We start from the raw sequence: 60,948 nt of genomic DNA, 5'->3' as shown, positions 1-60,948 counted from the left end.
TTTGGAGTGGGTTTTTGAGAAGTGGCTGTCAAGCTTGGATCAGTTGGTTTCTCTGCTGTGGGTGTATGAAGGAAAAGGGCACAAGCAGGAAAAATGGCACATTCTCATGTTGTGCATGACAATGATGCAGAAGGAAAGGGTTTCTGAGTGCTGTAGGGGGGTGCTACTGGAGCACTGTAGTCATCCCTGCCTGCACCCTCTCTTCACCTGCACCAGAAGCTCATTGCCACAGTGGGTAGATTTTTCTGGGTGGCCCAGCACACCCTGAAAGTCAGTGCTTAATCAAGCCCTGAAAGGTGGGGGGCTCTATCCCACTGATGGTATGTAGCCACCTGTATTGTTGAACAGCAATGAGATTTACCCTCCAGCTTGCCTCCAGGTCATGCCTTTTCCTTTAAAACAGGGGGAAATTATTTTTAATATGAAAAAGAGTGATCCTGGGGAGGTGTTAAGACTCAGCTTTAGGGGTTGGCGTGGTGGACTTGCCTCCAGAAACAAAGCTCAAATTTCACTTGCTCTGCCCATGGGATTGGGAGAATTATTGGTACTTCAGAGAATTGACCACAGCCTTAGCAGGCTGGCTGGCTATCTTGGATTACTAATTAGTGATTTACAAGGAGTTGGAGCCCATAGACATGCTCTGCTGTGTCCTGGAAGAGAGGATGGAGTTGCACAGTGAGGACCTGGGTAAGCTGGGGTTTCATACAGGTGAGAAGAGCTGAAGTGAATGCATTTGACCCAGCCAGGTTTTAAACTTTATCCATGTATCTTAAAGTAACACGTTTTTGGTTTTTTTCATCCCAGAATAGTGATATTTCACTCTTTATGCCACCAGCATGGTGGTGAAAAGCCAAGCTATTTAATTTCTTTCCCTTAAGCAAAGTTGCAGCTACTGCTATGGGTGACAGCGACCCAGGCTGAGGAGCTGCTGCCACCTGAAATGCCACAGGAAAAGCTTTCCAACGGCCTGCTAAAATGAACAGAAAGAAATTGCTTGGATCAGATGGTAGCCACATGAGTGCATCCAAAGAACAGAAGGATGAGAGTGTAACCTCTTTCTAAAATCAGCCTCCAGCAAACATGATACCAAATTATTAGCTGGAGTTTCTTTTGGTCACTCCAGGGCATGGTCTAAGGAACTCCAAATCAGTAAGTCTCATGTCTGGACCACAAAAAATCAGTAGAAACTATAGCAAAGTACAGACATTGCAGATGCTAGATAAATATGATGTATAAAGGGAAGAGATAGAATGAGCTCTTACAAATGGAAGTTGTGCCTGATAAGTCTGATCTTTACAGGAATGAAGAGGTAACACATTCTTAAATGGTCTGAAAAGGGAAGAATGGATAGCTATATAAATATAAAGAAGTTTACTGGTGATACAAGATTGTTTAAGATCATTAGAGATTAGGCAAAATATTGAAGAAGTTTTTCTCCATATTGATTCTGAGGCAGCAAAGCTACTACCCATTAACTAAAGCTTAGTTGTTACCTAATATTAACTAAAAGAAAAAAAGTTCTCTAAAAAACAGTAGTTCTATCCATTCATACACTTTAAATTCAAAATTTTAATGGTATTGGGATCACTTTGGGTAGAGCACTCAGTGCTCACCTTACAAGACAAAGAAGCTTTTGGAGAGCTTTACAGTTTAGGATGTTACTGACCTGGGTAAAATGGTTCCCTGAGCATTGCACTCATCAAATGGGGTTACACTGGCCTCTAGGACCCCTGCTCTGGCACAGCATGTCCCCCCTGTGCAGCCTGCATGCCCACGTTTCTGTGCCCTTAGCTCTTTGCTTGACAATTTAAACTCTCTACATGGCAGCTGGTACCTGGCTAAATCATATACAGTGTCAGCCATAGCCGTGCAGAGTAGTGGCAAGAGGCTTCCCAGCTGCCTAATGCAGGCAGGGAACATTTTGATCAGCCCCTCTTGACCCTGCAGCTAATGCAGGCCAGACAATCTGCCTTGGTAATTTGTGTTCCAGGCTTGTACCTTTGGCCTGAGGCTGGAGACAATGTCAAACATCTGCTGCTGGACTCCTGAGGGTGATGTCAATGCTCTTTTGTCCTAAGTCTGGTACCAGCTCAGCTGCATCCATCTCTCCCAAAGCTAAATTGTACTTTATCGTGTGGTATTGCTCAGGACAGAAAAAAACTCATTAGATATCAGCAATTCAGCACGTTACACTCATAGTAATAAATAATGACCAGACTAGCATTTTTTCCTCCTTTTCACTTTACCTTTCTTTTCTTCCTTTCTGCTGGTGCACAGACTCTCAGGAAGAATAGAGGAGCTGGCAGGATGGCCAAGGATGGTTGCAGAGGGTCCCTATGCATTACTGGGGACAGTATCAATAAGCCAGGGCAGCAGAAATGTGCTCTGCCTTTCTGCAGTCCCACTGGTATCCTCTGCCCAAGCAGGGTGGTTTTCTGCAGAAACAACAGCAGTGGGAAAAACTCAGGGCCTCTCCCAGGGCATGTCTTGGAGTGCATCCAAGGGCACGCCCAGATTTAGCTGTCCAGCCCTAGGTAAGGGGTGACCTCCATGCATACAATAGGCACTGTAAGACATCTGTCTCCAGCCTTCCTTGAGCCTTCCTTGGGATGTTTCTCTGATCGGGAGTGCAGGGACCTGAGCAAGGCTGGACTCATCTGCTGAAGAGGTTTTTAGGGAACTCTCACTCTTCCAGCCTGCCCTTATCTCTCATCGGCTGCAGACACTTCAGGGAGTCTCTGCTGAGTCCTACAAACCCCTGGACTTGGTGGCATTGGGCAGAAGAACACGGGGAGCTCCTGGCAACCCACCTGGAGGGATGCACCCCGGGCAGATGTACTGGGCCTCTCTGCTCTGACCTCTTCCCTCCCCACCATCTTTCCTTGAGCTCAAAAGCCAAAGGTTTAAGGAGTTATGTTTTCCCTGCAAGCTCTGTTTCCCTCTCAGCTTGCCTCAGTGCCAGTCAATTTATTTGCTGGTAATAAAGAAATTTCCTTTCTTCTCCCAGAAATGTGGTGTGCAGGCAGTAAGCACAGCCTAGGGAAGGTCTCGGAGCTGAGGCCTTGTGCTGCTGAGGGGCAGGCGGCAGCAGCCGGGCTCGCAGTGTGGGGATGGACGCGGCAGGTGCGGGGCGGCGAGGCCCTGGCGCGGGCCGCTGCTGCCATCTAGCCATGGTGCCGCTCAGCCCTCACCCGCGCCGCCTTCTTCGGCTACGTCCTGCCCACGGCACTGCTTCGCTGCAGCTTTCCTCTTCTGAGCCACCGAGAGAAGGCATCTTTAAAGGTGTCTTCGTTTGGCCCACCCTTTGCAGGAGTGCAGCGGTAGCGGCTGCAGGGCCGGGCCGGGCCGTGCGGGTCGCTGGGCCCTGCTCCCCGCAGGCTCTGTGCCCCGCGTCCTTCCTCCCTGACATTCACCTCTCCTGGGGGAGGACACCCCCGTGCCCTGCTGCTGGCATGGTTACTGGATCCAGCGGCTCTCCCACTGTTCTAAGGACACCACCAGTATCCTAAACCTGAGGCTGGGAAGGCTTCTTAGCTTTTGAAGCCCTTTGCTCCCTCCAAATGTCCACAGCTCTCCCAGGAAGAGAAGCAGTGATCAGTTCATTCAGCTGGGGATATAGGAAAACTGCTTTAGGAGGGTGAGAGGCCACCTTACAAGGGTCAGGGCTCCTGGGTGAGGAATCTTCACGCCATGGAGCAGGATGAGACTTTTCCCTTTGTTCCAACAGCGACACTGTGTCTTTGGTTTAATATCCATTACCAGTTCTTCCCCACTACTTTTTCATTTTTCTGAGGCAGGAGTGGGTCCTCTCCCTTCAGCAGCTGCTCAGAGGCTGCTGCCCAGTTTAGATCCATTTTAGCCCTGGAGCACAAACCCTCACCAAGGAGAGCCCCACAGAGGGGCAGGCAGCCAAGGCTGGTAGTGCTGGCAAACCCCATTGCTGAAGTGAAGGAACTGCTCTACAGGGCTCAGCCTCATGGCACTGCCAGACCCACTAGGGAGCAGGGTGATGGCAAGCACACTAGGGTTGGAAGGGACTTCAGGAGGTCTCTAGCCCAGATTCTTGCTCCAAGCAGGATCAATTGCAAGATCAGCTCAGGGCTGATCTGTCAGGTCTCAAAAGCCTCCAGAGATGGAGCAACCCCAGCAGTCCTGGCTGTCCCCATGAAGCAAGTTTCTCCTTGCATCCAGCCTGACTTCCAGGTTTCAGCTTGTGTCCACTGGCACTTAACATCAGCAATCCTGCAAAGCTGCTCTACAGAAGGTGGCATAAATCAGTTCTATACACTTACTCAAAAAAACCCCCAAAGAACCAAAACAAAAAAAAACTGACAACAGCAAACCTAAATAAACCCCAGCAAGAGAGAAGAACAAAAAACATCACAGAAGTAGCTACTGAAAGAACCAAGTCTCAGGCTGGGCTCCAAGCAGGAAACTGGAAGCTGACAGGACATTTGAGGTAAGAGCCTTAATAAAAAATTAAAGAAATCCCAGCTCTTTTTGAAGTTTTTTGTGTATTTAAACCCTCACATCCTCTGTTTCCCATCTCTGTGAAGGGATGAGATGAGAGCTTTGGCTGGGGCTTTTCTGAGCTGTGCAATAGCTTAATTATTACTTTGTACATACTTTTTCCGTGTACATACTTTCTTATTTGCATTTGTTCACTCTCGTAACATCTCACTCCTGCTGTGCTCTAACATCAGGAGTGTGGGACTCATTTGAAAGCTTCCCGTTTCACTCCTTTCCTCCTCCTTCCCTGGCTCTGACCGACAAAGTTTCTTGGATGCATTTTTTTTGAGCTGAGCTCCATCTTGTGGGCTTTTCCGTGGCTAATTAGTCACCACGTCCTTATCTCCGAGAGGATCTCCCTTGGCTCCGGTCACAGAGGAACAACTCCCTGCTTTGTTTGCAGCCAGCTATAATCATAGAATCAATCAGAGTTACAGAATGGCTTGGGTTGGAAGGGACCCTTGAGGACCAACTAGTTCCAACTAGGTGCCTGGAAGGGGCACCTTTCCACCAGACCAGGCTGCCCAAACAGCCCACAGGGGAATGAGACCCAGATGGCAGAAGAAGGTGAGTCCCATAGTACCTGATCTGTGAGGAGTTTGGGAGCCATTCCAGTGGGGTGCAGGAGCAATCTCTCTCCCCAGAATGAGCAGTCTCTGGCAAGTTGGATTTTCTTTTGCTTTTCACTTCAGTCAGATACTTTAATTGTTTAACACATGCTTTGACTGCAGAAAAGTGGGAACAACAATTGCTGAGAAATATTTACTGAGCTGTTACTGTGAAATGCTGTTGCTACTGATGAACTATTGTTAACAGCAAGTAAATAGTTTTACTACTTAAAAGTTCTTAAGTAGGCTTTTTTTAATCTAACAATGCAATAGGTTATTTTCTTCTTATCACAGTAAGGGCAGCGGCACTTCTTACTGGAAACTGCATCCATGTTATCTTGTTCAGCATTGCAATCCTGTGCTTTGCAAGATTGCCAGTATCTTCTTTTTTCAGCTACTGAGCTTAGTAGCCAAATATAAAAGGTGATGCTTATGCCAACTGAGTGTCCAAATCCTGTTCTCACACAGTAGGGAAATGCTGTCTCAAGGTAGCTTAAATAATACCTGTAAAATATTTTGGGAATTCTTTGTACTGAGCTGCTACAGTTGCCCTTTCTCAGCTCCTTGCTGAGAAACTCAGTGCTTGCTGACTTCTCAAGGTACTCTGAGCCTCCTCATCCTTAGCAGTGATAAGGTGTTGGTAGCAACCCAGCTGGAAGTTCTGGTCTCTGCATCACTGTTCTGAAAGTGTCTCTGCCTTTCCCTCCCTTCCTGAACTGCTGCCCAGCTTTGCTGGCTGCTCTCTGGACTGGAACATGGCAGCTGGCTCCATACCACAAAAGCAGGCTGAACCAATTAGTCCTTTGAAAAGCACTTAAGAGAGCATGAACTGAAGAAACTGTAACTGGAAGGCACTTCTTTTTTGTGGGAATACTGTGGGTAAGACTGGGATCAAGTCTCTAAAATGAGTGAGAAAAAGAAGGGTTGGATTCAGCATGCTAATGCTTTTGTCTCCAGGCAAAGACTAACACATAGAGGAAATTGTTGCTGCAGTATAAGCATCAAGAAACACATTCAAATAAGAGTCTAATATTTACTGGACTGTAGCAATACTTGCAAGACTGCATGGACACACAAAAGACTGCAGTGTGCTCCCTTGAGGGACCTCCCTTTGTTTGCCAGTGATTTCTCTGTAACACTTGTGACTTCTCTGTGCTGAAGTGGAGGGAACTTGAGGAGCCAGTGTTGTTCATGCCCAAAGGGCTCACCTTCACCCTCAGAGTTATCCTGCAAAGGGCATCTTGGTGGCTGTGCCCCCTGGGTGCTCATCATCAGCTTTCCAAAAGTGGCATCACCGTGGTTGAGTTGCTCTAAACACCTGTACTGAGAACTACAAAACCAACTGAAGAGCAAGAGCAAAGCTTGCCAAAACCTAAGTCCCAGCCCCAATATGCTCCCTACTCTCAATATATTTTTAGGGTGGTCAAATACAGTGCTTTAATGAGCTTAAGACAAATTTGAATTGCAGGCATTTGTGACCATGGGTCCTGAAACCAGACCACGACCATGGAGATACCAACTGCCTTCAAACTGTAAAGAAAGTCAGGTGATGCAATCAAAACCAGGGACACTCTCCAAAGCAAGTCTCTCTCACTTCTTTTTTGTACTGATCAGTGCTTCTTTCAAGAGAAAATGAAAAATAATAATTATTGCAAGTGATTATATTTTTCTTTTTGTCAAATAATATTCATCTAAGCTCCTCTTGCAATACTTGTGATAATAATGATTTTATAATAATGATTTTTTTAACTTTTTTTTTTTTGTGGAAGAGGGTTGGTTTTGATCTGGAAATCTTGCTGCAAATTGATGCAGTGTTTAGCTATAAAACACCTATTTAAAGGATAGTAGTTTCTGGGGATGAAGTCTGTGGCAGAAGAGCTCCCTCCAGCAGCACCAGGTTTGTTTCTGCTCCTGCAGGTGGAGTCATGGGGTCCCTGCTCTGTGCTGCTCCCAGCTCTGGGTTTCTCTGCTGGTGAAAGTGAGGCAGCAAAATTGATTCTGCCATGGCACTGACACTGTGGCTGCAAGGCCTGTGTGGTAGCCTAGAAGACAGCAGCTTAGAAAGTAAAACATGAGTTAAGTGGTCATGCAGTAAGACAAGGGATCTCTGCTGCCCTGTGGTACGCTGCCATCAGCAACTTCCCCTTGTCCCTTACCTCCTCTCACTCTGTGTCAGTATTCTCCAATCTCTCCTAAAACATTTCCACCTTTGATTTTCTATCTGTTGTAATTCCAGAGGATGAGTGTCTCTCAGCTTTTTTTGGTATATGAAACTACCTCTGCATCAAAGAATGTCAGCTGAACTCCAGTACAGGACATGTATGGCTACATGGGGACTAAACACAAGGTCTCAGCTATACCTCAAGTTAGATCTCAAGTATCTTCACTATACACAAAAGAGAAATGGGGTGATGAGAAGCCATCTCAGGTAGATGTCTTGGTATTTTCCACAAATATTACTTTTGTTTTACATGTGTGATCCCAAGAGAATCAACATCACCATCACTGCTGCCAGCAAGTGGAGTGAGCACCAGGGACATTTGGAGCAGGGATGCTGCAGTCCCTGCTAATGTGCCAGCAAAGCCCACAGTGAGACAGACAGAGCACCACACAGAGCAAGGCTAGCAAGGAACAACCTGAAAGGCATAGGCTATTCTTGGCTCCAACTTTAATATTTGTTGAGCTAATTACATCAGACAGATGCAGCTGATCTCAATTTTTCTGGCATGCAGCTCCTCCCTTCCTCCTGTATCAGACAAGCCTGCCCCAGGGAGGAATAATTAAGATGTGCAGTTAGAACTAGATATGATTAATAAACACAGCAAAACAGAGCAAAGGCTTTAATGTCCCAAAAGGCCATCAAGGGGAGGTCAAACTAAACCATATGAGCTCACTGCTTACTTTGTTACATCTTTGGTGTCCTACATGGTCCTCACTTCAGCAATAAACAAATTTCCCTACTGTGGATTGTAGGGAATACCCACGGTCACCCTATGACCAAATGCTGTCACTTGGGGTATTTTAAAGTCAATTAACAAATGGACAACTAAGATTCCATGGAAGCCAGGAGCCAGGCAGCCATGAGATGAAATATCCCAAAGCCCAGAACATCTGTTCAGCATAACTTGAGAAAGTTAAGTCTTACTTAAAGACACACCAGCATTATTGTAAACACTTACGAATCCCAGAAAGTACTAAAAGTCCCTTAGCAAAATTCATTGGGGTTTTTTTTATACAGAAGATGCTTCAGATTAGCTGTTTTTAAACACTTGACACACTTGTTAGACATGGCTTAGAGAACATCAGCCAAGTCTATGACATACCAGCCATAGGAGAGAAAGGTAAAGAATTACAGTCAGCTACATCTCTTTAGGGGAGCATCATATGGATCAAAATGCTAGTTAGCATTTCTACAGTCCTGGCCTCCAGTAGAGATGTAAATTTTGGATTTTTGAGATAAAACCTAATGAAATAGCTAAAATAACCAATCAAGTGAAATGCAGATGAAGAAATTAATTGGCAGCCTGCCAACTTCTTCTCAGTGAAGCTCCCTAATTAGTTTCCATAAGTGATTGCCTTCAAACTACCACCTGGACATGGTCTCCACCAGCTGTGAGTAGGGGAAGACAGACTGTGCCACTTGCCCATCAGGACAGTAGGTGCTAGTGCAGGTATCACATAAGGTCTCACTACAGCTGAACTTCCTTCTGACTCAAAATAGCCCCAGCCTTCAAACAAGGCACTTAGAAAAAGTAGATACGTGTCCTTTACACAACTGCAGCTCTTCAGAGTATATTTTCTGCACACCTGTTCAAATGCACTTAGTTTTGGCAGAGCAAGATGTGGAATTGTTACAGTATTAACATTTGGTTACCATTTACTACCTCTGTTTACAGAGGTAATGTAAGAATCATTACATTTCCAGTTGAATTTGGAGAAGCTAAAGGAAACCCTGGTTTGGATGCAGTGAGTTTCTATGAGATTAAAGGCTATGGCTCCACTATGTGTATGTACTGAAGTCTGCCATATGCATAAGAATAAAGACAACTGCTATTTTAATCACAAGCTTAAGTTGGGAATAAAGCAAATAAAGTCACTTGGGCTGCTTCAAGAGACTCAGGAATGAGGTACCATCACTCTTGTTTACCCTACTAATTCAGCTAATGGAGAGTTTCTGCTGGAAGCACAGAATGGAGGTTAAACATTGCCTTTCAGAGCTGCTCGTACAGCTGAAAAAAAGCTTTATTTCTCTTCTTGCTGGTGTCACTGTTTCTACCAGCAATGCCAACCTTTGGACAACCTTTCCAACTTTAACACTTACTCCAAGTTAGCTTAAGCTTTAAGTATTTACTCAATACATTAAGATCTTTCTCTTTACACATCAGGCATTTGCTATAGCATGCCTGCAGTCTAGGACCCTCTGGCCAATAGATCAAATCCAGCTGTAGGACCAATTAGTTTATCAGAAACATTCTCTAATTTTAGTGCAAAAAGTGGCAGCAAACTGGCATAGGTTAAACATAAGTCAGAATTCTCTGTTTCAATAGGCAGACTGTTTTATCACCAACACCCCGTTAGATGACACTAAGTAGAAAAGACTAGGAGCTATCACATTTAATCCAAAGGCAGAAGGGTAGCACATCTTTTCATAACATTAAATAAGAGCTTCTAATTGTATTGCACATACAAAAGATGTCAAGTCCCCTTTCTTATCTCTTTTATACTAAAGCCCTAGGCAACACAGGTCAGAGAGTCTGCCAGGCACAGTTTCAACTTCCTGGGTTTTCCTGTACCAAGTTTTAGTTCTGGCACACGTAACAAGCAGGGTGCCACCCGTGGAGCCTGTGCTCTATTCTCTCATTAATGACTAGATATGTTTATAAGCAGCCACCAGTGCTGGCCACAGCACTTGCAGACTACCTTGCAGAAAACCAGCACAGCACTGAACCTGCAATATGTAACTTGGTACACACATGTTCAGCAGTGAAAAACAAACGTGAATTCACAAGAGTTCACACAATATTCAATTTGTTAACAATCAACTTTCTTCTAATCACATATGAAAAAAGACAACTCCATTTCCCTATCCATTGAGGGGGTTTCCTTCACTTCAGCTGACAGAGCAAGGGTAGGGGAGATCCATTTATTACTAAGTTCTGGGTTTGCAGCATCTGTTCTGCCCTCACATATGCTCTAAGACTCATCTATGACACACTAATTTTCTACAGATTAATGAAACACAGGGCAAATTATTTCAATATACTTTATTTTAAAACAGGTAGGTCACAAAGCACTAAGCTTAGCCCGTTCTGCCATACACAAGCTACAAATACTTGTTTGACAGTTGAGGGTCAGTCTTTAGTAGCATACATGAAAAGTGAATAAAAATCCATATAAAACAATATTCAAATAGTTTCCATAGGAACACAGATAATTGTGACCCATCTCCTAGTCATTTTTCTTGCATTTATGCCAAACCTAAATGTTAAAAAAAACACTTAAAAATTCTACCAAGAATTAAGTTAACAGTCCCCCAAATGCCCTAAATTCAATGACTAACCTTGCACTTAGTTACTAAATATTACCTATACATTAATACTAGCTGAAGCACAAGTTGCTGGATATTCAATTCCACTTTCCCAGGCACAAGAGACTGGCAGACTAGCAACATCCTGCTCCTCCACCTCAGCTAGGAACCCTTGCTCCTTGATCTGCTGCATTAGTTGCCTAGAAAGAAAAAAAATAAAGAGTGAGTCAAAAACTGTTTCACTGCAATCTGCCTAAAAATGTAAGATACATTTTTTAAATTGCCAGTGAGTATGAAATTAATTCTTTATGTGTCATCTGCAATTCTAATATTATCATAGAGGGAAAAAATTAAAAATAATAAAAGCAGAATCCATGCAGGTCACTTGTGGCTGGCTAGGCTTTAGGGTAAGTGCCAATACCAAGCTGATTTTATCATTTCTGTGTAGGATTTAGATTTGCAAAGATGCACCTATACAGCTATGTCTGTATACCTTGTGCTATACAGATTTACTGACTTAGTGCTCAATAGTTCAGAATTTCAGATGTGAAAATCCCTGACAACTTGACTGTCTCTTAGCCCACAGCCTCACATTACTGGGTAACTTGAATCAAGAAGAAGTATGGATAACAGACTAGGAATATAAAGGAGCTGACCAGACCAGTAAGAACCAAGCAACTCCTTCCATGTTCAGACAAGAGTTGTACCAAAACACAACCTCTTAAGAACTTTAGTTAACTGAGTTTTTGGACTTAGTTCACAGATTCATAGAAAAGTTTGGATGCAGCCCAGGACAGGTTTGGCTTTCTGGACTGTGAGGGCACACGGCTGGGTCATGTCCAGCCCCTCACCCACCAGCACCTCCAAGTCCTTCTCAGCAGGGCTGCTCTGGATCTGCTCATCCCCCAGCCTGGATTCATACAAGGGGTTGCCCCCATCCAGCTGCAGCACCTTGCACTTGGTCTTGTTAAACCTCATGAGATTCCCACAGTCCCAATTCTCAAGCCTGTCCCTGTCCCTCAGGTGTGGGGTGGCATCCCATCCCTCAGATGTGTCAAGCTTGGTGTCACCTTATAATTCTAGTCATCTTAGGTATGCAAGGCAAACAGTTGTGCCACTGCATGGCTCCTCATGTATTACTGGTTTTTATTTAGACATAAGTATATCATCTTGTCCATTATCTTTCACAGTTACTAGTCACAAATTTAGTTGTTCACCTCCAGAACATGTAGATGACATTCCAAAATACTTTTGCCTGTCCTAGAAAGATCTGCAGCATAATCTCATTGATACATGCCTCTCAGTTAAAGGCCAGCCTTTATCACAGAATTCTCTTGCCAAAACAGAAAACACACATAGGCCTGAAAGAGGGCTGTGCTGTGGCCTTGGATTACAGATATGTTTGCATAATTAAGCTCAGCATGCCTCAGACCAAGTATTAAATTTTAACAGCAACCTAGTGATACAGTGAAAAAGCAAATTATTCTCCCACAGAGCCATTTTTAGTTCAATTAGACACAGTTTTGGAGTGTTAAGGGAAGTCTAAAGGCTGCATATGTTTTGAAAAATGCTTCAATTGACTGGAGGTTTCACTAAGGGAAAGAAAAAATAAAAGCCCTGCTTATACCAGCAGAGTTAGTAGAAGAATAGAGAAAGCTTCCTCTTACTTTTATGTCAGGAATTCCCCTGAACTTAAAGATTTTCAATAAATTCAAAAACAACCCAACAGCAGAGCTAATCATGCTTTAGGGTAACACTTCTGCCCAAAAGTCCTCTGCCAGTTCAGCAGGCAGGTACCAGTAGAGAGGTAAGGGCTTCCTCTTACAGGAAACCCCACCTTTAGAAGGTGCAATTCATTAACCTGTGTTGCAATGCAGAGCACACAGGTTACTTTAAACTGCTGTTTAAGTTGCAGTTTCACAGTATCCTTGCACTTAAAAAGTAGTCCTGCTTTCTTTACTTACCTGCTTAATAACTTCCCATGGAGATCTAGCACTCTGCACTGAGCACTGAGCCAGAGCTCAACCTAAACCAAGGAATAGCTCTCAAACAAACATAGAGATCATACTGTGAAGCAACACTGTTGAATATTCCTGCATCCTGCAGTCAGGATTTAGTAAGCTACTAATTTAGAAGACAACATATTATAACTGTGATTGACTGGTCTCTGATTACAAGTCACAGAAGCTAAATGTAAAGAATTCATAACGGTTCTGTATGTTGTGCAATAGTGAAAACACTAGCTAGAATCCAGATTAATGACATCTCCTAGCATTGCCCCTTAAAAAATATCTCTCCTATAAGCATGTACAACAGAGAAAAGTAATTAGTAGCATCAGCATTTTTTCTAACCACATAGCAAAAGCTTTCAGAAGCACTGCCTTCTTCCACACCAGGAGGTTTTACAAGAGCTGTGCCACCAAAACTACCCTTGCTTGTTAAGGGGTTGATACGAGCTATTTATTACAGTGATCTCAGAAGTACTGATGGATCATGCTACTTAGTTACTAACCATGCTGGTCTTGACATCACATAGTGTATTGTTGGCCTTTGGAATCCATTGAAAGTAGAAGCTGCTGCAACAGTATAGGCACCCATGTTTTCAAACAGGATCCAGTCACCAACTTGCAGCTCGGGCATGTTGAACCGCTCAACAATCCGATCCAAGCCATCACATGTTGGTCCCCAAATGCTGCAGGAGTAGCAGCTGTCATCTGGCTTAGGCCGCTAAAGAAGAGAGTGGAGTTTAATTAGTTGACTATCAAAACAGAACTTCCAGAAGCAATATCATAGTGTAACATTTCCCCTCTGAAGAAAAGGAAGAGCTGCTTGCAGGTTCTTCACCTCTGGCTTTGAGTTAATTCCACTGCATGCTTCATAAGTTAAATGCCAGTCTGGCAACATGAAGGGAACATTGAACTGAGAAATGACTGCTGTGACAAGGATTCTCCTACACCCATGATATACGACTAGTATGTGATACTTCTGAACAGGCATACCTTTTGCAGAACTGGCTTAACATGTGCATGATCATACAAGATGCAGTTGAATGATCCATAGACCCCATCATTCACGTAGTACATAAGTGTTTTGTCATTTGTATCATCTTCATCTGGAAGAAGTTGAGACACCAGTGAGAAAAAGTCTTGGAAAGACACACACAGTTGGCTAGATGTAAGTCTAGGGCTTGATTTACATACCATCAGAACCTGTTTGCTCCTTTAACACAATTTTCTTTGCAATTATGTTGACTGCCAGAGTGAATGCTGATGCAACATAGTATCTTCCTGGCTCTGCAATAATATTTATTCCAGAATCGGAAGGGAAGTATTTGTCCAGTGCTGGGTTGATTACACTTGTGATCTAGGGAAAAAATCAGATGCCAGTATTAGAATTTCAGCTGCTACTCAGGTGCTACCTTAGACATCTGAAATGAAGTAAGACCCTTAAATTCAAAATTATATACTAGTGAAACACGTAACATCTATTAACATCTATTGTAATTTCTATTGACTGCTTTTTCTTTCTTATTCGAAATCTTGTTTGCAATTAATTAACTATATCCAAAGCAACAAAAGCAGACACCGCTTTGCAGCTTAAAGTTTAAGTAACAAAGCAGGTCATGTTTGGGGCTGAAGGAAATCACCCCTCCTAGGCTCATTAAACCATCATTAATGCCCTGCAAGTCCCCACACTTCAAATCTGATTTGTAGTTCACTTGTAGTGCTGCTACTTACGCACTATTCCACAGCTTACTAAATCCTAAAGATGTCATCTCATGGGATCATAAGCATACAGAGGGCTTTCCCATCATACTTGAAATTCAGCTGCCTTCATGAACAGTTATTTCCAGGTTCTGAAGTTATCCTGAAGCTGCCTCCAACTGCAACATGACTGTATGGCGCCATGGAGCCCAATGACATAATTTGCTTTTGATGCCTCACACACACCCATACTGCACTATGAGAAGCCAGACTTCATTAGGAGCTACCAAAAGGGTTACAATGTTGGCTCACACTATTATAGGAAAATGTTTAATGTAACCTGCTGTATCCTTGTGTTAACATGTAACATTTAACACCTCCTTGGATTAGAAGGCAAGGTGCTCTGACAACACTGCTTTAAGTGGAAGTCCCAGCAATATTCAGCCCCCTTGTCTCTTCAGAAAGCAGAGCTATTGCTGACATAAAGCAGACTGGAAAACACTGAACAACTTAATTATCCAAAAGCCAGTCCTAAATCAAATCTGACACTGACCTCATATGCTGCCACCCCTAAGGACAGTATGGGCTCAGAACTACCCTTTCACCCTGTTTGGGAGCAGTGCCAATCTATTCAATCTCAAGTACAGCACCAACTGAAAGAAGTCTATGCCAGTAAGAATCAACCCTGTAGTTAAAACTGGCTTTACTTTTTTGAGACTTCAGCATGCTTGTGCAGTCATTTAGCTATGTATCTAATGAACTCATCTAATTTCTAACTTTCAGATTTATTCCTCTTTCCCTCTTAATTTCATTTCTGACCAAGCAGACACATTTTTGCAAATGTGTTTGCAAACAAACAGAAAAAGCAAGATTTTATTTAATCCAGATCAACACTCAAAGCAGACTCCACAACCTGAGAACTTCTTAGCAAAGCTATACCTCTTCAAATTTAAGCTTGACATCTTCAGAGCCAGGGAAGCCACCACCAATATCAAGCAGATACATATTGAAGCCAAGTTCAGCCTAAAATGAAATGAACAGCAACACTGTCAAGAAAAGTTTATAATTTATGTCAGTTTATAATTTATCATTTTAGCTTTAAAAATAATGTGAAGTCGTTTCATTAACACTTGAAATAGAGCTAACACATGTTCAGGTAACAGTAATTTGAGTTTGAGCTGCCAATTTTAGTTCTTCCAAGCTGGTCAAAGTAAGCTACCAGGACCTAAAAAATTCCAACAACATCAAGTCAGTGACTTAGCTAGCTTTTAACCCCATAACAGTTGTACAGTTCATTCAAGTTTGCCACAACAGTTGAGCAGTAGTTCCAGAGAAAGTAGAACTTACTCCCATATCAAACACACAGCGGGCATCAGAAATGGCTTGAACAAAGGTCTCTGGGTCTGTGCATCCACTTCCAACATGGAAACTACAAAAAGATACAAAATATCAGTTGCTATCTGGCAAATTACTCAAGAAATTTTGTATAAACTCATGTCATCACATGCAAAGGCATCTCTATTGTCAGGTAGACCTGACAATAGAGATGTTTAAAGGAAATTTAAAGGAAATTTATTTAGTACAATTGTGTTTTGATACTGTCAGCTCACCTAACTCCAACAATGGCAAGGTCAAGTTCTTTTGCACGCTCCAGAAGAAGCCTGCTGGTCTTAAGTGTAGCTCCAAATTTAACACTCAGACGACAGACTGCTTTGGAGTCATCGGTGGTAATGCGCAAGACCAACCTAAAAACAGGAAAAATGAGGAGTTAAGTTTCAATATAACAGACATCATCACCAGGCAGGTATGATCTCAGAATGAGACTGAGCTTAAAGATAGAAGCTGCTCTGCTATCTCTTCCTAAAGTGCCAGTAAACTCTACAAGATTAGATTTCACTGGTTAAAAGTATGTTTATTATTTCACAGTTTTGCAGACTACCTTAAACTAATGAAGAACAAGTTTCAGATAAAGCAGATATTTCTGTATCTTGGGAACCCATGGAAGAATTATAGAACAATTAGCATTACTTACTTGGCTTTTGGATGGGCCCTTGCAACTTTCATTAGTTCCACTTCACTATCAAATGTCATCATCTGCACACCACTGCTGGCAGCATGTTTGATTTGAGATACTTGTTTGCAGGGATTTGCATATATTATTCGCTCAGGAGGCACACCAATGCTCTGTACCAGCTGTATTTCAGTCTGAAGAAAGAACAGATTACACTTGTACAAGATATTTCTTGATAGATGATTAATGCAATCAGAACTACAAAAGCAACACCACTCAGTTATGCTTAATTTTACACAAACATGGCTTGTAAGGCTGAACAGACACCAGCATCACAGATCAGAAGACAGTTGAGATCTCACCTTACTGGCACAATCAAATCCTGCCCCAAGAACAGCAAGCGTCTTCACAACAGCTTTGCTGTCATTGCATTTTACGGCATAGAAGGGGGTCACCCGAGGAAGGGCCTTATGCCAACGCATGTGCTTCTTCACAATGTCCCCGAGGTCAGCAACATAGAAGGCATCTTTATCATCCTAGAGCAAACACACATCTTAACCTTACAAACAGCAGATAACAGGATAAGCCTAGAGGTCGGTATTTGAGGGGGCTGTCTTGTGGATCATTTGCAAGGACAACTTGTTCTATTAGTTTATAAGTTTGTAGCATCAGGAAATGTAGTGGTTTTCCCATCATACTTACAGAAGATGACACTTCATTTATTTTTTGGTCAAGGATATCCTTGGCAGTAAAGCCTTCATCAAGGAAGGTCAACTCAAATTCTTCTTTGCTGAAGTTACTCATGACTTCCAAGATTTTAGGTTTCTGTGAAAGGACTTGAGTATGAAGTGCTGGAAAAAAAAAAGTTAATTACTTAATTTGAGTTCATATAGTTTACAATCCATACTTCACTTACATTCATATAGTCATTATATGACCACTACTTTGTGCTCATATAATTTACAATTATACAGCTCCTACAGTGATCACTAATAGCTGCGTAGATTAGACACTTGCATAATGACAGAACAGATATAATCAGAACCAAGGAAGCAGGCCAAAATAATCTTGCTAGCTGGAAGGCAAGTTCTCTTTTGTTCAACAATTCTATGATGTTCTGAATCTGCTCAAAGAAAAAACCAATCAAATAAATACTGTCAGTTATTATTAGACTGGCTCCCTGGCAGTTTCTGCTCTCTTTTCCTTCACATCAGAGCTATTAATATTAAGGCTAGCATCTACTTATGACCTTTTTTTTAACTCCTAAGCACTATTTTAGCTCACCAGTTTCAGAAGAAAGTGTTTACTTGTTATTGTCAACACAATCCAAGACTTTAGTGACTTCTAAGTAGTAACAACTCTCATTAGGTCCAAGCCAGGTAAATATTTGGATTCTCAATACAGTTCAGACTGTGCATAAAGCAGACATGAGAACAGGGCTTTCCTTGACTCCTTGACGCTGCTCTGTTGGTAGTCAGAGCTTCCCTGTTCTACTCATGACCTCCAAGCTACATAAGAACCTCAGCTGTCATGAGTGGCAGATACACACTTGAGACTGGTTCCTAACTCTGACCTGCAGAAAAAGTCTTAACAGGGATCCCAATTAGCACTTTAGAACAGGATTTTACAAATCTTCATTGCTAACAGAAATCTACCTGTTAAGTAGAAAGTCCCATGAGAACTAGAACTAAAGAGCAAAAGCACTCCTCTGCCATCCAGGATCCATGAAGTCCATGGGCCCCCCTTTCACTGGGTAGTCCAAATACAGAACAACAGCATTCTCCATCAAGCTGCTAAGCAGAGTGTGTGCTACCTTTCAAAGACCTCAGCACTGCAAGTCACTCATGTAACGGGATCCAGCCTCCTTCCTTCTCTCAGCAATTTTTACACTCAAACTAGTCATGCAGACTAGGACTGAAAATTATGCAAACTCTGAATTACTCACTAATATTATGTTACTGCTTCCTTTATTTTCAAAAAGTCTGGCTATAAACCAATTGAAAAAGGATGTTTTATAGCTGTTACAGTTTAACAAGACCAACAGAAAAAAAACCCAACAGAATCATTAATTCCATACATGTGTATAACATTATTTGAATTTTATTGAATAACTTTGAAACATCAGCAATTATACTTCATTTCAACCTTCAGAAACATATGGCAACAAGAACTACTTCATATCTTTAGATCATTTCTCACTCATCAGAGACAAATCAAATTTGAGATTCAAACTAGATTAAGCTTTGATTCTAATAAGCCCAACAATCCATTGAACCTCATTTTCCTTCTGCTCTCATTCACGTGCAGTGATAATTCTACCACAAGCTGGATTAAAGTCTTCTCTTTAAAGCCTCTTTGAAAGGACCATAAGAAGCAGCAAATTAAACACTTGTCAGGAGGTGCTTGTTACTAAGGAGAAGTTGCATCTCATCATAGACTTGCAGAAAGCGGTTCAGGGACTTCAGCTGTGGTTAAGAGATGTGAACACCATTAGGAAGAATTCAGTTTAACTTCCCCTCTGCAGAGAACGGCATAACCAGCACTTTTCCTTTTAACATTTAAAAGGGAAATTACTTTTACTGGCCACAACAGATTTTGTTAAAAAGTTCTTGCAAGCTTTCCATCTCCACCTCATTGCACAATTTTAACTACAGTGTAATTACACAGCATACAGACAGAACAAGATCGCGTAGGTGCAAACAGTAGCCTCCCAAAGGATGTTTCTACTTGGACTGTGAGCAAAGTGTCTGCAGCTCCCCAGAAGAAAGGCAATTTATGCTCACTTAGAATTCGTCCTACAGAACATTTCCCTATTTAGCAGCTGTACTTAGAGCTGAGTCATGCCTGCAGGCTCGGTACTCAAACAGCCAAGCTGCGTCTAGAAAACGTGCCCGAGGCGCCCCTGACTGCGGAGCCTGCAGAGCGCTGCGGGCTGCACGGACGGGGCCGGCTGCCCTGCGCTCCGGACGCCTTCTCCCTGCAAAGCCACACGGTCCCGCAGCAGAGCCCGACGGGGCCGAGCTGGGGCAGCGCTGCCCGCCTCGGCAGCGGGGCATTGCGGCTTCCCGAGGAGGCGCCTGTCAGCGCCGGGGTGCACCTTCATTACAGCTCACATCACCCCGAGACGCCCGGGGAGCAGCGCTCCGCGGGAGAGGGGCTCGCTCCCCATCCCTCGGGGTATTCAAGGCCAGGTCGGACGGGGCTCTGAGCAGCCGGGTCTAATGGAAGTTGTCCCTGCCGTAGGCAGAGTTAGACCTGGATAGTCTTTAAGGTCCCTTCCAACCCAAAGTGCTCTGTGATTCTCTGATCCGCTCCCGGCCCAGGCCAGTGCCCGCCGGGTGTGCAGGGGGGCAGCGCCCCGGCGCCGCTCGGCCCAAGGGCGAGCCCGGCCGCCTCAAGCCCCGTTCCTGCCACGCACCTGCCTTTCCCCACCCCGGAAACAGCCCGGCGGCCACGGCGGGGCCGTCCCTTCCCCCGCTGCCGGAAAGCGCCGCCAATGCTCCCCAGGCGAGCCGGTCTGGCCCGCTTACAGCCGCCCGGAGTCTCCCGCCTCCCCACCGGGGCCGGGGATTCCCCGTGCCCGGCGGCAGCACCGGCGCCCAGCCCGGGCCGCGCCGCTTGCCAGCGGCCCCGCAGACACGTGGCTCCGCGCCGGCCGCTTCCGCCGCGGCCCCGCCGCCCGCCCGCTCCGCTCCTCGGCACAGCCCGGCACATCCCGCCGCCCGCCTCACCTCGCAGCGGTGGCGAAGCTGCTGACAAGCCCCACAGCGGCCGATCCCCTCGCTCCGAGCCGCCTCCCCCTCCTCCTACGAGCCGGGCGCGGTGCGCGGAGCCGGGCGGGAGCGCCGGACCGGCTGAGGAGGAGCGGGGCTTGGCGGGGCGAGCGGGGCGCCGCGGCTGACAAAGCTTCGCCACGGCCGCCGCGCTCCTATTTATAGCGCCGCGGCGTCGCTGTGGCAACGCACCAGCTCAAACCAGCCGCGATCGGCTGGGACCGGGCGCGCTCCCACCGCCGCTATTGTGACGTACGGCCGAACATGCGCACGGCGCCCCCCGCCCGCCCCGCCCCGCCCCGGCCCGGCCCGGCCCCTGTCCGGCCCCGGCCCGGCCCCGGCCCCTGCCCCTGCCGTGCGTGCCGAGCCCCTGCGCGGGCTGTGTCCTTCCCGCGGCCCCTTCCCCCGTGGGGCCGCCCGGGACGGGATCCACCTGCGGGGTGATGTGCGCGACCACAGCGCTGCGGGCTGCCAGCAGGTGCATGGCCCGCGCCGTCCCCGCCGCCGGTTCCGTACCCCCGGGTCGGTACCGCAGCCTTAGCGTGAAAAAGCGGCTGCGTGAGGCCGGAGGGTTGCGGCTTCAAGCGATGCCTTTGGCAGATGTTGGAGGAAAGCGCTGCTGAGCCAGGGGACACGAAGTGTGTCACAGCCGGCGTGTCGGTGGGATGACAGAGCCATCCAATTTGTGCGGCTCTCGCAGCCGCTGTGCTCGGCACTGGCTGCTGTCCGCAGCGATGCTGCCCCTGCCTGCATCTCTGACCACCGAGGGTGTTATCCAAAACACTTCCCGTAACACTGACCAGAGTTTTTCCATCCGCCCTTGTTCTGACACTGGTGGCTGTTTCCACTGTAAAAATAACTTTGTATTACTGGCTTGTTTTAGAAATGGGCGTCCAGGGTAAGAAGGTATCAATTGATCCTTTCAGTCCAGTTCTGGTTTAGCCCTGAACGACTGTGCTTTCTGCCCTTGTCAGGACAGACATTTTCTGCCCCTCTCCTCCTCTGTTTAAAAAGTTCAAGCCTCACCCCATTGTAGATGGACTAAGTCCCTGCCCTATGGACTGAGTTCTTGCCCTGTCAATGTTTGTGGGAGGATGGAGCTACCCTTGCCATGCTGAAAAAGTGATTTTTACACCCAGACACCTCTGGAGCATTTATAAGAGAGGCAAGGAACCTTTCTGCAGCCCTTGCTGCAGGACAGAGCTCAGGGTGCTCCTGCTCCCCATCTCCAAGTCACCGAAGGCTCTTTTAATGGTTTTATCAAAGTAGATATCTGGGCAGCCCCTACCCTCCGGCAGAGCTGTGAGTGAGCACTGCAAGGTGGAGAAAACCTTCCATCCTACATGGGGAAAAGTGATGGGAAATGCTGGCTGCTGTGGGGTGTGGGATGCTCTCATGGAGGTATCCAAAACAAAAGGTTGTGCTCACTGGCCTCAGAGGTTCCATCCTCCCACCTCTCCCACCAAGCTCAGCTGGAAAACCCACTGTATTTCAGGCAGCAGCAGATCAATGGGATGTCCTTGCCCACCCCATATCCCCTGCTTTCTGGAGCTGGGCTGGGGGTGGAGGACACCAGGCTGGAGCTGCAAAACAATCCCTTAAAGGATTGAAATAAATGAAAACACCAAGATCAAGCAGATAATGAACAAAGGTGGATTGGGACACAGCCAAAAGAAATGTCAGGGGACAGAGGTGCTGGTTTTGGTTAAAATAATTTAATGAAAGAAGGAACAAAATATCCTAAAGTACTTTAAATATATATATATATACTTGATGTGTGTGTATGTCATCACACATCCAGGCATCAATTACAGAAAGTTTTCTAAATAAGAGCAAGGAGTGGGGAAAACCATCCCATTGTGTAGCACCTACATCAGCTGGTCCTAATGACACTACCTGCCCTCAACAGTAATTCTGCTGCAGTGGGGCCACAGCACAAGCATTGTCTTTGCTGAGATAACTCATCAAAACCCCTGAGGAATTTCACACCACCTTCCCTGCCAGTTAACAGGGCAAATAATGGGGCTCACATGCCTCTAGATTTGGCTCTGTGGGCAGCAGATATAAATTAATTTCATTTTTCTTCTGCTGACTGTGAATAAACGGGGATTGCAGATTCACAGAGTAGTCTGAGTTGGAATTAAGCATTGGAAAAGCAGACAGAGAGGGAAGGGAAGGGATGTGCTGCCACCACAGGAGCCAGCTGCTCACTGAGCTGGCTCAAAAGCAGGGGCTGTGGTCCAGGTAATGACAATGGCCATCACTTGGCCCCAGCACTCCAACACAACTCTGGTACTCTCCACCTTCTCCCCTCTGGCTGGGGCTGAAGCAGAACCTGTGGCTGTCCCCAGGGGTGTCCCACTTGACTGACCTTGGCTGGGACAGGGGGACAGGGACCAGTGGATAGCCACTGCCCTGGTGTGAAACAAAATGGAACTGTACTGAGGCTGGGGAGCAAAGGCTGGGCTGCTCCAAGGGAAAGAGGTGACAAAAACAACCACAGGATGCAATTCCCTGAGGAACTGATGCATTTTGCAGATACTTAATAGCAATGTTTAATCAGCTCCTCAAAATGATAGGATTACAGAATATTTAATCCTCCTTCCAGTTCTTGTCTCTGGAGGATCCTTGAGAGCTGGTGGTGGCAAGGGCTGGCTTTGAGGAGCATAATGTTTGCAGGAGGTGCTCCAGTTCAGGACCCCTGGGTCTCTGTGCTAGAGGACAGTCAAGAGCAGCTTTCAGGCATATCCAGGTACAAAAAAGGAGGCTTGTCCTTTGCTTCCTGTTTCCTGGCTAGTGCCCTGAGGGTCTGGCCAAGCTGCTCTGAAGGGCATGAGCAGCTGCCCAGCTCCACCAGTCACAGGGGCAGAGCAGATCCTGGGTGTGAAGAACTGGGGGATGCTCCTGCAGCTCTTGGCAAGTCACCACAAGTCTCAGACTACCTTATATGAAGCAGTTGCTTGGGCCAAAAACGTTTTCCAGAAGAGGGCACTGGAAAAGCATTTGTTAGTAGGAGACTGTGGCCATATCTTCCTGATATTTCTCCTCCTCACTTTCTGTCCATGCAGGGCCCTTGCTGCTGTGGAGGGACAGGGGATGGGGAGGACTCTCTGACTCCCTATAGCTGTCAGTATCTCCTACAGCTTGCAGTACAGCAGGAGCAGCCTGGTGGGCCCTCACCCTGCTGAATGATGGGTGTCCTAGGTCTTACAGACCCCTGAATTTGGGAGGAGCTGGAGCCAAGCCCCAGGTTCCTTGAGCTTTTGCCAGGTGGGGAGAGCTGCCCAGTGGGAGAGAGATGAAGTGGCCAGCACCACCACAGCAGCTGGAGAAAACCTCAAGGCAATGCCTGGCATTTCTCAGCTGCTTTCCTTCGCTCTGAGCCTATCCAGGGTCTTTGTGCTTCTCAAGAAATTAAGCCCTGTCACAGCTCATGGGGGCTCCACTTTATGGATGAAAAAGTGACTCAGAGGAAGATTCAGTGAGTTACCAAGGATTGCAGAGAGTAAATTCCTGATAGGGGTGTGCTGAGATGTGGGGCCGTGTGAGGTGGAGGTACCGTGTGGGCTGTGGGATGCAGGATATGCATGGGGGAATCTCATGGGGCTACCTCCAGCTCTCTTGAGGCAGCAGCTCTTCGTTACCTTTCAGTCCATTGACACAGAGAAAAGAAAACCTACAGATCGTCCCAGTCATCCAACAAAGACTGTTAGAGAAAACAATGTTTCCAGGATACATGTTTCATCATCTTTTATTACACATTTTCTAGGCATTTGAATACAGTTACTTGCAACTCAGTACTATAATGTGATGTCGCATCCTTTTGAGTCAGAGCATCCAGCTTGAGAGCCAGTGTCTGGCAGCACATCCACACAGGGATGGAGAGCAAGAACAAATTCTTCCTCTGCACACAAAAAACCCCCAAACAACCTAAACAAAAGGAAGAAAACCATCCTGGGAAAAACTACCTCTGACAACTAAAATAACTCCTTACAACGGCTAAATTGAAGGAGACAGAGTAACCAAAATTCCTGTGAAGTGACTGGAAAGCTTGGCTTTGCAGCTCAACTCCAGAAATGCTTATGAATCTGTTTTCTGATTTGCCTTTTTTGGGCTTAGTAGCCCAGTTAAAAATTAGTTCAAAACCTCACATGCCATGAGGTGAAGCACATAACTCTGACATTACTGCACCAGTTTTGTGCCTGAGCCTTGTCTAATCCTTCACAGTTACAGATTCGAGACAGATATATAAGAAAAATAAATTTTGAAACTCAGTGCTCTCATATTCATATTGTTAAATATACTTGATACATCAAGATGTTTGATTATCATCATCCTCAGTAAGATCTTGGCACCAACCAGAAGTGAGCCAAATAATGAGATTTGACTCTAACATTGTTATAGTTAATTCATGGATTCTGTAGGCAATATAAGATGGTATAGCAGAGTTTAAGCACTTTGTATTTTAATAGACTCCTCATCTTGCTCTCGACAAAGACAATGTCATATTCAGGGAATGATTGAGTTGTAATGTTCCCTACACACTACCCACTCCAAACAGCCAAAAAGCAACACCTCATATTGAAAACCTCACCTTTTAGATATGACTGGAGTTTAATTTGGGATTAGTTTAATCTGGTGAAGAGCAGTTTAAGAGGTGATTATCTCAACGGTAGCTACAAAGATGATGTAAAATTCTCAGCATTGTCAGACATTATAGGGAAGAGCAATGGCCATAAATTGTGCCACTGGCAGTTCTGGTTGGATATCGGAGAAACTTCTTCTCCAGGAGAGTAGTGCAACCTTGAGACAGAGGTAGGGTGGTCATCCTTGGAGGTTTTCAAACTTCAGCAAGAAAAAGCCATGGCTGACCTGCTCTGGTGCCTGCTTTGGGTGTGAGGTTGGGCAGGAGACTTCTTTTACAGCTGGTATTTCTGGTACTGTATTCTGCACTCAGATAAGCCCATGGGTGATGCAAACAAACCTCATGACATTTTTTTTACTCAGTCCTCTAGTGGTGTGAGTTGAGGAGTCTGCATGCCAGAGATGTGGCAAGGAAGGCACAGAGACATGTTGGCATGGAAGATGGGCGGCCACTTCTCCCAGGACCCCTCTTCCTGTCTGTTGCACAGCCCCTGTGTTGGACCAGTGCTTCAGACAAGGACATTGACCAGGATGGTCAAACACCTTTGCAGGCAGGGGATAGGAAGTGTGGCGCTTCAAGCCTGTGCAAGGGGGAAGGAAAAATTAGAGAGCTGTCTTTGGGAGAGGGTCATGGGTCTGCCAAGACTGTGCAGCTGTGGCCTGGCTCCCTGCAAGGGGTAGTCCTTTGGCAACTTGTGCCTGAAAACCTTTGCTTGCCAAATCACACAGGGGAAAGGGCCAAGGAGTCACATCTTATGTGTCAGGAATGACATTCAATCCTATATCCATTAGTGGGCTTTTACCTCCCTTGTTCTCTAACAGGTTAAATAAGCCTCTGAAAACCTGAGTTTTGGAAGGGTCAGAATTCAGATCCAGATTTTGTCATCCGTTCAGTCATTTCATTAATAAGATGGAATAACTACTGGCAGCAAGTAATGGTTTTATGGAGTGAGACAGAAAGTTGTGTGTCTTAATGTGAAGCCTGGAGGCATACAATGGTCTTTTCCTAAACAAATTGAATCCTACAATTGTGCCATTGATGGGACCTGCCTGAAATCAAGGGCAGCTCTATGCATGAAGTGGTAGAGGAGTAGGAAGGATCAGGCCTTCAGAGGTACATTTTCATCATAATGTTTGAAGATTTACGTGTATAACTACGCAACTCAGGGTGAGACTGTGCCTCTAAGGCAAAATATATGAGCTCATATAAAGAATTTATCATGATAATAACAATTTGCATTTCTATAGAACCTTTAATCTTAGGATCTCAAAGTGCTTAACAAACACAAATTAATTAATCCTCACAACTCTCCTGCAAGGTAGACATGTATAATGGAGAGTCGCTAGCAGCTAGCTTTCCATTATAAGTCTCATTTTAACTACCTCCTAACTTTGCCAAAACTAAACCAATACACACAAAAATTTCACAAGAATGATCTTGTCCTGGGGTAGGATCTTTTTAGAAATTGTGGAGCAAATAGGATAAGATAGTTTAAGATAAGTAGGTTAAATGGGGAAACCAGAAAGACATCTCTGAATGAATTAATGCACATAGTCCATTAGTCCAGAGGGGAGGGAAATACAGAATTGGGACAGACACATGCTTCTCCATAACTTGCTGGAATTGAAATTCCAAGGTGATAAATGATTATTCATTATCCATTCTATTATTTACAAAACTGGTCAACTAGACGAGTTCAGGAGGTGATCTGCTTTTTTAAATGGAAGAATCCTTTACCAAGAGCTTCACTCATCCCCAGATATGAAGAGGAAATCACTGGGAGTGACATATTTCCTCCTTTGGAGAGTTATTCTGTAAAACCTTAGGGAAAAGGCTGGATGAGCAGACCCAGCCATGGTCTGGTGTTGTAGCTGGAATATTACCTTTAAAGGGAAGATGTCAAATCCATCTTGAGAGCCAGTGTCTGGCAGCATGCCCACACAGGGATGGAGAGCAAGAACAAATTCTTCCTCTGCACGCAAAAAAAAAAAAATCCCAAACAACCTAAACAAAAGGAAGAAAACCATCCTGGGAAAAACCACCTCTGACAACTCAGAGCTGCTTAGACCTGAGGCCCAAGGCGTGGAGGAGAGAGCCAAAGTCTTTCCTGTTCCCTTCCTTCCAAAACAGGAGGGTGAGGTGTAGGTGGACAATAGGGTGGAGGCTTGTCCCTTGGCCTCCGATTGGGGTTTGCTCTGGCAGGCTTACATGGATAGCAAATTACTGCCACTCCCAGGAGGAAGGAGGAGGACAGGGGATTATGACTCAGGTGTTTGTAGGGTGGTACAGCCTCCAGGGATGCTTCCTTAGCCAGGTGCCCTATGCCTGCTCTGGAGCGACTCTGAGCACCTCGTCCCCATGGAGGCAATCGGTGCAGCCCTGTGCCTCGTGCTGCTTCACAGCTACACCTCTGCCCTCCCCCGGGCGTGCGGGATGACTCAAACACTCTGTGTCCCTGTCACTGCTCTGTGTCCCTGTCACTGCTCCGTGTCCCTGTCACTGCTCCGTGTCCCTGTCACTCACTCGTGCCCATGTCCCGCTGTTGGTGCACAACTGCCTGGCTCAGCAGGTGCTGTGCTTTGGTGACTCTTCTTAAGTTGTGCTTGAGAAAAATAAAGTCTGAAAATAACTCAGAAAGGTTGTGTAAAATCTGTGATGAGCTGGTTGCTGGAGCATTTTTCAAAAGTATGTGGTTTGGATGTACAGAAGGTAGTACCTGCAATGCTGAAAACTTTTGATATAGAGCCATCAGGGAGATCCAGTGGTAATTTTTTATTAAAAAATGGGATTTTACTCAAAATGGGGAGTGGGACAGGCTCTGCTTCTAGTACAGTCCTTTGGATATAGACAAGAGGAAGAATCTTCTTTGCACAATCCATCAAAGAAGGGAGAAGGGAGGTAGAAAAGAAAGTACAGTTTGCCTTTTGCAGGCGTGTGGGTCCCCTGGCCCAAGCAGACCTGGAACACTGCAGGGACCATGCAGGCAGCCCTCAACAAAGCCAGCAGCACTGTCTGCTGCCAGAGCAGAGCCCGGGCTCCTGGCCAGGGTCAACCCGGGGCGCCCCAGATCAGCACTGCCTCCCTTTCACCGCTGGAAGATTGCACAGATCAACCCATTGATATTGAAAAGAGCTCCGGAGGTGCAGAGATAAGAATTATTTATGACTAAACAAAATAGAACCAATGGTAATTGTTTCACAGCAGTTCATAGTCCAGTGCCAGGACTTGGTTGTTATCAGGCCACACATTCAGCCAAATTCTGGGCATGTTTTCTTCTGCTGTGATCAAATGACCTTGTCCTTGCAAAGGCAGGTAACATTTAGCCTTTGTTTTCATTGCATTTGTAGCTGTGCAACAGGTACAGCACGTGGCCTGTTGTTATCAGCCTTGTTACAATGCTGTTACCAGGAGAGAGTGGAACTGCACTTCACTGTGAGACCAAAGTATTTTGTATTCTGAGGAATGAAGACCTTGAGTACTCTGCTCCTATCCATGTCAAATTGTAGCTTGCCCTTCAGACAACCTTTTGGGTTTCAACAGGATGAGAAGATAATCTAAATATTCACTCGTAATGACTCTAAACCATCCTTCGATGGTTGCCTAATTTTTCACATGCATGTGCTATTTCATAAAAAAAAGGCATGAAGAATAAAAACCAGAATAAAAATGAAACATGGGTTATTCTCTACTAGTCCTTCTGGTCAGAATTGCATTCCCCTGTGAAGCTGCACACATCTGGCCTGGGGCAGTGGCCTTCACTGCATGCTATTGTCAACAAGTGCTGGGAATTCCGCCTCAGACACAGAGTGGCACAGGAGGAGAAATGCCTTGAGTTTTAATCCATGAGTACTAACATACTGAAGCAAAAAGTATGAGAGAATTGATCAGAATAGGCAGCTTGTTCTGTACAGGTAAATCATACTGCAGTTATCCAGTTGCTGTTATTTTCTTGAGTCTTTCCATGGGTGACAACAAATTAAACTGATTACTGTGATATAGTAAAGCCTTGGATTTACCTTTAACTTTTTCTTTAACCTGAGAGCATTTTGAGAGTTTTCTTCCCAATCCAACCTCCTGCTCAAAGTTGGCTGAGGTCTGGTGCTAGAGTATTTTGTTAGAGGTTTAGTTTTTCCTGTCCCCAAACCATCAGATGAATGCCCTGATCACAAGGCCAGAGTCAGACTTTCTCCTTCCTGCTTTCCCTGCTCTCACGTTTGGCTGCTCAGTGACTCAGCCTCATGCAGCACCTGGGTGTTCCCAGGTGAGATAGCAATAGCAGAGATCTGTCATGGCACAGCATCAAAGTTCTCCTTCACAACTTCTCCACTTGGCTGGTGTGCAGGAGGAGAACACTGTGCTGTCACTACCCATGTAACTTCTGAGGAGTCTCCAAAATTAACTCATCTTGGCTTCAAGTCCCCTGCACAGATGGACTCTTAGCACTATAGAAAAGTGAGAGCTCTCCAAACTGGATATGGACATCCAAACAGCTGTCAGACCAAGTATGGATATGCCCAGTGAATTTACCTGCATGTAGGGTTGGTTACCCAGTCCAGAAACCAGGCAGACAGGATTGCTGGCTACAAGGCAAGTGGCTTTCACAACCCATGTCCCAACTTTGGGGGCATCTCATTAGGTTGGATGCCTTTCAGTGTGCATAAATGCACAGCAACTTCAATACACAGCAGCTCTCTGCAGGTGGATTGTGAGAATCCTTTGTGCACTTTACATTTGCCTACATTAAGATTTGTATTAATTGACACTAATGGTAGTATGTGTGTGCAGAATTATATTAATAACTCCATTATTTTCTCTATTATAAGTATCATGTTTCTTAAACATTTCCTGCGTGGAAGTTGCAGTATTTAAAAGATAATTGTGATAGATTTTATCAGGAGAATTACAGTATAATGAAGGTCCAGGAAGGAAAACCATATCAGAAACACACAGGGAAAATCGCCAGATCAGCCTGTGCTGTAGGTGAAATCAATGGTAATAATGCTGATACCCTCCATTGTGAAATAAAAAAAGGCAATTAGGGAGACTGTGATGATGTTTGGATTACTTTCACAACGGAAGACATTAATTCAAGGACATTTCCACGGCCAAAGACAGCAACACTTCATGATGATTCATGACCAGCGGCTGATTTGCAGTGTCCTTGGTGGAAGCAGAGCAGACTGGGTGAATTTCTTGTCATGACTCTGGCTGCTCTGGACTTGCAATAGGAGCATGCTGGTTAGTTCTGCTTCCACCTTCCCCCACAGAGCCATTGCCAGAGGTAACACAGCAGTGGGGAGATGAGGTTTCTCAGATGAAGTACTTCACACAGGATGTTTGGGAGGCTTCAGAGTATGTTGAGTGCATGTTTCTTTCAGTAATTTATCTACTATACCATCAGGCATGGGCAGACAAAAATTGCCCTACCACAAACCCAGCTTTAAATCTTGTCTACACAAGGACCTATGTGTCAAGGTTTAACCCCCAACAGCTGCCAAGCCCCACACAGCTTCTCACTCCCTCGCCCATCAGCAGGATTGGGGAGGGAATCAGAAAGGTGAAAGCTGGAAAACTCCTGGGCTGAGATAAAGGCAATTAAGTCTGTGTATGCAAGCAAAGCAACGAGGAATTAAATCACCACTTCCCAAGGTCAGGTGTTCAGCCATCTCTAGGTGAGCAGGGACCCATCACAAATAACAGTGACTTGGGAAGAAAAACACCATCACCTCAAAGATCCCTTTCATCCTTCTTCCCCCCACTTTATTATACTGAGTATAATGTCCTATGGTATGGAATGTCCCTTTGGTCAGTTTGGGTCACCTGTTCTGGCTGTCTCTCTGACTAACTTCTCATGTACTCCCACTGCCCTTGCCAGTGTGGTAGTAGAAAAGCAGAAAAACCTTTGCTTCTGCATAAGCCCTCCTCAGCAAAAACAAAAACATCTCTATATTATCAACTCTGTGTTCAGCACAAATCCAAAACACAGCCCCATACCAGCCACTGCAAAGAAAATTAACCCTACCCCAGCCAAAAGCAGCACATCATGCTAGCCTGGCAGCCAGGGTAATGCTGAAGGCACACCTCATCATTATTTCAGAAAGAAAGAGAGGGCACACAGAATGAGGGTGGGAATCAGGAGCTGAGCTCTGTTTCATTCTCTGTTGTTGAATGAGTAGAAACCAGGCACAAATGATCAGGCTCTAGTTCTTTCCCCAGACTTTAGATTTCTGACAGCAAGGCACCACAGGACTCATGGGTAGCAGGGAGTCACAGAGGGGACTTGTCCCTTCCGGAAATGGACTCAGATCTCCCTGCATGTGCATATTTTGCTGTCTTCCTTCACTGACGGCAGAAGGATCCTAGACGCCTAAAGCTAGAAGGAACAGCTTGGCCTTTGTCTTTTTTTCCCTGCCATAAAGGGAGGATAATGATGATGACCTTTTTAAAGAGCTTCTGACATCCACAGATAAAAAATAAAACTTGCAAGGGATTATTATTGTTGTTATATATCTTTGAACAGAGGCAGCAATGACGTTTCTATGACATTTTATAATCCACATGAAATGCCATAATAAAGATAATGACACGTACAATGGACAAAGTATGCTTAGTTGTGGTATTTGGCACTGATCATTTGGCCTATTCCTTTTCCTATGTATTTTATGCAGAAGAAAAAGAAGAAAAAACATTAGCAGACACCTCTTGCAAATCCTGCTAAATTCAAAACTCTGCTGAATTGAATGCATACAGAACTTTTTCAGGCTTTAGAGAAAATACACAAGCTATTTTAGAAACATATATTTGAAAATGGAATTGTTGATCTCTGTGGATGGCACCGTTACTACACTGATAAGAACACTGACCTCCCTGAAGCTGACCCTCCTGCAGGAGCTGGGTGTGCTCAGCTGCATGATTCTGGTTCTTGACTCTAGGTATGATGTTTTGCCATCTGCCTTTGAGTGGGTTGGGCACTGCAGAGGTCTCTCAGGAACAGTTAGCCTGGGCTCTGCTTTGCCTTGTGTCTCCTTCCCTTGTGCACACCAAGCAGATACTGACATTAGAAAGGACCTGAAGTGTCAGACCAGTGATCCACACAGGCAGGGTCTGAGGACAGCAGCAGGAGATGCAATTGAAGGAGAGCATATGAGCATGGTCACCTTCCTGGTCAACTGCCACATCCAGGCCTGCAACACCATCCAGCCATTTTAGTATCCATCTATGGACCTCTCACCATGAGTTCATCAAACCCCTTTTGGACCCTGTGGCCAGGACCCCTATAGCACTCTGTGACAGCACAAGAAATGGGTCTGTGGATTAAACATGGTAAAACCCTGGCACAGGTTTCCCAGTGAGATGGTAGGTGTCCCATCCCTGGAATCATTCAAGGTCAGGTTGGATGAGTTTCTGAGCAACTTGATCTAGTTAATCTCCCCATTCATTGCAAAGGGATTGGATTAGATGACCTTTAAAGGTCTCTTCTAACCCAAACAATTCTGGGATTCTATTATTGGTCCATGGCTACTAATGATATGGTTTCACTTTTCATTCCTTTTGTAAGAGTTTTTATTGGCTATCTTCACTCCCTCATTTTTCAGAGCAAGCTTAGCCAGGCTGATTTAAGTGGTCAAGTGAACCATGATGTAACCAGATCCTGAGATCCATTGCAACCGAGTCCATTAATGAGGCTGAATGTTGTACATGGCCACCAATTCTGTGGCTGGAAAGAAGGCACTACAAAATGTCAATATGACACATCCCCATTTAGTAATAAAAAGGAATAAAAATTTTCTTTCCCCAAGAGTATTTGGCAAAAGTTTTCAGGAAATAGAAGGCAGAGGGACACCACTGGATGAACTAAATATGAAATTTAATATTCATATGACAGGCTCAGTAATACTGATTTTTGGTATTTCATGGCCAGAACATATCAGAAAAAAAAATTGAGGTTAAATATTGCAAGAGAAGCTCTCATGAAAATCATTGTCATGAAAATCATTGTCTAAGACAAAAACTTTGATTTAAAATCAAAAACAGTTAAATAAATAAAGTTAAAGTTAATCCTGTCTTAAACACTGAGTCCTAGTCTTAACCTAATCTATGTTTGGATTTATGTATCTGGCCCACCTCCAGCCACAGCAAGACTTGGAAAGAGGCAGCCCACTGCTGTATGGAATGAAACATTCCAAAGGTTTGGCAAACAAGCACTTCACCACCAGACATTCTGGAAACCATACTAAAACTTCTCCACTCATGGAACCAGACAGTCAAGAATGAGGGTAGGGGGAGCACAAAAAGGAATGAACCTTTCCTCTGCAGAAGCATCAGCAACACCTGCACTGGCAAAAAAAATTGGGCTGTGGGTTTTTTGGTCCTGAGGCCAACAGAAGGCAAAACAACTCAAGTCTCTGAAAGAGATAGTCAGGTTGACATTGAGAGATGTGCTGTTGGTGGCCCTTGACCCATACTATCCCCTGGGCTGGGCCTGGCCACTGTTTGGGACGTTACTGGATGTCTCTTCCAAAGCCACTCCAGGGACTGTGCCAACTGCATGGGCAATAATATGCTAAAGCCCAAGAAGGCAACTGCAATTCTTAAGTGTGACTCAGATAAAACATTTGACCCTCCCATAGCTCACCTCTCAAGTGCTCAGCTGCTTGTGAGAAGGTTTGTGGGAAAAGGAGAAACAAAAGGATACTGGCGCTTTTGCTTCTTCCTAAAGTCTTCTTCCTGCTGGGATAGCTGATAAAAATGCCTTTGCAGTTGCTCATCCCCAGAGCTGCAGGAATCCTGGGCACGAGGGTGAGCCACCATGAGGCTGCTGGAGGGAGGTTTGGGTCTGTGTACATGTTACAACATTTCTGGCTGCAAAGCTACTCTGGGAAATGCTGTCCTAGTTAAAGTCATGGCTCCATTGTGCACCAGCACTGTTGCTTTCTGCCTTTTTAGATGAGCCAACATGAATGTCTCTTAGGTGATCCACAGGGACTGAAAGAAAAAAAAAAAAAGCAACCTTTCTTTGGAAGAAACGAGGTAGCTGGTTGAAGCCATCTTTCATTTTTCTAATCTTTCATTTTTCTGTTTGGAGATCACAGTGCAATATCTGCTGTGAACAAATTAATCCTCCATTTCTAGAAATTATCTAATATATCATTTCATCTTTCAGTCTTGTTGTGTCCCCAAGAGCTTTTGGTATGTTATGAGTAGTGGGTAACTCATTTCAGTGCAGCTCATCTGAGCACTACTGGTGTCAGTGACTAGAAAAGCAGCAGCCTCCTGACACCCACCCATGATTTTTACCTCAGAATCACAGAATCACCACAGCTGGAAGGAACCTTCTAGATTATCTAGTACTGTAAACCCAGCACCACCATATCCCCAAGTAGTGCCAAGTCCAGACTCCACTTGAACATTTCCAGAGATGGTGACTCCACCACTGCCCTGGGCAACTTATTCCAATGCCTGAACCCTATTTCAGTGGAAAAAAAAAATCCAAATATCTAGTCTGAACCTCTCCAGGCATGATTTAAGGCCATTTCCTCTCATTCTTTTACTTGAGATTTGGCAGAAGAGACCAACTCCCACCTCACCAACCTCCTTTCAGGTAGTTGATGAGAGTGGTAAGGTCCCCCCCCGGGTCTCCTCTTCTCCAGAATAAAAAACCCCAGTTCTCTCAGCTGCTCCCCATAGGACTTGCTTCCCAGATCCTTCACCAGCTTCATTGCCCTTCTTTGGACATGAAGGCTTTCACTGAGATGCATCCTGCCCTCATACATGGACACCAGCTATAGAGCCATGGTCTTGGTGCAGAAAAGGCCTTCCTCACATGTTCAAATTTAACCTACAGTTCAAGTCCTGCAAGCTACTGTTCTTTAGCATACTTGTGACTGCTGGTTTGAACTGGGGCCTGAGATCTGAGCCTAAAAGACACTGGAGAAGGTCACCTTCACAATGGCTTCATCAGTCTTTGAAACCTTCCTTGCTGTCCAGTCTGCTGAGTCAGAATCAAATTAACCAAAGCAGATTCTTCAGAGGTGTCAGAGTAAGCATGCACCAGTGGGGTGGTTCGAGTTGTATTTTTGGATGGACACTTCTTTCCAACTCCTCCTGCCTGCAATCTGACAGGAGCTCTGAATTCCCCTTGGTCTGGTGGCCAGAACTACAGGGAAGGTCCTGCATCTGTGCAAATCCCTTCATACTGCCAGGGGATCTCCCTGGAGTATGGCTGTACACATGCACAAATCCAGGTGCCAAATTCGGACTGTGCATTGCACTCCCCACAGTTCAGGGACCTTGTCATTGGGGAATTCTGTTTCCCACCCAAACATCTGCAGGATCAGGGCCCTTAAAGTGCAGGGGAGATTAGGATCTGGTTCTGTGTGGTATTGCTTAGAGGGCTGTGCCCAACTCAAATTGCACCTACCGTTTTGAGCTATGCACTTACCAAAGGGAAATGCCTGTCTTGAAATGAGCTCATGCTGCTCCACTGTGTTCTGTGCCTGTCAGCACTTTTGTGGGCTCTCGTGTTCACAGATATATGAATTATCCCTTGGCAGATGGCTGGTTTCACCCTCTTCTATTCACATATGTGCTTAAAGTGAATATAAAATTGTATCTTTTCATTCATAGTATTCTTATTTAGGTGGATAAGAAAAGAGGGTCCTATGTAGGCACGTTGTCAGCCCCAACAAATTATTCTGCAGGGCAGGATCAATGAAAAGGGACTAGGTGATCTTCTGGGGTCCTTCCAGCCTTATAATTCTCTGAAAAGACTAAGGACAAAGCTGATCTCATGGCAGGTTAAGTAATCACAGTGTTTCTATTATATTGACTCCTAATTGTGTAAATTAGACATCTCTTAATACTTATTTTTCATATTCCATGTAAAAAAAAAAAGGCACAAATATGATCTTTGTACACAGATGTCTGTAGGTAAAGGCAAACGCAATCAGTAAATTGAAATCCTACCACTTCTTAATTCTGCTTCTGTGTATGACTTGATCAAGGATAATTCACTTGTTTTACTTACCAAAGGCTATAAATTATAAATTTAATATTTACTTACTGTGGTGGTTTGACAGGAAATGTGTTTTTTGGGATGCTGTGTTTTTGGCCAATGGATATTCAGGCTTTAATATTGGCATTTAACCTGGCCATTGGGACATGGACACGCCTCTGAGAACACGGGGTTAAAAGCAGAGCTCTCCCCTGGGAGGGCCCTTTTGGGTTTCCGGTGGGAAAGAGTTCGGGTCTCTCCCCCGGCCCAGCTGCTGGCTGGGCAGGGGGAGGGGAAAGCCATGTGGCCGAGAGAGGTAGGCCTGAGCCCGGGGTGGAAGGGTGGAAGAGAGAGAGAGAGAGAGACACCGGGAGGCATCGGGCAGCCCCCCTGAGAGACACAGAGAGAGAGAGAGAGAAAGAGCCGCTGCCTGAGACTGTAACCTTGAAGCTTGATAAACATGGGCCTGTGCCGGCAGCACAGCTGGGACGGAGAAGAGGGGGGGGTTCAGCCGGCCGCTTGTAGGAGCTTTTAACCCCTTTTTGGAAAATGAGAACTTCACAGAACATTGACCTTTCCTAGAAGATAGAGTGGAAGATGAGGAAGAAATGGGCCAGTGTGAGAGAGGTCTGGGCAAGCGAGAGATACTAGAAGAGTAGAGAAGAATCCTAGTGGGAAGAGATGATGGAGTGGCTTTTGCTGGACTCTTTTTGTATAGCCATGGACAGAACCAAGAGGGTTCAGTGTTGATGCCCCTCGGCCCCAGGGGGTGAAAAATATGGGGGGGACAGGTGTCCCAAAGGAGAGATTGTGGGGACAGGTGTCCCAAAGGAGAGACTGTGCCTTTTTTTGGATCGGGACAGAGCATCCTTAAAAGACAACCCTAGAAGCAGTTCTGGTCCATGTTCAGTGGTGAGAGCACTGGACATGAAAAGGAAGAAGTCACGACCGCAGATGTACTCCAGGCGGTGCCACGAGTGACACAGAAACACACGAGGCTTCGACTGTGTTTCCAGGGGAAGCCCATGGTACAAGAAGGACTCCTCTCCTCTTGATGAACTGAGGATTGATTGTCTAAAAGGTGCTGCTGGACCGAGAGTTGGTGATTTGAGGATCAAATGTATTGTGTTGAAATTTGGTGGGGGGAGGAGGAAATGCATTTGTGAGGTTCTCATTTTCCCAGTGTGTGTGTTTCATTTTATCTGTAGTTGTAGAGTAGTTAATAAAGTTCTAGTTCTTTTTTTCCCTAAGTAAGAGCCTGCTTTGCTTATTCCTGGTCACATCTCACAGCAGAAACCAGGGAGAAGGTATTTTCATGGGGGCACTGGCATTGTGCCAGTGTTAAACCATGACACTTACGTATTTATTTGCGTTTATAAGGCGGGATCACTTCTGGAGCCTGGATTTGCCTCCCAGTTTGGCTGTAGCCTGACTTTATGCGACCTGAGCATTCTCCCCCTGTGTGCCCAGCTCCCCTCAGGGCTGTGGAGGAACTAAGCTTTTTCCCTCCATGCAGAACACGCTGCCCCACCCTAGGCTGGCACCCCTGCTTGTGAATGGACAGGATTCACAGAGGCAGGACACTCTGGCAGTGACAAGAAGTAGTAGAAACAAGTGCATAAAGCAATAGAATCATTGAGGTTGGAAAAGACCTCTAAAATCCTCAAGTCCAACCATTAACTTCACACTACCAGGTCCACCAATAAACCACACCCCCAAGCACCACATCTGTGCAACTTCTCAATAATACCTGAAGGGATGGTGATTCTACCTCTTATGTGGGTAGCCGGTTCTAAAGCTTGGCCACCCTTTCCATGAAGAAATTTTTCTTAATATCCAATTTAATCTCCCCTTGTGCAACTTTAGACCACTTCCTCTTTTCTTACACTTGCTGCCTGTGAAAGAAGACTGACCCTCACCTGGCTACAACCTCCTTTCAGGTAATTCTAGAGAGTGGTAAGAACCTCCCTGAGCATTCTTTCCTCCAAACTAAATCATCCCAGCTCCTGCAGCCTCTCCAGTGGGTCTGCAGCCTTCCTCTGGGTCCTACAGAGTGCAGGTTGTGCAGTGGCATAGGGTCCCTTTGCTGGCAGGAAGGGAGCCCAGCTGGCCCCGAGGCGCATGGGCAGACCGCACAGCACAGCACGCAGTGTCCTGCCGAGCCCATTAAATTGGCTAACAGGGGAAAACAACCCTTTCAAACATGAGGCACTAATGAGAGATTAATCCACCCAAGAGAACAGTCATAAACTAAAATGGCTTATAAAATAAAACACATCATTAAGTACAATTGAGGTACTAAGTAATAAAGTTTGGAATACAGGATGAAATTTCTTCCTGTGTACAGGGTCAGTGACTACCCCTTTGCTCCATACTGGGATTGGCAAATGGACCAGGAGGAGTTTTTGACTTGGTCAGAGGACTTCATAGTCCCAAGTGTCCCTCGGGACAGTGATGACCACTCTCTTGTCACTGAGTTTTGACACAACACCCACTCTGCTAAAAATTCTGTTTGCAACAACATGAGCAGGTCTCTGGTGAATAACTGGCCAGAGCACCATTTTCTGCCAGGGTGCAGTCCATGGTGCCTCTTCAGGGGATCAGGGTGCAGAGAAGGTGATTGTACAGTTGTAGTGTCCAACAAAAGCAGCCTCACATAGACAGACACCCCCAGTCATGTTACTGGTGATGATGTATTTGGCAGTGAGAACCCAGCTGAGCTATGGGAAGCTAAGTCAGCTGTGCTGGAAAGGTGTTAGCAGATGACACCACTTGTAAATCCAAGCAAACTGGTGAAGTCATTGAGACCTCTTGGGTGAACACTCCTGCAACCCTCCAGCTTTTAGAGCTGTATGCTAGATAAGAGCTGTATGTGTTTGACTGGTTCTTGCTATAGACATGTATTTACCCTTCCCTAATTCTATTCAAATTTTTTTTTCAACACTCTTCAGGCAAGTAGGCAAAAGACCAAAATGGCTACGCCTTGCAAGATAAAATAAATCTGACTTCTTTTTTTTTTTTTTTTCTTAAAAGATTTCTATCCTGAGTTCTATGTGCCCTGGAAAACATTAAAAACAGAGAGTGGGATTTTCAGAAGAGTTATGAACTGCTTGTCAAGTTGCAACCAATGACATCTGCTTGAGATTTTTGCCTTCTGCTTGTGATTCCTTATGTCTCACCTGATTTTAGAAGCAAACACACAGTGACCCACCATGGATAAACTCCTCCAAAATTCTCCAGACCTCAGAATAACGATAAAGTTAGAGAACACAGGAAATCTCACTTCATAAAACTAGACATTCAGCAAGGAACTGTCCCTACCTCCATCACTGAGTGTTTGTGGTATCTTTTGTGCGGGCTCTACATCACCTCCTTTCCCAAAAATTATGGGCTTTGCATCAGGCTAAAGGGCAGAACACGGGGCTCACGAGATATGAGTGAAGAAAAGGGATGGGTGCTCCCTCACACACCTTCCTCTTTTGAGTGGAAATTTTAATTGATGGACACTGTTTGATGGATCATCTTGACAGGGAGGAGAAGCAAGGCAGAATGCAGTTATGAATCAGCTGGCAGGTCTGTGAATGCAAAAAGGGTGGAATATTGTGAGTCATCATCAAATCTATTTCTCAGCTCTTCTGCAATCAATCTTTTTGTCTCTTGCAGGCTCGACAATGACTCATTCTTTGACATGCCTTTATAGAGCTGCTAAGTGCACAGCTTGCCAGCCTCCCTGGTGCTGCTCGGACTATCTGCTGCACAGTGCCAGCAGAGGTTGAAAAATGCAACACCTGATTGCTTCAGGATCACTTCAAGAAAAAAAGCAAATTGCTCCTGTGGTGATGTAGGTAGGGAACATGGTGGCACAAGGACTTGAATAGCACTTGGTGCAATTCTAATGGATTTCTAAAATTTTCATAAAGCATCGTCTCCTTGAGCACAGCAGAGAGAAAGATGATGAGTGCTGAATCCTCCAAGGTCTGTGGCCCAAGAGGCTCTGCCTCCCTCTCTGCAAGGTCTTGTTGTCCACCTCTGAACTCTGGGCCCTTTGCACCAACTGTGTTTTGCCACCCTCCCAGATTCTGGCTGAGCTCTGCCCAGGCACTGCCATGCTTCAGGTTGTGCCTTTCATTGATACAGTGTGTTCTGGGCTGTGCTCCTTTGGCCCATCCTTAAAGAAGTCTGCTTGGCATTGGCAGTAGTGCTAAACAGGTCTGAGATTGCAAATGGCCCTGATTGCAACATTAATCATAATAGACACACATTCAGTACAGACTTCTCTGGACTGGAGCTAATCTGAGACTTTCCATCAGTCAAGGCAAAACTGAGCTCTGTGTCCCTGTGGGTGAAGTCTCAGGGTTTGGCTGCTCTGGCCATGCCACAGGAAGGCACAACCAAAGAGAGCCATGGGGCTCACCTGTCCCTTGCTGCTGGCTCAGTTTCTGAGTACCTTGATGCAAGCCAAGGAGCACCACAGCCATTTGTATGCAACTTCTCTGAAATCTACTCCCCCTCTGCAGCTGCCTCCCAAGCTAGCCTCAGGGCAGCCTTGTCTTAAACTCCTCTTCCACCCACCCCACAGTGACCATTCCCATGGTCGAGTCATCTCAGGGGTGTTTGGTCTGCAATTTCCTTCCCTGTGTCTTTACACTTTCCTTGGTTTTCATCATCTCACTGCAAGGAGTGACTGACCTGCCCAAGAGCTATTTATCTGCCTTATCTTTACACCCAAGCTGAGATCAGAAAATGAAAACTGACATCATCCTGTTCATCAGATCTGCTCTACAAGTGCCATACTCAGGCCAAAATAAATGTTTACATCACTTTTTTTCTGAGTAATGTGGCAAAGCCAACATAGCCAAGACAGAGTAAGTGGATTTACTTCCTGCAGAATCACTTGTTTCTTTGTCACTGGAAACAAAGAGAGACGTTCAGAAATGGGAGAGTTATCTAACCAGCTTGCAGAAATGGCTAAAGGGAAAAGTCCTTTTTTATTGCATTTACAAATTTGCAAATTAAACTTGATCTTGAGAGTGTCCTTTTCTGCACCTGTGATGGCCATCATTGTGCTTTACTAATCACTCTGGATTTTTGCCATTCCTGCTGCAGTTACTGATAAGGATATAAAGCATTTCTCAACTGAATTCTTATCCTCTGTAGAGCGGCTTCTCCTTCAGGCTCATCAGCTTCCCACAGGATACATCTGTCTGCCATCCTCTTTTTTTCACCATTTTGTAATTATCATTTCAACCATTTTTTTTTCATTCTTTTGTAATTATCTCATTTGGTGCAATAACAAAAGACTAGATCTGTTGCAGTTTCCAAGGTATCATTTGTTTAGAAATGTGTTAATTCTACAGTCTTCATATTTAGATGAAGCGCTTTTTCATTTCCATTTGCCTACATGACTTCAATTAGTTTTTCAGTCACATTTCTAAAAAAATGTGTTTACTTCTGTGTAAGACTAATGGCTCAAGGTTCCCAGATGGCTTTCCATCCACCTTTCAAAGCACTATGACTGCAACCTTACAGCCAGGATGCATCAAGCTGGATTTGGTACCCTGACTCTTCACTGTAACTGCAATTTCACCTAGAAGCTCTTTAATTTTGCCAGAAAAATACAATCAGCTCCCTTTGGCATATACACAGTGAATCCTTTGGCTTTTGCTTCCATCACACTGCTGTAGTTGTCATTTACATAGAGAACCTTGTCTCTCATTAGACAAGGAGTCCTTGCATACAGGTTTTACCCTGGTGTCCTTGTGACAAACTTAAGTGAAGTACTCATTTCATTTTGGAGCCAAACCTATATTATCTTTCATCTCTGCTGCTTTTCACTGCAAAGCAGAACCACCTCCTCTTTCTTGTTCTCCTTTTATTTATAGAGCAAAGAAGTCTGCCATTTGTTACAATCCATTTTACAAGGCTGAAATTGGTTGGGTTTTGGCAGTTGTCCAGACCCTGTTTTCCTTGCTGATCCATGCTTTGCAGGCTTACTGCTAACTCCTAACACCATGTATCTCATCTAGTCTGGCATTACTCTTGACAGGTCTGTGATTTACTCTGGCCACCTGTTAAAACTGGTTGTCAAATTGACTCCCAGAACAATTTATGTGGCAAGCTAGGATACTTTGCTGTTCTCTGCAAACATGAGAGCAACCACAATAGAAATTCTTCTTGGTCAGTAGTGCCCATTTGAATAGACCCTCCCTTTGCTTGCCCATATAAGTCCTAGGTTTTTGATATCTGTTTTTGATTCCTTCTATCTACAGGTCTCCATAATTTCTTTCTCTGTTATGCTGGTGTTAGCTACATTTTTTTCAACTCTTTTTTACTGCTTGGTGTCTTTATCTTTGCTGCCTTTTTTATTTGCATGTTCCTGTCAAAGAGATGGACCTGGACAAGGAGGATATATGCAACACCACCACATATGGAAAAATCTATCTTGTTTAAAAGATTTCTTTAGGATGAAAGACAACTATTGAGGTAGATTTAGAAACAATTCAAGGAAGCAAGGTGATAAAGATGAAAATCACATCTTCAGATTCTTGTCACACTTCTGTCCTTGTCTGCAAGCATCCATGTATCCCAAAGGTCTTCTCTTCCACCGACTTTATCAAGCAGTAGGTAGACAGTTTTGCTTGTTTAAGCATAACAAGAAGATAGCAGGTTCCATATCTAGCCAGCTTCATTGTTTTCTGTCTTTCTAGGCTCCTTTTTGAGACTGCTTCAGTAGTTGCCATCATTTTTTACTGAATGAGATGGTTGTCCCCCTTATTTTTGTATTACTCATTGTAATGGTTATGATAACATATTCAATACAAGAAAAAGGCATGTAAATTCCATATACTATGCCAAAAGCATTTGTGGGACATAAATGTGTCTTCCATGTAATGGTGGAAAGATCCTGGCCTAGGGTGATTCCTAGAAGGAAAGAGACAACACCAGAATTCAGCCGACTTTCAAACAGGAATAACGGAGCAGTAACATCAGTGGAAATTCCAGAACATTATGGCAAATTGTTGCTTTTAATTAGGCTGTCAGCACCAGGCCTATGGGACTGCAAAACAATTACAGACCCACTTACAACAAAATTTCACAGGCATCAGCCCTGCTGACCTTCTGCTGACTTCAGTGCACAGACGTTCACCAGTTTATTGAGGCAGATACCATCTCACTCTGAGATACTGAGGGAAGATTGCAAAGGAGCTTTCTTTGGGATAAAGGTATGTTTGATGGGGGATGGTGGGCACTTGACAAGCATGAGTGGGAGGCTGTTCTAGGGAAAAAGGAGAGATGAAGCATGGTGCCAAGTCAGCAGTGAGACACAAAGCCAAGGGAGTGGTTAAAGCAAACACAAGGAGCAGGTGAGTGTGTGGAAACAGGATCAGGCAAGATCGTGTGCCAGTACTGATCCCCTTGACAAATACTGATGATTGACTCAGAGTTTAGTATTTGACGGACTCCTTACATTCAAACATGAAAACAAATGGAGTAAAAATTCCGTTCTGAAACACCTGATTTCATACTTTTCCAAATAGAACGGAGTTATGTTGATGTAGTGAAGAGCTCACAGCAGCCAGGACACATGAAGAGTTCTTACAGAAGCTGCAGGTGGTCTTTCCATTTCCACTTACCTCTTGTCCTTGGGAATTGTGGACCAGATTTGCCCAGGTACTTTAGTGCCAAAACGTGCAGTGGATAATTAAGCATAGCTTCAAAACCAGCAGCCCAACCTCAGTAGAAGGTTGGGCTGCTGGTTACAAAAGGTCGGTATTCAGCAATCTATTTTTTGAGCTACTTAAATAACTTGGAAATGGACTTCATTTTATACAGTCACAACTGAAAAAAGAAATACTGACAAAATTCCTAAAGGTTTATTTTACTAACAAATGAAGAGTTTTTTGATTTGTGAGAAGAACATTTTGTGAGGTCATACTCACAAACAGTAAAACCAATTCTTTCCCGGTAGCCTCTGGATAAAAGGGCTCAGACAGGGCATTTTCCTTCTGGAAAGATGGTATTTTGCTTTGAGTGTCTCAATCTACTTTAATCCAGATATTATGACCTTTCAGATATTAATTTCTAAGGCAGCGGCAGAGATCCCATTGTTTTTAATGGGGACAAGATTGGGCCATTGTAAGAACTTCCACTGGAATTAACATGGCTTCAGGGGAGAAGGCAAAACAGGGAAAGGCCAAGGAATGGCTGAGTAATTAATGCAAACTTCGACTTTGCTCTCTGGGATCAGTTCAGGAGAGCGTGAGGGTTGGCATACATCCCCTAAGTTTCAGCAAAATTAATGATGCTTCTCAGTGAATAATTAGTAGAAATGGTCTTGACACTACCGCTGCACTCAGTGACTACCTGGCAAAGATAGGTGAGCTCCCTGCTTGATGTCACCGTCAAGGAATGTCACCGGTTCTGCACAGCCCAAATGACACATGGATTTACCTGAACAGCCTGAATAGCAGGTGGGTGACATTTGAGTTTTCCAAAGTGGTCTGTGAGGATTTTCCCAGCTGACCTGCAAATGACATACAGGAAATCTGCAGCAGAGCAGAACCAAACATCCTGTCCCCTCTATGTGTCTGCCCCATGCACCCATCTCTTCAGGTGCCTGTAGGAACCTACTGCTGTGATTCCCAGAATGGCAAAGCCTGTGGAGATGCTGTGCACACCAAAGTAGTTTTAATCTATGCACCTTTATTCTGTAATCACAAGGCATGAAGCAACACAATGGCTACAAAAAGTGCTTTATTTGCATCCCTATATGGATACAGCCTATGGCAGATATTCAATTCCTGTAATCTGCCAGAAACATCAAACCTTGAAGGCAAGCTCAGATAGGAAACAGGTCATTGACTCACCCTTCTGACTTGATAATAATAATACTTAGCACTTATTTAATTCTTTACACAAATTAAACAATAAATCAGTCTTCACTACGTGACTGTAAAACCGACAGACATCCCAGTTTTAGAGATGGAGGAGCTGAAGAAGAGTTCAGAGCTTTGTCCAGCAAAGCTGCTGATGATTCTACAATTAGCATTCCTGTTTCCCTGGTGCCATGTGAATCTGGGGGCTTAGAGAAGTCTCAGAAGCATTAATTATTTAGAGCTAGTGCTCACACTGTGAGAAAAGCCATTTCACAGTCATGGTTAGTCCTGACATTGCATTTATGATCTGTATAAATAATCTGCACTCTAAATAAAGTCACATGGCATTGAGATTTCACTGTCTGTTTTTCACAGTAGCGAAGAAGGGGCAGAACAGTTAAATTAATTATGCCATACTCTAGAGTATCTAGAGTATACTCTCGGCATCTAAACCAGAAGACCTGAGTGCTTCTTCCTTTCTTTTGGTAACTGAATTCTGAAAGAAAACCCCACTCACTCCAGCATCTTCTATGAAAAATATGATCTTTTGAAGCAATTTTTCTTGAGTTTATTTCCCAGCAGTTTAAAAAGGGGTGACCTCTGTTAGAGGTTGATGTAGCACACACATCTCCTCCAGACAGGAGTGCCCAGAGAGGGAGTGCATGTGTAGTTTGTGCATACCCTGGGCTCTAATGGAGGGTGTCTCCAGCCAGACATCAGCTCACTGTTACAAAGCACCAGAAGGACCCTCACTCTGGCTGTGCCATGTCCTGGGGCTCAGCTGTCTCAGCCCACTGTGGCTGGGGCTTCTCTGAGGCTTTTTTGGGCAGAGCAGCCAGCTCAGGGCTCTCTGGTCTGCCTTTGGGGGAGATGCAGCCAGTTTCCCATATGTCTTCTGGGATAACCTCACCCAGTCAAGGCTCACCACAGCTGCTTATGGCAATTGTTTTGTACCACCAGAAAAGGCAGCTTCCTCCCCACAGAGAATTGGCAATCCCATGGATCCCAGCTCTCCTGGAGTGTCTTTTGTCTTGGCTCTCCACCCAGAGACCTTACTCTTGGTTTCTGGCAGGCCAAGCACTGCTGCTCCCAGCTTCAGTTGTGCAAAGCATCAGCAGATAAGAATAGGAAGGTCCTTCACTGGGAGGAGCAGTTTGGGTTTTTTTACCATGAAGGTAAACCACTCATTACTATTCATAGCAAGTGCTCACAAATGAGACATAAATTTTCAGAGAGCAGCTTCCTACACTTGTTCCTCTGAGATGAAGCTATCCCTGACTGGAATTCCCAGACCTACATAAGACTCCTCAATATACATCTCTCTAAAACATATCCCCCATTTCTACACGACTGAATTTCTATATTCCTGTCAGTTCTTCAGTTCTTTCACCATGTGATGCAGGCTATTACAGACAATTTAGCTAATATATTACATACTTGTGTTCCTTCCATTTCTTAACTCTTGAGCATTACCATGTTTATTTTCCATTTATCTGCCTTCTGGTCACTTCGCTTTGTCTTGCCACAGCTGTTTCCTTTGAGTTTTGTAGGTTTTCCACCAGTTTGTTGGACTGAGGATAATTGTACTGGATGGTTTCATGCCAAAGCCCATACTTGACAGCAACACACTTAAACAGCACTTCTTTAATTGAAAGACAAAATTGACTTCATTAATTGACTTCTTTAATTGAGGGACAAAAGTTTCTAATAACACCTTCTTACAGAGACTCCATCTTCTAACGTGAGCCCTGTCATTCAACAGATCTGTGCTTTTGACATTGGGAACTTCTCTCAACACTTCCATTTGCTCTTCTTTAGGGTTAGGATAAACCACCTGAGGCCTTTCCTCTTTTCACATGGCTTTCACACGTTTTTTGTAAGTCTTTCAAAACAATTTAAGAAATATCCATCTCAGTGCAGTCAATAAAACGTCACATAGCCTTGAGAACCTCTTCTTAAATTCATAGTGGATCTGCTGAGTTACTAGCATGAACTGCATTGCCTTTCAGCATTTGGGTTCCCACATTTCAGAAGGCAGTCCACATTCTCATCTGGATGTTGTGGTGACTTCTGCTCAGTAAAATTCAGTTATTTCATTAGAGGATAATTTGGAGAGTCCCAGAAGGAGACATTGTCCATCTCACTCCTGTCACATTACTTTCAGGGAGATTCAGCTCCTCTGCCCATTCCAGTGTCAGAGCAGCATGTGGGCTGGTGGCTGCCCTGTGCTGGGACCATGAGGACTCCCTATGGAGATCTGTCAGGGCAGGACTTGGCAGCCAGGACCCATCTGACCCCCAGCTGGAAGCGAGTAACTGGGTCAGTCTGAGCCCCACGCTCCAGGCAACTCCATGGGGACAAGGACAGTGTGGTGGTGGCCAGCCAGACTAGAAGCCATGGCCTCAGGTCAACTGCAAATTCTCAGGTGTCCTCTTCTTGCTCTGTTTAGCACCCTATTGCTCATGAGTTCTATTTTCATGTGGCACTCAGCATCTCTCAGATTAGTGTCCTGTCAGATGAGAACCCCTGAGAGCATCCCCCACCCGACAGAATGACAGCCACAGTGCAGTGCTGCAGACATATTTACGGCCAGAAAAGTGAGTGGGTTTTTGTCTGCTTCCCTCCTGGCACCCATTGCTTAACTATATGCAAACAAGTATGGGTTAACTTCTCTCTGCTTCTAAACGTGTGGTTTAGATTTCCCATTTTTCCATTTGGCTTCCTTTCTTCCTTCCACAAATAACTCAGAGCCAAGGAGTGTGCAGAATTTGCAACATTTGGTGCCAAATGGGTTAAGAAGGCTAAGAAGCAGAGCAGAACCTGCTCAGTTCCACTGGGCTGTCCCTATAAACTTTAACTTTGCCTTGTATTTTTTTCCACCAGCTGTAACGATTGTCATCCAGCCACTGCACTGTTGTCCCTCGCTGCACTGTTGTCCCTCAGCTGGTGTTTAGGTCCTTGCCCAGAGAGCCAGACCCGTGAGCACATGGAGCTGAGATCCACCTTCTAACCTTTGATGCCACACTGAGCAGAAAAGGGTGCTAGGTGATAATTTACAAAGCTGCTATTTTTGACAGTTTATGGGCTTTTACAGAACTTACAACAAAGAAGTTGTGCAAGACTTGTTCATTGGTCAGCTTAACCTATGCATTTCTGCACATGCTCTGAGGTGATTCCTTTTTGTTGACATTTGCCTGCTCTCGTCATTCTTGTGTTCCCTTGCTGTGATTCTCCACTTTGAAGACCACAGTGCCATGGCTGGTTTCTTCACAGACCTAATACATTCTGGGTCCATTCCTTTTTATGAATGATATGTTGGCCCAAGAGTGCTGTCATGATGCAACCATGGCACAGGTTGGTCACCTGTAGGAAGGAACTGCACTTTTCCCCTTCAGTGTTTCACTGTGTCATTTGTAGGTGAAATAGGTGCAACCTAGGAAGACTTCTCCTTCCCCTAGACCAGACGCCATCCTATCTTCACACCCAAAGTGAAGAACTGCCTGCTGCTGTGAGAGCTTGAGAGGAAGAAATGACTGAATCATGGCTTTAGGTTCCTGGAGAAGCTTCTTGACGGCCATGGGAGGGGTGAGGCACACACCCTCAGAGCAGCCCCACAGCCTTTTGGAGAGCTCAGCATGCCCCCTTATCTGCCTACAACCAGGACAGCATCCCACCCCACAGCAGCTCCACGATACTGCTCTCCCAACAGAAATACAGCCCAGGGTTGTAGAGGAGGCTTGGTGCAGATATACAGTCTCCTTCTTTCAGCAGAAGACCACCCAAGATAACCACAATCTCTCCATGTCCATGGTTGCCAAAGTAGTAACAACCAATGCTGCATGTGGAGTGTCAAAAAGGTGAGAGGGATGGCTGGATATCACAACACAAGCAACACATGGATTCAACACAACAACTCTGCATCACACAAGTTTGAAATAAGGTTCTTTCTTCTACCTGTTCTATTACAAGCCATAAAACTCCTTTGTTTTGCTGAGGAGAGAATCTGTGTTGCCATTTCAATATGCTGCAGTGAACTATATTAATGTGCAATTAATTGTAGAGATTAATCATCAGGCAGTGTTATCAGATGAACGCCATGACATACACGAGCACAGGCTAACCCCTGGTTCATGCTTTGGCAGGCTGAGGAAATGATTCTTGTGTGGCTGAGCCAAGCTCTCAGGCTGGGTGGCCCACATCTCAAGGGTGACCTTGATTCTTTCATATGCTGCATCCACTTGGTTTCAAGCACATGAAGTACCTCAGCAGTCCCAAAAACGATGTCATCTCATCCAGCATTTCTTTCCAAACAAAACTCATTATGAAGAAAGTGCTGTCCCACCTGACATCACTGAGCACCCAGCTCTGTTGCTGCACCTTTCATACATAGATTTTTGGAGTACAAGGCTATAATTCGACTACAGACACAGCTCAACACTTCATAATTTGCCAAGTTGAATGACTTAATAAATCTGGATCAGCCTGAACATTGCACAGGGAATACCAACACCAAGACCACCCAACACATCTGGTTATATTAGACAAACTCAACCAGCTTTTCTGTCTGCACTGCATTTCCCTCATAGAAATGTTGCTCCTCTTTTCTGGATCTGACTTAAACATGGGCACCTCAGCAGCCATTTTGGGCCAAGGACAGCAAAAGGATTTGGGCAGTGGTGTCCTATGGAGTTGTTTTAACCATAATCTCATTTCATTGAGTTCATACCATTGGTGGGATCAAAATTGTCCAAATGCTGGAAAAACCCTCTTTTGTCTTCCTGTGAAGAAAACACCTGCATTCCTAAGAATGCCCACGTGTGCCAGATCAAGGATCCATCTATCTCAGGATCTTTTCCCTTCCTGGCAAAAAAGAGATGCCAGGAAAGAGTATAAAAGGACAGGCTTATAAAACTGCTGCTCTAGGATGTTCTTCCACCCTTCATGGATATCCTGGAGCAGAGGTTGCGGTTTTGTATTTAATAACTATCAATGGATAATTCTTCCATTAATTTGAGCTTGTGTAAACATTGAGCACCTACCTCCTCTGGCACCACTGGGACCCACACCTTTACCTCCTCCCTGGGAGCACAACTGCCTCCTTTCCTTTGCACTGACCTTGCCATCTGGGAGTTTCATTTGGCATCCCCAATTCTGTTACTGGAAGATACAGTGATCCCCTAGGTACTTTCTTCCTAGCAGCCATGACTTTGTGGATGTGTATCTCATCCTTCTCCAGCCATCTCTCTTCCCAGTCTGTTCCACCCCTGGACAGGAGCCATTCCTTACCTTTGATCTGCCCGGTGGTCTTTTCTATACTTTTTCAGCACTGCTATCCACACAGGAACATTAGAAAAACCCTACAAATTAGAAGGCATGCCCAGCTATGGACAACTACCCAGAGCTAGAGGAGCAAACAGAATGGTCGCCCTCTTCATGCTGAGGGACAGTCCCACACTTGACTCCTGGCCCCGTCCCCTGCTTATCCAGACTCATATTTCACTCTTTGGCAGAGCACAGCCATGGCACCTTTCTCTTTGTGTCCTCAGCCATGACATGCATGTCACTGGCTTGGTGTGTGTCCTGCTGCACAGCCATGCCAGGTGTGTGGCTGCTGCTGGAAGAGCAGAGGCTGATGCTCAGAGCCACAAATGCAGGGGGTGCCTCACCTTATTCTCCAAACAGCTTCACAAGGAGGAGCACCTCCACCACGGGGATCTCATTCTGTCTGGACTGGCACTAATAAGGACAGCTTCTCTGAGGAAGCTGGAGCATCTCTCACTCGTGAACAGGCTCCCACCGCCACCAGGGACCCTCCTGCCCAAGCCTTGGACCAACACTAAGAGCTCCCAGGCAGTTTCTCCTCAGGCACTGGGCTGAGATTTATGAAAAATCATCAAACACGTGATGATTTGAATGCAGTATTTTGGACAGTGCAGTGATAACATTTTCAGAGAGAAGAACTGAGGCCAGTCAACCTAAAGCTCCTGATGAAAAACCGAACAGCTCTGCAGCGTCAAGAGGCTGGCCAGCAAAATTCAGTGTCAGCTCATGGAAAGTGGCTCACATAGGAAGATCAGCTGTAAGTATATGCAAGCAGCAAGAGGCTTTCCTTCACCATGGAGAAAACATGGAGTCATGGCTCTCTGAAATATGACCCTGGCGTGTGATGTGCACACAATTATTGTCACCAGCGGTAAGGAGTTTGTGCAGGTCCGTGAAACTTTTCCAGGAAGATAACAAGCATGAGCACAAGTATAGAACAGCTTTGCCATGAGGAAAGGGTAAATGGTACTGGAAAACTGAGTGGAATTTCTAAAAGGATGATTCTGTGAAGGAGATAGATTAGGAGAAAATATTGAGCAAGTATTATCATTAGATGAGAACTAAGAGCCAGCTGGAGAAATCATTGTGTAACGGGTCTGGACCAAACAAAACCATGTTATTAACCATTGACTAATAGCATTGTGGAATTCATTACCACATGCTTCTGTAGAGCCCAGATGCAGGGTTTAAAACCCAATGCAGCATTTTAAAATTTGCAGTTCCAAAGTGACTGAGAGACAACTTCATGGGAGATGGAAACACCACTCATCCCAATGGGTCAATCGTCTCAAGCTCCACAAGAGAGATTTGGAAAGCACTGGGTGCTTGTAACAACATGTTCCGTGTATGCATCCATGTAAACTCTTCACCTGAGCGTTCACTTGTGATTAGGCAGCTCTCAGCTTTGATGGCCAAAGGTAGTTCTTACACTCCTGTGAGTCACTTTGTGATCAACAAAGCAGCTCTTTAACAAATGCTTTACTAACTCTAGTAAAAAGCACTGCAAAGACATTTTTCTCTAGAGCTTTGCTCCTTCTTGTCTTGCAGCAAGGATCTTCAGGCAAACCACTTTACATTCATCTCAGCCTTGCCAGTACAACTTTGGGTGCATAATGAAAAGCACAAGCAAACAAATGCAGACAACTTTTCTCCAAAGCCAGCATGAGCTGCATGTGCCAGTGCTGGTTTCTGTGTTGCCTTTTCATGAATGCACACAAACAAATGAATGATTGCATATACACAGACAGGTCTGTGGTCAGGAAAGCTGCACTCATAAGCAGACAGCTAAAAGGAAGGCAGGGTGTGGTGGAGCAGAAGTCTGAGCAGTGCAGGAGCCTTGAGCTCCTGTCTCAAGAACTGCTGTGGGGAGCAGCCACAGAGGTTATAACACTGTCTGTCTCTGCTTAGGAGAACAGGGAAGGTGTGAGTGAGGAGCCACGTGCCAAAACACTGCAACAGTCTGTTTGCTCCAGCAGGACCCCAGCCTGACGGTGCTGCCCTTCCACACCACCCTCTTGAGACAGCTTGTCCCACACCTTCACTTTGGGAAAGTCACAGCTTGGAAAACTGAGAGTCAGCAAGTGGCAGAAAGGACACTATGATAGGATTTTGGCACTTGAAACTTCTGCCATTTTGAAGCACTGAGGGAATGTACTGGTATTCTCCTGGCTGGATTTTGAGTGGATGCATGGATTCATCCTGGTTTCCAGGTGACACAGTCACTAGGCAATCAAAAACCACCACAAATTGCCCAGAAGGGAAGCGACTTTGTCAACGCCTCAAATGAGCATGCTGCAGGCAGAGGGCTTATACTGGATTTCTTTGTCCCTTATGCCCACACTAATAACTGAACAGAATCATTAACATGATCCCTGGCAGGATTTTGTCCCAGGCCAGCTAGTGCTTGCCCAAGAGTTTCTTAAGCACAGGCTGGGAGTTTGCGTAAGGGAGAGATCATTCCTCACAGGTAGTTAGGATGTGGCTACTGTGGTTTGGAAGATAGAGAGCTTAGCAGGGAGGCTGTGGTATGGTCTTGCCAGTCAGACCCAGGGGTGGAGGTCAGACCTTGCCCAAAGAGGTGGTTCCTTGAGTAGATTTAGCCCAGGAGCTCTGGACTCATTTGGCACTTGAGCTAATTCATCATGCGTCACTCCATTCTTGCCTCTCCTCCATCATGCAAGGGCCAGCAGTGCCAGTCACGCCTGTTGAGAGGTGTTTGCTTATTGCTGCACTGTACCAGGTAATGTGTGTCATGGAAAGCCTTGACCTTCCTTATTTAACTTTTCTAAATGCTTCATTTACACTTGTGTGCGCTGTTTTTTCCTGCTCAATGTTTAAGTTCCTTGTTTCCACATTGAGCCTATTTGTGCTAAGGTTTCCTGCCTTTTTGCTGAGTAGTTTTGACCTCCATTCAATAAATCAATAATCTTCCCAGAACTTCACCACAGCCTCCCCTGACTGCCCCTGCCTTTTGTTCCAGCACTTACTTTTCCACAGCACTTCAGCAACAGCTTGCCTGGAATTTTGTTGAATTATATGATTATGACATTTCTTTCAAATACAGATCAGAGTATCCCTTCATGAGGTGTTTCTGCTCAGTCCCTAACCCAACCATTTAACCTGACAAAACCCACCTGTGTTGCAGTCTGTTAATCTCTTTCTTCCCCCAGGCAGGCTTGCAAAGTCAGGTCTGGGACCAGGGGGACTGGGTGCTCTTCCGTCCAGCTCCAGGGGTGACATGCCAGTTATCAGATCTTCTGTCACATCCTGTGGGGAGAGCAGAGCCTTGCAGGAGCAGCCACCTCATGGGAGATGTTTCTAGGGATGGACATTGGCTCTGTCAGTCTTCTCTAGTCTACTTCAAAAAATTCCTGTGTTTCCAGCAGCTCACAAAGCAAGATGGCAAAGAAAGCATGGACAGGTTCATGGACTTCACCTCACAGAAACAAATGCATTTCCATAGTTCAGCCTTTTTTGACTGTACACTCAAACCCAAGAACAGATTTCTCAATTGAAAAGGAAAACATAAAATTACAAACATTTCTCAGGATATTTATTTTCCTCTAGACTAACAAATCTTTCTCTCCACAGGAGTCCAAAATGCTGCATTTTTTCAGAATTCATCCATGATATTCAACTAATGAATGCTTTTTCTTTAGTAGACTGCTTTCCACTCTGATTTAAGAGGGGAAATAGGCCCTCAGCCAAAGGCTAGATCTAAATTCAGATCTACAGAATGGTGCTGTTTCCATCTTTGTTTGTATTTGGGCTTGTCTGGCTTCCTAGGGTGAAACTCATGTTCCAGATTTGCACAGCAAACATCAGCTTTGCTATTGTGTTTTCTGCTCTCCCTTTGGCAAACCACTTGCTGGAAATCAGCACATCTAGGGAGATCAGTCCAAACTGCCATGGGAAACTGGCCATTTTTCTAAAATACATGATACAGATCAACCCCAGGTTACTGCCTAGATTACTAGTTTGTGGTACTCATGAGATCAGACTAGGTCATCATGAAGGTGCCTTCTGGCTTTCAAATCTATCACCCTAAATAATGCATTAATGAAGTAACATGGAACAAAGCCACATTTGTTCATGTGTTAGGCATGTTAATGATGTTCCTTTCAAAAGATGGAGCAGTGGATTGATGCACTGAATTTCACCTCTAGGGACTCTGACTTTGGTTAGGAGACAAATGAGTTTGATAGCATCAAGTAAATACTCAATGGATATTTGCCTCCATCCCCAAAACCATCATGCAATTTGGCAGGAGCAGCAGTCTGTGCTCACGAGACGTCTCGAGGTGCTCAGGGCATTGGCAGTCCTGTGGGAGGAAGCATCTGGCTGTGCTGTGCCTGGAGTTACCCAGCACTCTCTCCCTCCCACTTCCCCAAGCATCAGCAACACTGCAAAGAAAACACAAAATTAAAGCTGAAATAAGGGAAAAAATATATTTATTTGGGTTGGTGAAGTGAATTAACACGGAGATGGGACGAACTACATACTGTATCACCTTTGATGCTTTATTAGAATTGAGAAAACTGTCAGTGTTTCAAGGAAAAGATTTTTTTCCAGGCACAAGATCAAAGCCATAGCTAAATAATATTGGGTTACAGAGCAGAGGACTTTCAAATGGCTGGTTTTGACTGCTTTTGTATCTAGAAATGTTGTGATAGGAGCAGCCCTTTTTTACAAGGCCCAGTAACAACAATGTAAATCAAGCATTAACCAGAAGTAGACAGCAAATTATCTACTTTTTAAAGTGACTTCTACTGGAGCTGTTTTTTAGGGAAGGAAAGAAGGAGTTCTGTTTTTAATAGCATAAAAATACTTGTCCAGGAGGCGCCACTGTATTTTTGTCCCAAAGCATGACAATGTTAGATATAAACCAACAGTCAGAAAACAGCTGATAAAACTACATATGGGGATGTTTTGACACAGAGCAGCTAGGACACAGCTGCTCAGTGAATCCTTACCCCTGTTTGATAGGTTTTTAGTCGCCTTGAATAAAGTACTCGTGCTAAAAAATAAGAGAGACCTACTAGTCTGTGCAAAAAAGGAGGTATGGAAAACCTGCCTGCAAAGTGTGTCCTTGTTAGATAGGACATTTCATTTCAGCAGTCTTGTGGACACAGAGATGATAGCAGCAGCTGACTTCAGCTGTGGTAGCAGCACATTCACAGCAACAGGACTGAGGGAGCACAGACTAGGAAATCAGACATACAGGGACAGCTTACTCCACCCTTCTAAAAATCATACATTCAGTCTGAACTGGTTGTATACGTTCCCTCTGTAGGTGAGGCAGAGAGGCAAACACCTCAGGAGGGTAAGTCATCCTGTCCCAAGACAGGTGCTTAAGGCAGTTGCTGAACTGCTCAGCAAAGGTGCAATTTTTTCCTCCTTGGCTCATAGAGCCAGAAGAATTCATGGAGCCAAGACACCTAATTTCCAGGTGGTTAAGGCAGGGAGATGCATCACCCCACAGCTAACTTACCTAATCATCATGACTCCCCTTATGTTTCCAGACAGGAAGAACAGCCAAATACTTTCAGTCTTGGATATGTTTATATGAAGAAACACAACAAGAAAGAACAAAAGTAAGGTCTTCCTCCAGGACACGGACATGGTTTGTCTCTCTTCTGGAAGGATTTCAGTGAAGAGAGTGAAATGGCTGCCTCCCCTTGCTCAGGACTGCCTTGGTTTTCTGCACGAGGTTAAAACACAGCCTTTTGTACAGACTCCCCCTTGCCCATGGATGGTTTTCCTATCTGAATGACAGTCCCATAGATTTGTTTAGAAAAAGAAATCTGAAGATCTGCTTCTTCCATGAATTGCAGACTACCATAATTTTGGGCCAAATTCAATTGATGCCATAAAGAAGAGAATCCAGAAGTAGCAGAGACTCTCCTCTAAACTCATTCAGGAAGCACAGGCTCTTCTGAGGGTCACTTTTTCACTGTCAAACTTTAAGATCAAAACCATGGTTGAGGAATACTTTTTTTTTTAAGTGCCTTAATGCTAATACATTATATAATGTTGATGTCCTGCTATAAAAAGATGAGGTGATTTGAACCCCTCCCCATGCAGCCAGACTTGTGGGGTTTGAGTAGCAGGCACATCAGGCCTGGCCATCACCAGATAAACTGTAACTATGGTGCAAGTGATTCCCAAGCACCAAAGATCAGTAATCTTACACTGTAGCTGTAGGAGGCTCATTGTGACTGTATGCTATTGCTGAGCCTGAAAGTCAGACCTGTGTTCCTCCAAATTGCTCCATCATGCTGAACTTCTCAGCTCTGCTATAGAGATCCATGGGAAGCAAACCAAACCCTGCTGAATGAGCTGCTAGACCTCACAGAGCAGAAGGTCAACAGCAGAGATTGTGCCTGTTGATGACACCCCTTTACAGTGAGCACAGATGGACAGAGAAGAATATTCTGAAAAATAAAAGGCTGGATTCTGATTATTCACGAGATGGTGTTTGCTTCTTTCTTGCCTGAATCTTCAACATGCAAGTCAAGCAAGGCCAGAACACTTCAGAAATACAGTTCCCAAAACTGTAAGAATGATGTCAGGAAAGTATTTATTTCTTTATATGTTTATATGATTATATGTTCAAATATATGCATACATATTTGGCTAGAATGAGATAAACTCATAAGACATGACAGGCCAGAAAAAGGGCACCTATAGCTGTGCACATATTTATGAATATACAAATATGCTAAGCTGGATAAATTAACATAGAGAGAATAAAAAATGGAAAAGAACATAAAGAAAATCAAGAAAGATGCAAAACAAAGAATGGTAAGAGACAGGCAAGAAATCCATGGAGTAATTGAAGTTGTAAATGTGACTTACATCATACATCCCATTTGGCCAGGATGCTCTTTCCATCAGAGAAGGGAACAGAGGGAACAGTGTTGAGCACTACAAGGCCCTGATTCAGATACAGATCTGCAAGGTCTTACAGCAATGCCCAAATGTGATGACTGAGGATGGGTACTGGACTGCTCTTTTTGCACAGCCCTAGATCTGGAACAGCCTTGCTGAAGCCAGTGAAGTTACTTCAGAACTGTACCAGTGTAAGCAGAGATAAAATCTTCTGAGGATTTAAGTAATCCTAGAAAAGGATTTGGTCAAAGGAAGCAAAGCAAAAACAAAGGAAGAATGTGAGCACTTTGCTTCACACTCTTTGAAGCGCTGTGTCTTTTACAAGGGAGTAACCTAATCCACATTTATTCCCATGTTTTTCTTCCACAATTTACTCCAGAGATTTTCTTTAAACAATAAATAGGAAGTACTCTCACATACAGCTGTGCAGGATATCTAGCTCACAAGCCATTTTTCCAGGGTGGGAGCTCGTCCGTTAAGCATCACAGTCATGGAAAAGAAAATACCGAATGTGATGCAGGAAGCAGCATTGCTGGCTTTCTCATTTAGCATCCATTCAACACCAGAGTTGCACAAGATAGCCCTAGGTGACTACCTGGGTGAAAATGAGTTGTGTTCCAGCTACTTTGACCCAGGGAAAGTGCCATCAGCCTCCCAGCAGTGCTCCTGTCAACTTCTGTAAGGAGCTTCACAAATTAAAATGCAGAGCACCTGAAGTTGCTCTTCAGCAGCACTTAATCTTGGAGGTCATTCATTAAGAATGTGCCTGGTAACTTTGATGCTCCTAAGATGATTTTCCAAAAGGTCCTGAACTGGACAGAGATGCAAAAACTGGTGGACGTATACAGGTTTAGGCACTAATAGTCCAAAGCTTTTGATTGATCTGATTTGGTAGGTGTGCTCAAGGGAACCCTACCCATAACAAGAGCATTGAAATCAGTCCAGAGCACATCTTAACTTGCTTTATCCACTTCTGGGAAATATCCCTATACTAGAACTGTGCCTACTTCCAGTGAGACCTGGCTTCTAGTACCACCAGGCTGCTGAGTATGAGCTTTCTCTTGTACACAGAGAAGAATATCCTGGCCATGAGGCTATATCATGTCCCTGGCATTCAGGGAGCAGGAAAAATGTCTACATATCCATTTATATGTATATATTAAAGCTGGGTCACATGCAGCCTGAGGCAAATCTCATAAGGTCAGAAGATGAACAAGTGAGAAGCAGCCTCATCATCAGAGGACTGAAACAGGCTGTGCTATACCCAGAGGTTGATTAAACTGAATTGGAAAACTAGATAGTAAGCTGGATCTGTTCCTGAGCTGTACCCAGCTGGTCTCCATGAAGGGACAGAGTGAGTCTGAGTCAGCTGAGTACCTCCCTGAAAGGAGCACAGCTTACATGGATGTGCTTTATATAGGTAAGATTTTTAAAGTGTAATGCTGTTCTGAAAAGCAAAGAGAGGAAAACTGGATGGTAGGTCTCCAAGTTGATTCTCTTGGTGTCTCAGATCTTCCTCCTTGCAGAGGAAAATGAGGGGAAGGTTCTTCACTCACCTTCATCTGCAGTCAGATTGGTTGTTTTATACTGTGGTCATTAATTCTGCCTGATTTTGCCCAGAGAAAACAAACAGGCATTTATTAAAGAATTATTCTGATAATGCAGTAAAGGACTAAAAATTAGCTTTCTACCTATTACAACAGGGGCAATACACCATGGTGAACATTAACAAAAAGTTAAGTAAGTATATACTGATATGGTACAGTAATCAGCAGTTAGCATTCTCAGCATATCTGGCATCTGATGAAAAAAAGGTTATTTTCCTCAGCCATGTTCCCAGGCACATCAGAATTATACAGTAATTTCAGAAAATCTTCAGGTTAAGCTGTGGGTTTTCTTTTCTAGGAGGTCTTTGTCTCCTTGCTGTGTTTCATGTGCCTGTGTCCCTGTGCACAAAACAGACAGGGGGCTGAGTCCAGATGTCATTAGCTGTCCTTGTTTGGCATCTAACCCATTAAATTTGGGTAGCTCATGCACCAAAACATCCCATGCTTTCTCTTGCAGGAAGCGACCAATGCTAAGCAGCTGGAGTCTCACAAAGCCACCACAATGCCATCATACCAGTGACAGGGTGGGCACCTGACCAGCTGGCTTGGCCTGAGCCTGGTTTCACTCTGCCTCTGCAAAGGAAGAGCTAAACCAGGCAAGAAGAAAATTCTGGCACTCAGTGCTGGCAAGCATCATGGCATTATTTATTATTTCATGCATTTTCTATCTTCTGCTCATACAGTCAGTTCAGATCACTTTTGTCTTCCAGAGATAAATTAAAACCCACAATGGGCTTCAGACCAAATTTGATGAAAAGCTGCTTAAACAGAGCATGAATTTTCCCCTCTACCTTTGCTCTGATTTAAGGAAGCATGCATGCCCAGATCATTTCACCTGAGGTAGCCAAGCATTAATTAATTACATAAAAGCATTTGTGAACCTGTTAAAACTATCTATTAGATGAGCAGTGCTGCTATCTGCACCATCTCTCTAAACGTTTTAATTAATTTGGGGGAATTTACACATGCACATTGTCTGCCAAATTCAACAAAACTTGCTTTACAAACTAATAATAGCATTTGCTTTCATTGTGGAGTTATGCAAGCTCTGTATGTGCATGTAAGTGGAGGGTGCTGGCCACAGCACACAATGCTCAGTGATTTACCAAGAAACCAATGTTTCATCAATATTAGTTTAATATTTCTGTCAGTAGACGTGCACCAGGCATGAAAATGTGTGTACAGCATCTGATAGGATCAACTCATCAAGAATAGTCCTTTTTAAATTTTTTTTCCTACTGGCTGAGAAAAAGTGCAAGTTGTTTTCTCAGAGTGATGCAGAGCTGTCAGTGCAGCCTCAGTGGCTTGTGCTGTCCCGATTTTCTGCTGCCAGTTTCACACTGCGTTCAGAAAACACAACTGTAATGGCACATCAGGGCTCAGCTGCTGCTGCTAAATGGCTGGTGCATGATTTTTAAAGGAAAATTACTGCCCTTTTTGGCAGACTTTGAGAGGATAACTCATTAATTAGGCAGCTCAAAAAGCAAACTAAAATCCTAATCACCTTCAGTGGATTAGCACACAGGATGAGAAACAAAGCCTGCATAAATGTGAAGAAACTTCACTGAACAGGGCAATGTCAGTTCAGACTGCATCCCAGCAAAGTCCTGATCCTCCACCGCTCCGATGGCATTCTCCTCTAGCACCTGGACTAGACAGCATAAAAACACTCAGCATGGAAATTCCCCATGCACCATCACAGGTGTCTGTGCCAAGTTTCATCACCTGCCCCATAGTTCTCATGCCTCACAGGAGCACAGGGAGGTGTCCTGAAGCATCCCAGGGGCCCTGGCCCCCAGCACCTGCAGCCACAGCCCCTCAGTGTCTCAGAGTCTTGCACCAGTCTGTCCTTACCCCACCTCTGCTGGCTGAGGGGAAGGCATTTCCAGCAGCACTCAGACACTCAGATAGGCATCTGGTCCTGGATCTTCAAAGGTGCTAAGGCTGTGCTGCACTGCAGCTGGAGCTGAAGTGCCCCTACACTTGGGGTTTTCTCCAGTTAAACTACATCACTCCAAATCCATCTAAATAAACTGATACAACTTTTCTTGTATAGACAAGACCTTAATCTCTCCATTTAATCTGTTCTTGCTATTGTTCCTCCTGGCCTGGGCCTCTCGACAGCCCAGAGCACTGAGGTGCTCAGCTTCCTGGGGGTGAGCTGGGATCTACCCTGTGAATTCATTTCCACTTGTGGCTGGCGTTGGACTTGCACTCCAGCTCCCTCGGGCAATATTTGTTCCGACAACTTTTCCAGCCCATTATACATTCAAAATGCATCTCCTTAATTTATCTCCTTCCCTTGATACTATCTTTCCCATGTTCCTTGGTGATTTCTTTGTCATGACAACCACTTTTTACAAAGTTCTCCTTTATCCAGCTGCAGCAGGCACAATGAGGTTTGGTGCACCACATCACACCGCAGGTCAGTCAGATTGCATCTCCTGTCTTTGACAGGCCCTGCAAACCCATTTTTAGAGAA

The 60,948-nt window shown here is 44.7% G+C and overlaps 1 protein-coding gene across 1 annotated transcript; it reads right to left on the bottom strand.

The window, feature by feature from the left end:
- Window positions 1–10,366: 10,366 nt before the first annotated feature.
- On the bottom strand, window positions 10,367–20,374 carry ODC1 (ornithine decarboxylase 1). Its single transcript, XM_071440884.1, has 11 exons — window positions 20,091–20,374; window positions 17,062–17,210; window positions 16,722–16,895; window positions 16,381–16,553; window positions 15,959–16,093; window positions 15,696–15,777; window positions 15,288–15,371; window positions 13,845–14,007; window positions 13,644–13,756; window positions 13,157–13,371; window positions 10,367–10,844 (listed from the first exon to the last, which is right to left on the bottom strand). Exons 2-11 carry the CDS (start codon window positions 17,161–17,163, stop codon window positions 10,703–10,705), a joined length of 1,383 nt encoding a protein of 460 aa, XP_071296985.1. The 5' UTR covers window positions 17,164–17,210; window positions 20,091–20,374; the 3' UTR covers window positions 10,367–10,702.
- Between the last annotated feature and the right edge of the window lie 40,574 nt (window positions 20,375–60,948).

This window comes from Agelaius tricolor, unplaced genomic scaffold, assembly GCF_023055355.1.
Source record: "Agelaius tricolor isolate 1412-34295 unplaced genomic scaffold, bAgeTri1.0.p SCAF_1, whole genome shotgun sequence".
Taxonomy (NCBI): domain Eukaryota; kingdom Metazoa; phylum Chordata; class Aves; order Passeriformes; family Icteridae; genus Agelaius; species Agelaius tricolor.
This window is presented reverse-complemented; position numbering and strand designations above follow the sequence as displayed.

Coding starts and splice junctions, on each gene's coding strand:
- ODC1 (XM_071440884.1), bottom strand. CDS start 17,163: ATGAGTAACTTCAGCAAAGAAGAATTTGAGTTGACCTTCCTTGATGAA. Junction 16,094..16,380: donor AGGGCCCATCCAAAAGCCAA/GTAAGTAATGCT, acceptor TCCTGTTTTTAG/GTTGGTCTTGCGCATTACCA. Junction 15,778..15,958: donor CTTGCCATTGTTGGAGTTAG/GTGAGCTGACAG, acceptor ATCTTTTTGTAG/TTTCCATGTTGGAAGTGGAT.